Raw genomic sequence first — 71,819 nt, 5'->3', positions numbered from 1 at the left:
GAGATGGTGAAACCATTAAAAGGGGGAGCCCATAGGGAGGCGCTTAGGTCTCTGGTAACAGTAACCTGAAAGGAACTGTGGTTCATAGCCTCAACTGCTTAGTGAGGCCCTCTGCAACTTAGTGACATTCTGTTTCAAAATAAAGAATAAAAATATAGGGCAGGAGGTGTAGCTCAGAGGTAGAATGCCTCTGGGTTCCATCTCCAGACTCACAACAAATAAATAAATAAAAATAAAAGATTAAAAAATAGGGCTGGGCTGGGGGTGTCTCTCAGAGGTAGAATGGCCCTGGATTCCATCCCTAGTACTGAAAAAAAAAAAAAAAAGTGTGGTGTGTGTGTGTGTGTGTGTGTGTGTGTGTGTGTGTGTGTGTGTGTGTGTTCTGGTCAGCTTTCTCCACAGCTGTAACTTAAAAGATTGACCATGTAACTCAGAGGAAGGAAGATTTATTTTCTTACAGTTTTGGGTTCAGTCCACCTGAGGCTGGGAACAGCAGATCTCAGGGCATGGCAGCAGGAAGCAGGGGGGGGGGAGAGCATATAAACTATGCTCCTCACATCCTGAAGACCAGAAGCAAGAGAGAGATCAGCTCAAAAAGGAAACAGGTATAACCCTCAAGGCCGCACCCCAGGAAGCCACCCCTCCAGCCACACCCTCTGGGCTCAGGCCACCACCTAGATAAATCCATTACAAGAGATTTATATTACAACCCTCATGACTCAATTACATCAACACCAAACACCAATTAATGAACACTTCAAGGGGCCATTCTATATCTAACTATAACAATGTGTTATGGCAGAAATGATGAGACCACATACTATGTATTCAATCTGAAAACAAAATCAAGCTTAGAACTGTATCTTGGATGCAAAAATATTTGGTCCATTCTCTCTCCCCCACCACCAGTATTTTTTTTAACTCCACTCTGCATTTAGAGTGCTATGTTAAATTTGATAAAAATTAAAAATAGAAATCACACTAACATAAGCAACTATAAAATTCTTCAATTCTTTTCAATTTAAAAATAAAAGCAGTGGAATTGCAAAAAAGATTTGCAAGAGGAAGAAATTTTTAAAAACATAAACCCAATCCGGGCATGGTGGAGCATGCTTTTAATCCCAGCATTCGGGCGGCTGAGACAGGAGGATCGTGGTTCGCGGCCAGACTCAGCTACTTACTGAGGCCTTTTGCAACTCAGTAAGACCCTGTTTCAAAATAAAGAATAAAAAATAGGGCTGGGGGTGTACGGGATATAGCTCAGAGGTAGCATGCCCCTGGGTTCCATCCCCAGTACTGCAATAAATAAATAAATAAATAAATAAATAAATAAACCCAATATACCTTACTTTACCCTTCTTGGTAGATATAATGGCTCTCCAAAGATGTCCATGTCCTTGCCGGGCGTGGTGGCGCACGCTTGTAATCCCCACGCTTGGGAGGCGGAGACAGGAGGATTGCGCAGGTTCGAAGCCAGCTGCACGCTGGTTTAGGAGACCCTGTTTCCAAAATGAAAATGTAAAAATAGGTCTGGGAGTGTAGCCCCAAGGTAGAAGGGCTTCCAGGAACCCCAGTACCACCAAAAAAAAAAAAAAAAAAAAATGTCCATGTCCTAGTCCCCAGACTCTGTAGCAGAAAGGATTTTGCAGATATGATTGAATTTTGCAGATATGAAGAATTTGGACACAGTATCAGCTGGGCCCAAAGTAACACAAGGCACTTAAGAGTAGAAGAGGGCTTGAAGCAGGAGAGTTAGAGATTTGAAGATACTGAACCACTGGCTTTGAAAATAGAGGAAAGGGTCATGAGCCAAGGGATGCAGGCAACCTCCAGGGATCCAAACAAAAAAGGATAAAGATACAGATTATTCTCTGGAGTTACCAGAAAGGAAACAATCACCTTGACTTTACCCCCAATGATATCCTTTTCTCACTTCCAGCATTGAGAATCTTAAGTTTGTATTGTTTCACCCACTGAATTTGTGATATTATGTTACTGTAGCAATAGGAAAATAATATACCTTCTCTGGAAGTTTCAACCTTTTGGGCCTGTGATAATAAAAATAACGTTTACTCTTCAAAAAAGTGATATTTCTTAGTGTCCACATTTTAACTTTTATTTACAGTAAATACACCTGCCAACCAAGGACTCAAAATGAAGGACAGAAACTCCAAGTTAGAAGAAAAGACACCTAGAGCACTAAAAACAGAAATAACTTACCAGCCTACCATAAAACCCTATAACAGGGTTATCACTCATAGGTGGGAAACATGGCATCCACAGAGACATGAATATGTGTGATTCTCAATGTCTAAGCTCTCTACCTCTGTTCTGAGTGTTATTACTTTCCACTTTATCAGGAACAGTAATCTATCTTGTCTCTTTTCTTCTTTTTTTAGCGAGTCTGGGGATGGAACCCAGAGGTATTCGACCTCCGAGCTACACCCCCTGCCCTTTTTTTATTCTTTTTATTTTGAAACCGGGTCTCACTGAGTTGCAAGGGCCTCACTAAGTAGCTGAGGCTGTCCACTAACCACAATCCTCAGGTCTCAACCTCCCAAATGCTGGGATTACAAGCGTGAGCCACCACACCCTGCTATCTTGTCTTTTTTAAGTCTCTCCTTTATTGGCCTGATATACCCAGTCATTCCCAAAGGAAACTGTGAATTTTGGAAATTTTAGGATAATTTGTGGTTATACTTGGATTTAGTGTGCTGGGGTTAGGAATATGTGATTCTTGCAATGTTTGAGATAGTCCTGCACAAGGTAGAAGTATCCTGTGTTCCATTCAACTCTCAACCAGTCATGCGAGTGAAATTCCTTTAACACACAAACACAACTGCATGAATGTTTTTTGCATTGCTTTAAAATACAGTATTTTTTAAATTTAATTTTTTTTTGTGTGTGTGTGGTACTGGGGTTCCTGGAAACCCTTCTAAATCCGGGCTAAAATCCCAGACCTATTTTATATTTTTATTTGGAAACAGGGTCTCTTAAACCGGCGAGGCTGGCTTCGAACCTGCGCGATCTTCCTGTCTCCGCCTCCCAAGTGCAGGGATTACAAGCGTGCGCCACCACACCTGGCCCAAATGCACTATTTTTTAAAAAAAAGTGACTTCCATGTAAACCAAGGGAAAGTTGTATTTTATTTTGTTCACACTGAAACAAGAGTCATTCCTTGTTTTCTTTATCTCTTTATTTTGTGGTACTGGGAAGTGAGCCCAGAGGCATTCTACCTCTGAGCTGTACCCCAGCCTCCCTGCTTCCCCCCTTTTAAGCAAGATCTCACTAGGTTGCTAAGAGTCTTGCCAAGGCTGGTCTTAAACCTGCACTCTTCCTATCTCAGCCTCCCAAGTACTGGGATTACACACATACTCCATGGAAGGTCTGCTTTCTGTTAGAGTATAAGTGGAGAACTTATATTCTAACTTGTATGGCACAGGAATTAATAAGAAAACAAAGCAATTCTACACATATATCACTGGATTCATTGGGGCTGAGAAAGGTTTTATTATAAATTCCTTCTGTTTCTCCTCAGTATTTTCCCACTTACTCTAATGGAGTATCTGAGGTTTATTTAGCTCATAGTTCTGGAGGGTCAAAGTCCAAGATAGGGGGTGGGAGTGTACTGGTTCAGCCTCTTGATGTGGACCTAACTGCAGAGGGAATCAAAATAGAGAGATCATACCACATCATATCATGTGGGAAAATATCGTATCACAAAGACAAAAAGCCAGAAAGGTTGAAGTCCAATAAGCTCTTCCAAGGATATACTCCCAATGACCCAAAGACTACTAGGACCCACCTCTTAAAGGTCTGCCACCTCCTACCACCACACTGAGGACCAAAGCTCTAGGACATGATCCTTAAGAAACACACTCAACTGTAGCAAGCAGTAAAACAATTTTTAAAATTGTACATTATCTATAAATTTCTTTTTTATATTTTTAAAGAAGTTTATTAAAAAGATAGAAATACAGAAGACAGTTACAGCCTCATGTTAGATGGGTGATTTCGTTCGAAGCACCCCCTCATTTTACCCTGGGGTGCTTCGAACGAAATCACCCATCTATAAATTTAATCTTAGTAAATTTCCTATACCTAAGGTATAGTAAATTTGTGTGTGTGTGTGTGTGTGTGTGTGTGTGCGCGCGTGCGCACGTGCACGCACACATGTTATGGATTGAACTAAGGAGCATTCTACCTCTGAGCTACATCCCAGCTCTATTTTATTTTCTAAAACGGTCTCCCTTACAGGTGTGCACCACCACACCTGGCTAGAAAATACTATTTATTATAAAGAAAGGCTCCAATAGAGCTGAAATCATTTCTCTAAATATCGTCATCATTCCATCCATTCATCCCTCTCATAATTATATCTGCTACCTTTCTTTCCTTCTTCCCTTTCAAACTTGTTCAAATATCTTGACTTCATTACACAGTCTTCAATCCCTTTGCAACCTGACTTTGTTACCACCATGCCACTGAAATTGTGTCCACAAAAGTTATCAAACCCTGTGACATCCAATGAACACTTGTAGGAAGAAATCAATCTTTATTTTACCTGAATGTTCTATGACATTTGACTTCATTTCTCCCTTTTATTTAAAACTTTCATCCCTTGATTTCTATAGTACCTCCATGATTTCCATCTCTCAAATTCCTTTGCAGAACCTGCTCTTCAAGTGATGGAATTCCCTCAATATTCCATTTTTAGCCCTCTTCACTCTATACTTTCTTCCTAGGGAATCTCAGCTACTCCTATGATTTCAGTCTTATCCTATGATTCACAAATCTTTACTTTCAATTCTAATCCCTCACCTGAATCTCTTCTTTCTCCATCTGGGAGCACTAAACATAAAATATTCAACATATTCTAAAATGAAACACACTTCCTACCTACCAATCTGTAATTTCTCCTGTATCTTATTCCTAAGTAACAGTACCACCAGCCAGCCAGCTTCTCAAATAAGAACTTGAAAATTGGGCTCACCATTTTATTCTCTTTATATTATGCTTTCCTTCCATCCCACTGCTACCTATTCAAGCTCTCATATCTCACCCAGACATGACTTTCAAATATGACTTTGTTACTATTTCATAAATTGACCTTCTTTTAGCTAGTTCTACCTGTAAAAGTTGTTAGTTGGAAAAAAGAATAAGCCAATAAGCCGGGAGTGGTGGCACACGCTTATAATTCCAGCCTTTGAGAGGCTGAGACAGGAGGATCGTGGTTTGAGGACAGCCTCAACTACTACTTAGTGAGACCCTTGCAACTCAGTGAGACCCTGTTTCAAAATAAAGAATAAAAAATAAGACTGGGAGTATAGCTGGAAGGTAGAATGTCCCTGGATTCCATCCCCAGTACTGAAAAAAAAAAGAGCAATTTAGAAGCAAGAATTCTTCTTTTCCTAGTAATTTCAAATAATTTGTGACTATATAATGCAGTATAATGAACACTTAATTGTGACTCAGAAAACTTGGGAACTTTCTGGGTGAACTAGACCAAATCATATAATAGTCTTAAATTTTCTGTACATCATGCTTTGAAAAGCATGAATGTCACTATGTCTTTGCACATATTTACCCTGTCAAGTCTGTTCTTTTTTTTTCATATATGAAACTTCTATTCACCTGTCAAAACCCAGTTTATATGTTACTCTCTCTCTCTCTATCTCTGGAAAATCACTTATCTCTCTCTATCTAAAGAGTTTGTTATAACCAGGAGTGGTGGCACAGGCCTGTAATCCCAGGATTTGGGAGGCGAGACAGTAGAATCACAGTTTTGAAGACAGTCTCAGCAATTTAGCCAGACTCTCAGCAACCCAGCAAGACCTTGTCTTTATAAAAACAAAATTTAAAAAAAGGGCTGGGGTATAATTTGGAGGTAGAATGCCTCTGGGTTCAAGCCCTAGTACCCCCCCACACAGTTAATCATTATCTTCTCTTCTGTCCCTAGGATGTATTTCTACTAATACTTGTCACATGTAAGTACAGTCTATTTGTGTCTTCATCCTACTGAACTATCAGTTCTTATTTATCTCTATAGTACCATTCATTGTATACCATGAATGGGTGCTCAATAACTGTTAAATAGATTAATACTAATACGTATTTTGTTTCCACTAAAATAGATTCTCAATCTTTATTTTTAGCATCAAGGACTATGCTCTATGAGTGAATTTCACTTTATATCACTATCTGCCTGTTAAAGTAATATACATGAGTATATACAAATGAACCAGCTTTATACTAATTTATTTTCTACTATGGTATTAGTAAACCAATAAAAAGGAGTAACACAATTTCTGTCTCTGGCTTTTTAGTGTTCTAGCCCAGTATTGTAGCTCTTAAAAATATTTTATTCCAGCTGGCCATGGTGGCACATGCTAGTAATCCCAGCATTAGGGAGGCTGAGACGGGAGAATTGTGGTTCTCAAACAGCCTCAGCTACTTAGTGAGGCCCTTTGCAACTCAGTGAGACCCGGTTTCAAAATAAAGAATAAAAAATAGGGCTGGGAGTATAGCTCGGAGGTAGAATGTCCCTGGGTTCCATCCCCAGTACCACACACACAAAAAAACCGATTATTTCATGTAAAAATTAAAAAAATAGATTATTCTAAAGCTAAAAATCAGAATGTTCAGATTTTCACTTTCAAAGACTTTACCCTTTTACCAAATAACACAAAAAGGAGCCATCCACCAAGTTTTAGAAATGGGTCATCAAGATGAGCATGGTGGCACATGTCTGTAATTTCAGTACTTGGGAGGCTGAGACAGAAGGATACCAGGTTCAAGGACGGAGTGAGCAAGTAGTAAGATTTTTACCAACCCAGCAAGACTCTATTTCAAACTAAAAATAAAATAGGGCTGAGGGTGTAGTTTGGAAGGTAGAATGCTCCTGGGTTCAATCCCCAGCACCACACATACACACAAAAAGAAAGAAAGAAATCATTAATGCCTCTGTATCAATCAAACTACAGGTAAGAAAGGAAAGTGCAAGTGCTAATGGCTACTTTCAAACATAAGACATTTGTGTTCTCTCTCTCTCCCTTTCTCTCTCTCTCTCTCTCTCTCTCTCTCTCTCTCTCTCTCTCTCTCTCTCTCTCTCTCTCTCTCTCTCTCTCTCTCTCTCTCTCTCTCTCTCTCTCTCTCTCTCTCTCTGCTGGGGATCAAACTCAGGGCCTTGCATATACTAGAAAAATGCTCTACCACTGAGTTACATACCTAGCTCAAGACATACTCCAATCAAAGTTGAGCTCAGAAATCTGGAAACTTTTGAAAAACAATAATTAACTTTATGGGAGTTTAAATCTAATAAAGAGAATGACAGAGATCCCAGGGCATCTAGGAATGCCTCTGCATTTATGACAATCTGGTTAGGTAGCTATCAGGTCTGGGATTTGATTTTACCCTACTTACAAGCTAAGTTGGTCTTAGCTTGCATGTTCATGCATGCTTAGGTTCATACATGTGGGAAAGATACCTGATTCTTAGAAAAGAGCTACAGGATTGTTACTATTTATAGCACAGCAAACAACAAAGATCATCAACATATTTGTATCAGTTCTCTTGCTTTCAAGTCCCAGGGGCAATATCATGGGCCCAGATGTATGTCATGCACACAATGGGTTTGTGCTATAGCTGAGAAACGCTGAGTCTGGGGAACCTACTACCCTTATTCAATAAATAAACCTAATTTTTTGGTTTGGGTATAAGAAGTTGCTTCATCTCTCAAGGTTATTAGCTGCAAAACATAGAAGTACCCTGGGTAAAGGAGTAACCAGTTTTGCAAACTTGGCACACCTAGCAAGCCTGAATAGCCCTATAGACTATCCCTTGAATGTCTTTTTTATTATTTACCTTTTTTTTAACATGTTAAAAGGATGAGTGGAAGAGTGGTTTTATGTTGTTAGCAATGCTTCCTTGGAAAACAATAATACCTTCCCTTTTGAGTCAAATGTCTTTGGTTTGCAAAATGCTAGCGCCACCTAAAGGAGACAAAATATCCTGAAATTATCCTTGTAATGGTTAGAAATTTAAAACCATGGCTTTGGTCCAAAATGGTCAATGGAACATATATGGATTATCTCTTCTCCAAACTAAACTAATGTTATTACAGCAAAGCATACAAGGTAAACCTAAAACAGCTAAGGAGAAGAGCAGCAGGAAGAATATCTATGGGTCTCAGTTACTAGTGTGTTTCTAGAAGACAGGAAACAGAAACATATTAGTGTATAAAATATACTGATAATCGGAGACGGGGGCATTGCTAGTGGTAGAGTGTGTCTTTAGCATGCCTGAGGCCCTGGGATCAATCCCCAGCACCAATGATAAGTGGGTAGGCAGATAGACAGTAACCATACCTTAGGAACTACAGCCAAGAGAAGACTTTGGAAGAAATAGGAGCTGAATTTCCCAGTAGCATCTTTAGGCTCCAAATTAGGAAGCAAGAGTGAGCAGTTGTACATAAAAACGCAGTGTCTGAAGTATCTATGCGATGGCCGTACAAATTGATTTCCTCCAAAAGAGATTTTTCTTTCCTTTTTTGCAGTACTGGGGATTAAACCCAGGGGCATTCTACTTCTGAGCAACAACCCAGCCCTATTTTTTATTTTGAAACAAGATCTAAGTTGATGAAAGTCTCACTACTTGAGGAGGCTGTCCTCCAATCTGCAGTCCTTTCTCAGTCTCCCAAGTACTGAGATTACAAACATGTGCCACCATGCCTTGCTGAAAAGTTCCAACTTCTAGTCGATATCCTAGGGGGGTAAATCTCTTTTACTTATTTATCTATTTTTTTACTTTATTTATTGCGGTACTGGGGATGAAATCTAGGGGAATTCTACCTGAGAGACACCCACACCCCTAATATTTTGTTCTTTTTTAAAATTTTTGGTGGTGGTACTGGGGCTCCTGAAAACCCTTCTACCTCTGGGCTACATTCCCAGACCTTTTTTTATATTTTTATTTGGAAACAGTGTCTCTTAAGCGCAGGGATTATACGAGTGTGTCACCACGCCCAGCTTTTGTTCTTTATTTTTGAAAGAGTCTCACTGAGTTGCAATGGGCTTAGCTAAGTAGCTGAGGCTGTCCGTGAACCACAATCCTCCTGTCTCTACCTCCTGAATGCTGGGATTACAAGCGTGAGCCACTACGCCCAGCCTATTTTCATTTTAACTACTGAAATTAGTCTAGGTAGTTATTAGCTTAATAAACAACAGATTTTTTTAAAAAGCAATATGGCTTTAAGAATCTTTTGAATACCATTAATCTTGACAATGTAAACATAGCAAGTAAGATAGCTGAAAAACACTAGGAAATACAAAAAAGGAAGAGATAATACAGGAGAAATATTAATTTCTACATTTTGTGTCATTAATGATAAACTTAAATTGAAAAGGAATATCATAAGCACAACTTAAGGCAGACATTTTGTTACTAGTCACTTAGCACTACCACTTAAAGGAAAAAAAGTGACATACTGGCACAGGGCCATGAGAAGCTAAAGGAAGAGATGGAATTAAATTTTGTATTTCCAATAGTATTGAAAGAAATTAGAACTGAGGGCTCCTAACTCCAAATTTGATTGTGTGTGTGTGTGTGTGTAAGAAACAGACAGACACAGACAAAAAGATGATGAAAGCCAAGAGCCTTCTACCTCTGGGCTACACCCCCAGACCTATTTTTTTATTTGGAAAGAGCCTAGTTGCTGAAGCTGGCTTTGAACCTGTAATCCTCCTATCCCAGCCTTGTTCCAAGTACTGGGATTACAAATGTGTACCACCATGCCCAGCCAGATTTGATTCTTTATTTTTTTGCTTATGTTTTTGTTACACATCTATGCATCTAATTTACATTGGTCATGTTTAATAGCAGAGACCTTTTAGTTTCAAGGGAAAACTCAAGTCTCTCAAGTTTCTATACTCAATGAAGAGTCTCATTCTCTGCTGGTTTCTTCTTTTTCCCTAGCAACACTATTTTCAGAAGTGTTCTCAAATTCTATACTTCTCCATTCAAACTGGCTCACCACCTCTTAGGGGCAGTATTAGGGTCTACAGTATTGCAAACATAAGCATCACACCTAATTTTGCTTGATGGACTGGCCTTGTTAAAATATTTTTGGAGATGCTGAATACTGTCAATTTGATCTCTTTTTTCTGGTACTGGGGATTGAACCCAGGGTCATTCTACCTCCAATCTACACCCCCAAGCCTATCTGCTTGTTTGCTTATTTATTGTTTTGTAACCAAGTCTTACTAGGTCTTGCTTCATTGCTGAGGCTGTCCTTGAACCTTTGATCTTCCTGTCTCAGCCTCCTAAGTACAGGGACTACAGGTGTGCACCATGCCCGTTGCCAATTCAATTTTTAAGAATCCCATTAATTCTTTAGGCCCCAGCTAGTAGATCACCTCTCTAGAAGCATTCCTTAACCATGAACAAGTCAGGTTAATTTCTCCTGCAGTGTAATCCCACACCACCAGTAGCCCCCTCTATGTACACTTAATTACTTGTTTGAATATCTCTTTCACTAAATATAAGCTTACGAAGTCTAGACGTATGTATTTCTCACCAGTTTATTATTCCTTATATCCTGTGTGTAGCAAAATACCAGGCACATGATAGACTCAGAAATATTTTTTCTAGTAGAAATTCATGTAGCCAATGAGCTATGATTTGGGGGGTGGGTATTAAGTACTGGGAATTGAACCCAGAGGCATTCTACCTTCGAGCTATATCCCCAGCCCTATTTTCTATTTTTATTTTGAAACAAGGTCTCAGTAAGTTGCTGAGCCTGGCCTTGAACCTGTAATCTTTCTGTCTCAGCCTCCCAAGTACTGAGAATACAGGCATGTGCCACCGTGCTTGGTTTAGCCCATACTTTAACATGAGAACCCTCCTGCCAAAGCACCAGATCCACTACAATTATTCTAGATGTTTTAAATTAAGCAGTTGGATTTTTATCTAACCACTGACTCTCAAATTTAACCAAATTAGTCATCTAAAAACTTTTGAGACTTTTTCTGAAAACATCTCAGAATTTGAAATCAGAAAAATAAACCCAAGGAAGAAATGTGGGGTTCAGAAAAGGAACTCGTAGAAAATGAAATTAAAGCCAGATACTATACAATGAAATAAGTAAAACCAGGTAGCTGTACCTGAAGACAAGCTACATTTAATGAGCTACCTGTAGACTTGTATGGCCACAGCATTTTATTCATTGTAAAGTGTGCACTGGAGTTAAAAGTAGAGGCGAAAGAGTCACAAACATCTGAACTTAAAATCCAGCTATGTCACCTCCATACCTTGGGTACGCCGGGACCTTGAGTAAACTACATAATCAATTTGAAAATGATGGTAGCCAACCACAAAGGGTTTTTTTTAAAGGGTTAATTATTGTGGGTTAAATGTTTAGCCTATTACCCAGAAGTAGAGAAGGGGGTCACTAAATGATAATTACAAAGGCGATGTTTGCTTGATTATATCAGTGGGGTCTAAGCTTGAATACCACGTTTAGAACTGTTTCCCCAATTTCTAGAAAAGCTTGACTTTTGATTAGTACTTATTTTGAATGTATAACTTAAGTATGACTACATAATATGCTGGTTCCATAAATCAAACAAAAACAAGTCATTATTTTACAGGTAGACCTATCATATATACATTTCTTTCAATACATTAAACTGACAATCAGGAATAATCCCCCCCCACAAGATTTTCACATAATTTATCTGCTTTTCAGAAAGGAGTTATGTGGTATGACAAATGGACAAAGATAGCTTTAGTTCCAATGAGAACAGTACAAATTTGAAGAGCCTGTTAAGTGCTTCACCTCGGTGTACTATATAAAGTTTAGAAAAATCAATTAAAGACTTATTTACATTCTCTATATATTTTTAATTATTTGAAACAATTTTTCAGCCAGAATTGGTTACTGTGGTCTGAAAGAGGCAGTCAAGAAAAATAAAATCCATAGTAAGCTGTCATAAATAGGATGTTTATCTTATTTTATTACTGAAGAGTTTTTGAGAGCTCTATATCTTGATGATATGTGACCAGTAGCATGCATATACAAGACCTCAACAAGTTAGGGACAACTGTAGCCACAGCATAAAGCAAAAGTAATTATGATTGGTTTACACTTGTCCCATCAGCACTACCCTCAGCAAGTGAGACCATGATGGCATGGTCAGCAGAACACAATGGTAACAATAGTGGAACCACAAGGTTATAGTAGAAATGGAGGCCTTGCAAAACTCCACCACTTACCTCAAGTCACAGAGCACAGACTGTCAGTTCTCCAGATTCTGTTTTGCATGTGGTCATAAAGCCCTCGTATAAATATTGAACATATAAACATCCAGTTTTTATTCCATTAATAATATACCACAAATTAAACAAGTTTCAGATGTAACAAAATATATATATAAGCCCTACATGTGAGGATTTATCCAACTAAAATGGCAAGTGAACTCTACATCAACATAGAACACTACTAACAAAATTTGAGCGTTTACTATCTCAGGCACTGTTTTAATCATCAGATATATTTAAACTCATTTAATCTTCACAAGAACCCTAGGAGTCAATGTCATAATCATCCTCTCAGAGAGGAAACAAACACAGAGAGGTCACACAGTGAGTGTTCCCAAACTCAGACCTAGGAAGTCTGGCATCTGGGGCTATGCTCTAACTAGAGTTAAATGTCCTACTCTAATAAAATGAATATTAAGCATACACACTAAAAAGTGTATATATAGTCAAGTGTTTACTACTAAGTTGTTTAGTGCTATTTTCTGTACTTTCCTTAATTTCCTTATTATCACTAACCAGTATTAAAAATACTATTTTTTTAAAAAAAAACCACCACAAAACCAAGTTCTCTTATTAGAACATAGCCTTGTTTTGTTCTTAAATATTCAGTTAGCATTCTGTAACCCAGTTGTTGGAGAAAATTTTACTTACTCTTTGCTAATTGGGTCTATTTCATCTAGCACTGAAGTCCCTGCACTTTTATTACACCAATGATTCTATTATAAGACTGAACTATTTGTTCATGCATTATAATATTAAGGTGTAATTCCAGGAATTTTTATATTACTTTAAAAAGCTGATGTGGAGAAGTAGAGGGGGAAACCAGTATGTATTAACTTAGTTTTATTATTGACACAAAAGAAAACATCAAATACTGTACAATGAGGTGTGCTATAGAACACTATACACTTTTATAATATACTACCAATTATTAGTGAAGTGTTATACAACAATCATGAAATCATAAAGTAATGAGTGGTAGCTAGGGCCTTAAGGATGATATAACATCTGTACTATTTTGATGAGCAGTTAAAGCACTTGCTTTTTTATTTTTTCTAAATATTTATACTACTAATGCTTATTTTTACATATTTCTTTTTTATGAATCTGGGGATTGAACCCAGGGGCTTTCTACCTCTGAGCTACACCTCCATACCTATTTTTTAAAATTATTTTTTAAACAGAGTCTCACTTGAGTTACGGAGGGCCTCACTCAATTGCTGAGGCTAGCCTCAAATCTGCAATCCTTTCTCAACCTTCCAAGTACTGAGATTACAGTCATGCACCACCAGGCCCGGCTTATTTTTACATATTCTAAATAGAATTTCTCTCTAAAACAGAGACTCTGGAGTTCTTAATACTAATCTTTAAATTAAAAAAAAAACCTGAAATGTTGATAACCTTTTCAGTCTTTTATTGATCTACCACAGGCATTAAAGGCTCAGGAAGGGATTTCTGCATTCTAGAAAAAAAGTATGCAATGTCTTAAAATTTTAAATACTAAGTAATTGATACAAGCAGATAACATCAACTAAAACGTTTTTCTTTACTAGTTTTTCCTTTTCTTTTACGAGAATAATTATTGTATTAATATTATACTACAAAAGTATGTAGACTCCATAATTTAAAAATTTAAATGTCAGATATACAAGTAATAGCATTTTCTCCAATAATTCACAATTTTTTACAATTTCTGCTATTTTCAAACACGTTAAAATTCTCACAATTTAAGTATCACTAAATATAAATTGAAATACTTAGCATCTCAAAGAATTATCAACAATGGCAGAACTTGCAATAAACTCTGTAATTTAACATTAGTAATACATCTCTCCTTTGTTATTTTATCCCTTACATTTTACTATGTTGTTTTGGGGAGTTCTTCTGGCTTGAAAAATTAATTTCTTCTATCAATTGTGAAGAACCTTGAGGTTGTACAATTTTGTTAAATTATATGATAACCTTGAAAGGTACACCATGCCTACCCAACTGACTCAGAACATGTCTCACTATTGCTGTTATAAAAAAAAAACACTTTAAATTCATATGTAGATGAGTGGATTGTAAACCAATTTTGCAAAGACTTCACTTTTATGAAAATCTTAAAATGAAAACCTTGCTTTGAGAACCACAATACTTAAAAATTGCACTGCAGTATTTTAATTAGCATAAAGTCCACTTCAGACTTCTATTGAAAAATAAGGACAAAAGTGTAATGATACTCTGAAATAAACATTTTATGATATTGTCACTACACTGACCAGTGGAAGGGCAATTAATGATAAAAGTTACAGGCTTCTATCATACCTAAAAGTTAGTTATTAGTGAAGTCTAAGTATTTAGAGAACTGCTCTCCAGCAGTATTTGCAGGTAACTACATAAAATACTGTTAATTTTTGCTAGCATGTGATATGTCACCATAATGCTCAAACCTGTCAATAGTGGTATGAGTTGCTAGCAAGAGATCTTCCCTGAGGTAAGAGAACGTATGCAAAAGACACTGCTCTCTCCAGTGAAGCTGATACTTCAAAATAATGGCACTAAGGAACTGTGACTGGTAATTACAAATGCATTTCAGACTGAAATTGTAATTGCAAACAGTTAGCTTGATTATAAACACCAAACTAAAAATCATAGCAAGATACAAAGCAAATCAGTCAATAGTATTTGGTAAGTTTCTCAGGTCTCTAACATTTTCCAATAAAATCCCTGAAACAGTAGCTCGGTGGTAGTGTGCTTGCCTAGCATGTTGGAGGCTTTTGGATTTAGTCCCTAAACGCCCCCCACAAATAATACAAGTTTAAAATACCTGAAACAGCTGGGCATAGTGATGCACACACGTGTACTACACCCAACTACTTAGGAGACCAACGCAGGAGGACTGAAAGTTCAAGTCCAGCCTGGGCAATCTAGTGAGACCCTGTCTCAAGGAAAAAAATAAAAATAAAAATAAAAAGGGGCTGGGGATGTAGTTCAGTGGTAGAGCATTTGCTTAACATGAGCCAGGCCTTGGGTTTAATCTCCAGGACTGAAGAAAAAAAAAAAATCAAAGCACTGAAATGGGCCATAGGCTTTGCTCTTTAGTTTCAGAGAAACTATTACCTTAATTATATTTTATCTCATAATATTTGGCAGTGTCTTATTTTCTTCAATTTCAAATTTCTCATTACCAATGGTCTAGACTTAGAGCACCTCAACTCTATCTGGACTTTGTTTAATCAACTAAACTTATTTTGATTAAGTATAAAAGGGATTACTAAGAAAAAATTACAGTATTATTTCAATGTTCAGTGACATACTGCAAATAAAACTAAAATGTTAAATCTAATACTATACTAAAATATTTTAATTGATTTGAGCTCTCTAGCTTGGACTCAAAGATACAGCAATATCACAAATGGTAGTACTGAAATAAATCATTCTATAGCAATATATCCAAATATAACATAAAGATGGCATTTAAAAGCTTAATGAAACCCTGTTCTAAAACTTCTTTGTAAGGATTATACCTGGCCCAGTTTGTAAAAATCATTAATTATGCCACTCAAATTTTAAGCTGATTTCGAGAAACTTGATCACTTATCAGAATCAAGCCTTTTATTCTTTATCAAGGGAGAACCAAAACTGTTATTGTACTAATCATACCTAACTAGTTTCTAAATAGCATTGCTGTTGCTAGAGAAAAAGATTGTCAGAGATTATGTCCATCTTCTAATGTTCACATGTGCATTATAATTTATACTAAATTTAAGTATTTAATAAGGAGATAAAATGTTGCTGATATTTTTACTTTAATGCTTTATTCTAATTGTCAGTTATTAACTAAGCATACCAAGCCACAAGGGGAAAAATATTTGTTAAAGAAAGGAGATTATAAACCAGGTGTGATGGGGCACACATGTAATCCCATTACTTGGGAGGATGAAACAGGAAGATTGTAGGTTTAAAGCCAGCCTAAGCAATTTAGTGAGGCTCTCAGCAATTTAGTGAGACCCTGTTTCCAAATTAAAAAAAATAATAATCTGGGATATAGCCTAGAGGTAGAAATCCCCTGGGTTCCATCCCCAGTACCAAAAACAAAAACAAAAAAGATTATATAATTTACTTAGAAGCAGTGAGGGTTTTTGCTTATTGAACAGTTTTCCTATACTTAAATCTAACAATGAAAAAAGAAAAAAAAAGTTTCAGTAGTTGAAAAAGCCAAAAATAATTATAGTGGTTAGTGAATTGACACCTGTAATTTTTAGTTTAATACAGAAGCTGGCTATGCTAAGTGTTAAATATTATTTGGTAGTTCTTTTATTTTATGCAAAACTAGTATAAAATATAAAAGTTATAAATTTGGCTGCTGTTTTGAAATAAAGATGTTTGAAAGTAAATTTAGAATGGAAGAATGGAGATAAATTATAAAGAAAAACATGATATTATGATTAAAAACTAACACAAATATCTATCTTGCTCAGATATAGTTAAAAATGCCTAAATTCCCCACTCTCTCCTTATTTAAAATGGAATAGTTTATTATGTGGACTCAGTTTGGAGATACTCTCATAGAAAGAAGAACAGAATCTCCCTTAATTTGGAAAAACAAGTACTGTGTATATCCCTTATGATTCAGCAAGTAGAGATTTTTAAACATCTGATAATATACATTCTGATGTACATTTTTAAAGAGTACGTTTTGTAGAACTGCAAACAGTTCTGCATCTGTTACATGTGCAAACAGAGACAGCCAGGCTTTGAAGCTCTAAGTAAGAGATTGTATTAACATATATTTTGTTTTTCATCCATTCAAAATTCAACTTAATTTCAGTGAACAGAAGAAGAAGATGGACTGAAATGTACATTTCAGAATACAGATTTGCAGAATAGGATAAAACAGCACAACACCAATCTCAGGATAAACACTCTTTGTCTTTAAGGAATAAGCATGAAAGCTGCTTCTTGAGGAAACTAGCACTAAGGATTTAATCAATACACTATTTAAGCAAATGCTATTGATCATTGGTATGGTGCAGTAAAATTTGCATTAAACCCAACTGATGCCAACAAATAAAGAAAATCTCAAGGACTAAAAAAAAGGAAATATTTTTTGGTTCAAAGGGGCTCGAAGACACTTCGCATATACAGGCTTAAATACCATTGATCAAAATTATAGAACAATGTAACTCACTCATAAAGATAAATTCTGACTTATAAATTTTGTGAATCTGACATACTCTGAAAATTAACTACTGCTACCATATTTAAAAATTTCTACCACAATTTGCAATCAACTTTTCTGCAAGATTAAAACAAAAATAAATAGGTGATACGTGACCAGCCTGGATCCAAAAATAATGGTAACATATTAACAACAGAGCACACAGTTCACTGCTTTGTCTCAGAAAGCAACTAACTGAATCACATTGACTTTATCACTCTAGATATTTTCCCCCAACTTTGCTCAAATCAGCAAAATGTTATTACTCTCAAGATATTTTTGCCAAGAATAGCTACCTCTATGAATGCATTTTTGTTCACTGTCCAATAAATCATTTATGAATTTTAAGATACAATTTAGTTGAGATAACCTTCAAATTTACGTAAATTTTTGACATTCTAATAAATATGCAAAATGGTTATCTTGATGACATAGACATTAACAAAATCTCATTTCCTCCCCAGTTCTGATCTTTTCAGAAGTCAAACATATTTAACAAGCGAATTTTCATGTTTGAAACATTCTTTCATGGAATTAAAATTACAAAAACTTCCAATGAACCACATATATGGAAGAAACTCATTTCAGCAGATCAAATAACTAGTTTAGAGGAGTTCTGAGCCAGCCTGGGCAGCAGTATATTAAAAGCTATTGCCAATCACACACTTGCTATCATGCACTGAATAACAAGATATAATCTTTGAATTATATACATACAAGATTTTTAACTAATCAAGTTATGTGGCCCAGCCAACAAATATTACATATTCACAATAAACATTCTGCCTTTATTAGCCTCTAATTAAATCAAGAATGATCCATTGGCTCAGCTGTGTTAGTCGTCTCAGCATCTTGACTATCCATCTCTTCAGGCTCCTCCACAGAATTTCCCTTTTGTGCTTTTGACCTTGTGGCAAATCCTGTTTCCAGTACATCTGCCACACAGCTATCAGCAGCCGTTTCTGTATTCAAATTTTCAGTTCCACCAGATAAAGGAAAAGATTCAGGCAAGCCAGTCTGAAGACTCCCCGACTTCGCAGAACTCACAACTTCTACTTTTCTTTGAGGAAGATCAGATGGTGACAGCTCTGTACTTTGATCCCGCAAGTGCTTGTCCATAGAAGCCTGAATAGAAGAAACCATTTCCTGCAATTTTTTCCGCTGGGCCTCAACCAAATCAGGATCAAGCTGCCTGCTGTCTCTCATTGTTACTACTCCAGGAGCTACTCGAATAAGCTCACTATTACTAGGAGCAGCTGTAAACACAGGAGGTTCTGTTTTAGTGGAACTATTACTAAAGTCTGTCCCTGTATTATGCTTTCTTACAACGGGAGTTTCCCTAGCTCGTGGGTCAAGGTGTGGGTTACTGGATGCAGTTCCTAGAGAATGCCCCTTTCCCTGAAAGGCAGTTACATTATGAAGCTGCTCAGATTTCTTTTTCACTACTCCACCACTACCTAGTTTTAATAGCCCATGTGAGGGACTTGATTCTCTACTTCTTGTAGTAGCCTCTGCTCGAACCTGACTTACAGCCTCTTTAACTAAATCTTCAACATCAGGACCGATGGGAAAATGTCCTGCAGTATCCACACACAATTCCAGTCTATCTTCAGAAGCATTATAGACAAAAGTTTTGCCAGGTAGATGTGGAAAAGTACAGTGCTTGCCATCAACCATACCTAAAGAAAAGGAAAAGATATTTAACATATTAAAATTTTGTATTAGGCAAAAATGTAGTAAAGACAATTATCATTCAAATAATAAATTTTTAATAACAATATTTAGGTAACAGCTTTCAGAACAAGATTTCTAGCTGGGTATGGTGGCACACGCTTGTAATCCCAGTACTTGAGAGACTGAGACAGGAGGATTGCAAATTCACAGCCAGCTTTAGCTACTTAGAAGCACTCCACAACTTAGTTATTAAAAATAAAGAATAAAAAAAAAGGCTGGGGGTATAGCTCAGTAGTAGAATGTCCCTGGATTCAATTCCCAGTACTGTTGAAAAAAAATAAAAAAATAAAAAAATATTTCTTAGAAAACAATTTATTTTGTTGCAAAAAAGAACATTACCTTAGCTGGGCATGGTGGCGCACACTTGTAATCCCCGCACTTGGAAGGCTGAGACAGGAAGATCGCACAGGTTCGACAACTTAGTGAGGCCCTGTTTCCAAACTAAAAAATATATAAAAAATAGGTCTGGGAATATAGCCTGGAGGTAGAAAGTCTCTGGGGTTCTACCTCCAGTACTATCAAAAAAAAAAGAACATTACTTTAAAATAATTCCCACAGAGGATGTGTTATTTTTCTTAAAAAAAAACAAACAAACAAACAAACAAAAATATCTTTTTAGTAAAGGTATGAAAATGTCTGGAAAAAAAACTGAGCTATTAAAAAACAATGTTAATCAATAAAAATTTACTTTTATATACCCAAATTTTAATTTCAAAAGTAAAGTATCAATTAATAAAAATCCAAAGCTGGGTGGCATACATTTATAATCCCAGTACTTAGGAGGCTGAGACAGGAGGGTTGCAGGTTCAAGGCCAGCCTCATCTACTTAGTGAGACCCTGTTTTAGAATTAAAAAAATAGGGCTAAGTGTATATCTCAGAGATAGAATGCCCCTGGATTCAATCCCCAGTACCGCAAAAATTAAAATATAAAAATCCAAGTAGAGTTTTCTCTTGCCACACTTTCAGCAGAGACAACTGAGAAAAAGACACACAATAATTAAAAACAGTGGAGGCCCTGAGTCTGATCCTCAGCACAAAATATTAAAGTCAGAGACATGTTCTTTTCTGGGCACATCCTGTAATCAGTTTACTGTGTCCCAATCCATTACCTCACAGACCTGTAAAACAGGGCGTAACAAAAAGAGTAATTTTTTAAGACTAGAAAGCTTTTAAAGATCTATTTCAATAGATAATACCTATTGGGCCTCACTTGTGCTAAAACAAAACAGACTATAATGCTTTAAAAATACTAGTAATTCTCAGATGGCAGATACTACAAACAGATCATTAGAATACAATTAAGTCTCATAATCCCCTCGCTTTGAAGGCGGAGATAGGAGGATCGCGCAAGTTCGAAGCCAGCCGCACTGGTTAAATCAGCCCTGTTTCCAAATAAAAAATATAAAATAAATCTAGGAGTGCAACGTAGTGGTAGAAGGGTTCCATCCCTAGTACCACCAATAAATAAACAAATAAATAAATAAAATAGGGCTGGAGTTGTAGCTTGGTGGTAGAATGTCCCTGGGTTCCACCCCTAGTATCACCAAAAGGGAGGGAGGGAGGAAGGGGGAGAGAGAGAGAGAGAAGAACTTACCACAAATATTAGATAAAAAGTATTTGGGGAGGTAAAATAAGTTCCTGAGGATGACCAATTTCAAATGTCTGTCTTTGCCAGGCATAGTGGGCACTTGCCTATAGCCCCAGCTATTCAGAAGGCTGAGGGGGGACTATCACTTAAGGTCATGAATTCAAGACTGGCTTGTGCAACACAGTGAATCCTCATCACAAAAAAAATAAAAAATAAAAAAAACAAAAAACATCTGTTATGGTCAATAGAACTCTATGGGATGGGGATATGCTCTATCACTATAGAGCATGTGCTTTTAAAGCACATAGGGGGCCCTGGGTTAAATCCCCCAAACCACACACAAAATAAGTTTAAATAATTTTACAAACAACAACTGGAATTCTAGTAATAATACTAACAATACTTATTAAGTTTAAACAATCATTTAATAATTTAAATTTGTTAACTGCTTTATGTACATGATTTCATTTGACCCTCACAACAACCTGACATTATCATACCCACTTTATAAATAAACTGAGATTAAGAAATCACAGAGAAGGTGTTGTGCTACATGCTTAAAATCGCAGTATTTGGAAGGCTGAGTCAGGAGGACTGTGGTTCGCTGACAGTCTCAGCAACTCAGTGAGACCCTGTTTCAAAATAAAGAGCAAAATAAAAATTAGGACTGGGGTTGTATCTTGGAGGCAGAATGCCCCTGGGTTCCATTCCCAGTACTGTAAAAACAAAAACAAAACAAAACGAAATCATAGAAAAAGTGAGAACCAGAATTTGAACCCAGAGGCATTCTGGGTCCAATCCTCAGCCCTATTTTTTATTCTTTATCTTGAAACGGGGTCTCAATTAAGTTGTGTAGGGCCTCACTAAGTAGCTGAGGCTGGCCGTGAATCTGTGACCCTATCTCAGCCTTCCAAGTACTGAGATTATAAACGTGCACCACCAGACCCAGCCTCATGTAGTATTTTTTTTTTATTTATTTATTTATTTATTTATTTATTTATTTATTTATTTATTTATTTATTTATTTATTGGTGGTACTGGGGGTGGAACCCAGAGACTTTCTACCTATGGGCTATAGTCCCAGACCTATTTCATATTTTACTTGGAAACAGGGTATCAATAAGTTGCTGAGAGCCTCACTAAGTAGCTGAGGCTGGCTTAGAACCTGTGCAATCCTCCTGTCTCAGCCTCCCAAGCGCGGGGATTACAAGCGTGTGCCACCACACCCAGCTATATAGTATTTTTTAAACCTAAGAACTCTGAGATAAATTCATGTAAAATTCACCCACTTTAAGTGTTTAACTAACTTTTAGTATATTCAGATTTTTGCAACCATCACATTTTTAGGTTTTTTTTCCATCAGTTTTTTTTTTTTTTCATCAGTCGCCCCAGGCAACCACTGACTTAATGTCTCTCCAGGTATGTCTATTCTGGAAAATTCATTATATGGTCTTTTGTGACTAACTTCTTTCATGTAGCATAATGCCTGCATGCTGATGTAGTACTTTGTTCCTATTTATTGACAAATAATATTTCATTGTATGGATATACCACATATTATTTTTCTAGTCTTAATTGGACATTTAGGTTGCTTCCACTTTGGGATATTTTTTTTTTCTTTTTTTTTTTGCGGGTCTGGAGATGTAACCCAGAGGCATTTGACCTCTGAGCTACGCCCCCTGCCCAAGTTTTTATTCTTTTTTTTTTTTTTTTGGTGGTACTGGGGTTCCTGGAAGCCCTTCTACCTCTGGGCTATACTCCCAGACCTATTTTCACATTTTTATTTGGAAACAGGGTCTCCTAAACCAGTGCGCGCGGCTTGCTTCGAACCTGCGTGATCCTCCTGTCTCTGCCTCCCAAGCGCGGGGATTACAAGCGTGCGCCACCACGCCCGGCCTCACTTTGGGATATTATTAATAATGCTACTATGAACACTTATGCACAAGTTTTGTGCGACTGTTTTCATTTATCTTGAGTGTACACCTACGAATATAATATTATGTTATATAGACACTTTGCTGAATCTTTTGAGGAACTGCCAAGATTGTTTTCTCAAGTGGCTGTGCCATTTTATAATCCCATCAGCAGTGTAAGAGGGGTTGGATTTTTCTATATCCTCCAGAAATTCTTGTCTGACTTTTTGATTAAAGCCACTCTAGTGGGTGGGAAGTGCTATCTTACTGTAGCTTGGTTTTCATTTCCCTAATAACTAAAGACACTACACATCTTTTCATGTCTTATTGGCCATTTGTATATTTTCTGTGGAGAAAAGTCTATTTAGATTCTTTATCCAATTTTTACTTGGCTTATGTATTTTTGTTTTTGTTAAGCTATAAGAGGTTTTTAATCCTAGATACAAGTATTATAAGCTTTGCAAAATTTTTCTTTCATTCTAAGAATTGCCACCACTATCCCTGTGGCCTCCTTCTCCTCCTCCCTCCTCCACCTGACAGATTTATTTAGGAAAGTAGTTAACACATTTAAGGGATAATGCATTAAGGGAGATGTCTTTTTGGGTAATGTAAGAAATAACACATTCAAGCTCGCTTGGTGGAGCTTGCTTGTAATCCCAGTACTTGGGAGGCTGAGACAAGAGGATCGCAGGTTCATGGTCAGCCTCAGCTATCCCGCAACTTAGTAAGACCTCGTTTCAAAATAAAGTATAAAAAATAGGGCTGGAGGTGTAACTCGGAGGTAGAATATCCCTGGGTTCAACCCCCAGTACTACCAAAAAAAAAAAAAAAAGAATATTTTATATGTCTGTTTTCTTGTATGTGTCTGTGGGGCAGGGGGAGTACTGGGGGTGGAACCCAGGGTCCTTCTACCCCAGGGTATATCCCAAGCCCAATTTTATTTTATTTATTTATTTTTCTTTAAGTGGTACTGGGGATGGAACTCAGGGACATTCTGCCTTTGAGCTCTACCCCAACCCTATTTTTTATTCTTTACTTTGTAACAAGGTCTCACTGACTTGCAAAGGGCCTAAGTAGCTGAGGCTGTCTGCGAACCTCCTGTCCCAGCCTCCCAAATGCTGGGACAAGCGTGCGCCACACCTGGCTCCAATTTTATTTTTTATTTGGATATAGTGTGTCACTAAGTTGCTGAGAGCCTCACTAGGTTGCTGAGTCTGACTTTGAATGTGCTATCCTCCTGTCTAGCCTCTCAAGTATTGGGATTACAGGTGTGTACCACCACACCACGCCCAGCTATATGTATGTTTTCTTCTAAGAATTTTCTGGTTTAGCTCTTAAACTTAGGTCGTTGATCCATTTTTTTAGTTAATGTTATATAAGGTGTGAGGTAGAGGTCAAATTTCATTCTTCTGTATATGGATATACAGATGTGCTGGGAACATTTGCTGAAAAGACTGTCTCATGCCAGTCAGTGGTCTTTGCAACACAACTAATATTTTAAAAATAATTTCAAGCCAGGCATGGTGGCACACACTTGTAATCCCAGTGTTTGGGAGGCTGAGACAGGAGGATTGCACAGGTTCGAAGCCAGCCTCAGCTACTTAGTGAGGCTCTCAGCAATTTAATGAGACCCTGTTTCCAAATAAAGTATAAAATATGTCTGGGAGTATAGCTAGGAAGTAGAAAGCCCCTGGGTTCCACCCTTAGTATCACACAATAACAATAACAATAATAATAATAATTTCAAAGTGAAAACATAGTATTTGGAAAATAATCAAAATAATCACCCCCACACAACACCCTCTTCCTCCAACCCCCTCCCACATACAGGAAAAAAAAAAAAAAAACTGAGAGAGCTGAATGTGGTGGCATACACTTGTAATCCCAGTACTTGGAAGGCTGAGACAGGAGAATCACAGCTTCATGGCCAGCCTCAGCAACTTAGTGAGGTCCTCCACAACTTGGCAAGACTGTTTCAAAACAAAAAACAAAACAGGGCAGATGTAGCTCACCAATAAAAAGAACATCATTTTGTGATACTGAATTCAATCCCCAGTATCATAAAAAAAACCCACAAAATTTGAGGGAAGTTATTTTTTAGTTACATAGAAGACATGTATAGTTACCCATATTACTAGGATTCTCTTTATCAATTTTTTTTGGGGGGGTACTGCAGAATCCAGGGTACTCTACGTCCAAACTCTACCCTAACCCTTTCTTTTTTTTTTTTTTTTAATCCTTTTTGTTTACAAACAGGGTCTTGTTATATTGTTGAGAGTATCACTAAGTTCCTAAGGCTGGTCAGGAACCTGTAATCCTCCTGTCTCGACCTCCCAAGTACTGGGATTACAGGTATGCACCATCACACGCATTCCCATAATCAATTCTAATTAAATATTAACTTTTAAAAACCAATAATTGGGCCAGGTATGGCAGTGCACACCTGTAATACCAGTATTTGGGAGGCTGAGACAGGAGGATCACAGGTTCCAGACCAGCCTCAGCATCTTAGTGAAACTCTCAGCAACATAGTAAGACCCTGTTTCTAAACAAAAAATAAAAAGGGCTGGGGTGTTTTTCAGAAGTAGATCACCTTTGGGTTTAACTCCTGTACTACAAAATAACAAAAAAACTATCATAATTCAGAAAGTACAATTAAGTAGACAATAAAAAGATAAAAAGGGATACAAAAAAGTGAAGCTTGGAAGTTTATAGCTTTGAATGCTTATAAAACAAATTTATAATTAATAAAATAAGCTTCTATTTAAAAAGGTAGATGGAAGAGCTAGGCATGGTGGCACATGCTTGTAACCCCAGTACTTGTGAAGCTAAAACAAGAAGGAGCTCATGTTCATGGCTAGCCTCAGCTACTTAGTGAAGCCCTTCACAATTTGGTGAAAGCCTGTTTCAAAATAGAGAATAAAAAAATAGGACTGCGAAGAGGCGAGTTTAGCTCACAAGAAGAATCCCCCTGGGTTTAATTATATATATATATATATATATATATATATTCTCCTAAATGGAAAAGATAAAATCCAAAGCAAGCATCAGAAAGGAAAAAATAAACACAAAAGCAGAAATCAATGAAACCAAAATCAGGAAATAGCCAAATGAATACAAAAGTTATTTCTTTGAAAAAAAAATCAGTAAAACTGATAAGCTACTAGCCAGACCAGTCAGCTAAAAAAAAAAAAAGGGGGGGGGACACACAAATTGCCAATATAGAAATTTAGAGCCACAGATCCTAAAGACATTAAAAGGAATATATAGAAGACTTTTTTTCTTTTTTCTTTCTTTTTTTTTTTTTTTTTGGTGGTACTGGGGTTCCTGGAAGCCCTTCTACCTCCGCGCTACTAAAAGGAATATTAAATACTGAAAAAGCCACAGATCCCATAGACATTATAAGGGAATATTAAAAACAACTTTATGCTAATATACTTGATAACTTGTATGTAATGAATAGATTTTTTGAAAGACAAAACTAACAAAGCTTAACTCAAGAAGATATATCCTTAAGCGTACTCTATTAAAGAAATTAAATTCATAATTAAAAACTGCCCAACAAAGAAAACTCCAACACAAAAACCATCACTGGTAAATTCAATGGTGAATAAGGGTGATGAAAGTGTGTATTATTGCCTTGTTCCTTACTTGGAGGGGGAAGCCTTGAACCTGTGTTTTTCACAGATATCCTTTCAGGGTATTCCATGTATATATATATGTATGTATATATGTTTGTTTTGAAACAGTGTCTCACTAAGTTGTTGAGAGTCTAAGTTAGACTACTGAACAGTTAGAAAAGATGTACTATAAAAACTATTACAAAATCTAGCAGAAAACAGGAGGAAGGAATGCTTTCCAATTACATTTTATGAAGCCATCATTCTCCTTATTAAAGATATTACAAGAAAACTACACACCATTATCCCTCATAAACAGTCACAAAACATTCAACAAAATAGCAAACTGAATCCAGCATGCAAAATTGTTTCAACATTCAAAGGTCAATGTAATTCACTCTATCAACAAAACTAAAAGATAAAATCAATATGATCATCTCAATAGATGTAAGAAAAGAATATCTGATAAAATTCAACATTCATTCCCAATGTAAACTCTGAGCAAACCTAAGAATAACTCTGTAATCCCAGTACTTGGAAGGCTGAGACAGGAGGATTGAAGGTTTGAGAATGGCCTCAGCAACTTAGCAAGACTCTCAACAACCTAGTGAGACACTGTTTCAAAACAAATATACATACATACATAAATGAAATACCCTGAGCCTTATTAAAGGCTATCTGTAAAAAAAAAAAAAAAAAAAAATCAGGTTCAAGGCTTCTCCCTCCAAGATAAGGAACAAGGCAATAATACACATTCTCATCAACCCTATTCAACATTCTTAGCCATTTTAAATAAGGTAATAAAGGAAAAGAAAGAAAAAGTTCAAGTTAAAAAGAAAATATTAAACTCTTTTATTTGCTAAAGAATTAGTCTATAAACCGGGTGTGGTGGTACACGCTTGTAATCCCAGCATCTGGAAGGCTGAGACAGGAGGATCCAGGTTTGCAGACAACCTCAGCTACTTAGTGAGGCCCTTTGCAACTCAGTGAGACCCTGTTTCAAAATAAAGAATAAAAAAATAGGGCTGGAGGTGTACCTCAGAGGTAGAATACCCCTTGGTTCCATCTCCAGTAACACACACACACACACACACACACACACACACACACACACACACAATTAGTCTATATAGACATTTTCAAACAATTTGAAACTATTATATGAGTTTAGTAAAATCATTGGGTACAAATCAATATATAAAAAACAATTTCACTTCTATGGAATAGCAATGAACAATAGGAAACTTGAATTTCTAAAACACATCTTTTACAACTGCATCTGTAAAACCATAAATATTAAGGTGGAAATCTTACACGTCTTTACAAGGTCCATATGCTAAAATTTACGAATTTATTGATAGAGAAATTAAGGACTTAAATGGAGAAATATAACATTTTCATAAAATGGAATATTCAATGTTGTCCCTGATTTGATGTATAATAATTCAGCAGAATCACAATAAAAATCCCAGCCGACCTTTTTGTAGAAATTGAAAAGGTGATTCTAAAATTTATAAGGATAAACAAAGAACCCAGAATACTCAAAACAAAGGTTACACTAGGGAGGCTGAGATAGAGGATCACAGGCTCAAGGCCAGCCTCAGCAACTCAGAACTTCAGCAACCTACTGAGACTGCTTCAAAAAAATTAAAAATAGCCAAGCATGGTGGTGCACGCTTGTAATCCCCGCGCTTGGAAGATAGAGACAGGAGGATCGCGCAGGTTCGAAGCCAGCCGCGTGTGCTGACTTAGGAGACCCTGTTTCCAAATAAAAATGTAAAAATAGGTCTGGGAGTGTAGCTCGGAGGTAGAAGGGCTTCCAGGAACCCCAGTACCACCAAAAAAAAAAAAAAAAAAAAAAATTAAAATTAAAAAAATTAAAAATAAAAAAGGGCTGGAGGTTTAGCTCAGAGGAGCAATCCATCTAGGTTCAATCTCCTGTACCAAAAAAAAAAAAAAGTTACAAAAATTGATTCTATTTATATGGTAATATCAAAAAGGCAAACAGCTTCAAAAAATGAACCAGTGATTGTTAGGGCAACGGGGGAAGGAAAGGGACATTGACTATAAAGCAGCACAAGGTAATTTTTGAAGTGATGGAAATATATCTTGATATTTCTCAAAATTCTTATGCTCCATTCAAGATTCATATATAGCTGGGTATGGTAGTACACACCTCTAATTCCAGTATTTGGCAAGCTGAAATAGAAGGATTGCAGGTCAAGGCCAGCCACATCAATTTAGCAAAGGTCCTATGCAACTTACCAAGAACCTGTTTCAAAATAAAATGGGCTGGGGTGTAACAGGGGTAGAATGCCCCTGGGCTCAATCTCCAGTACCAAAAAGAAAACTTTTTCAATATATAGGTTGAGTGTCCCTAATCCATTAATTCAAAATCCAGAATGTTATAAAATCTGAAATTTATTTTCAGTGTCAACATGATATCACCAGTGCAAAACCTCCTATCATAAAACTGTCTGATGAACAAAAATTATTTAAAATATTATGTAAAATTACCTTTAGGTTATGAGTATGAGGTATATATGAAACATAAACAAATTTTGTGTTTATACTTAGGTTCTATTCCCAAGATTTTTTTTTTTTGAGGTACTGGGGTTCCTGGAAGCCCTTCTACCTCTGGGTTACACTCCCAGACCAATTTTATACTTTTTTTAAAAATTTGGACATAGGGTCTCTTAAGCCAGCAAGGCTGGCTTCGAACCTGTGCAATCCTCCTGTCTCCGCCTCCCAAGCACGGGGATTACAAGCATGCGCCACCACACCCGGTCTTCCCAAGATATTTTATTGTATATATGCAAGTATTCCAAATTCCCAAATCTAAAACACTTTTGGTACCAAGCATTTTGGATAAGGAATACTCAACCTGTCTGTATACCTAAGAAAGGTAAATTTCACTCAAAATATATTATGTCTTAATAACTCTGTCTTTTAAAAATAAATAAATAAATAAAGGCAGTTTTTTTGTTCCTGATTCAAATAAGCCAAAAAAAGAAAACGTTTTTTGAGACAATCAAATATCAAGAAAATTTATATTCTATTTGGTGATACTGAGAAAGTGTTGTGTAGGTAGCTGGGGATGTAGCTCAGTGGTAGAACACTTAAACTAAACATGAGTGATGACCTAAGTATAAACCCCAGCACTGCATTAAAAATATGTATGAATTATTTATATATTTTATATGCAATAATGATTTTATGGTGTGTGTGTGCTTGTTTTACTAGGAATTGAACCCAGAGACATTCTACCTCTGAGCTACAGTCCCTGCCCTATTTTTTATTCTTTATTTTTGAAACAGGGTCTCACTAAGTTGTAGAGGGCCTTATAAGTAGCGGAGGCTGTCCACAAACCCCGATCCTCCAGTCTAAGCCTCTGGAATGCTGGGATTACAAGCATGCGTCAGCACACCAGCCAATTATATATTTTTTGTTTTGAAACAGTGTTGCAGACCATTAAGGGTTAAGTTTCTGGGGTCAATTAAAACATCTCAGTAGCACACACAGAAAGCTGTGGAAAGAACTCCTGCATGCAAGATTGTCTCAAGGTCCTGATATCAGAAATGAGCCCAGATGGACATTCCTTCTTTATACTGTGTTTGTCCTTGATATATGCTAAGAGTTGCCTTGATATATGCTAAGAGTTTTCTCTATATTCCAACTTGCTTTCTGTGTATCTTGAACTTGGCATTAACACACACTTTGTTTAAACTTATCAATAAGTTTAAAAGTTCTCTGCTTTTCTTTCTCCAGCTGCCCCATAAACAAAAGATAAATAAATAAACTAAATTTCATTTGTAACTAAGAGTCCACATGTGAGGACAAGAATAAGCCTAAATTGTCTGTGGATACTGACAAGTGATCCCCTGCAAAACAGGGTCTACTAAGTTGCCAAGGGTGGCCTTGTACTTGTGATTCTCCTGCCTCAGCCTCCCAAGTACTGGGATTACGGGTGTACACCACCATACCTGGCTCATGGTTTTGTTTTGAAATGTATGTATGTATGATGTATGTATGATACTGGAGACTGAACTCAGGGGCATTCTATCCCTGAGCTATACCTTCACCCATTTTATTTTTATTTATTATTATTATTATTTTTATTTATTTATTTATTTATTTTGTGGTACTGGGGTTCCTGGAAGCCCTTCTACCTCCGGGCTACACTCCCAGACCTCTTTTTACATTTTTTATTTGGAAACAGGGTCTCCTAAGCCAGCACGGGGCTGGCTTCGAACCTGCGCGATCCTCCTGTCTCTGCCTCCCAAGCGCGGGGATTACAAGCGTGCGCCACCACGCCTGGCACCCATTTTATTTTTAAACAACATTGAACTAAGTTGCTAAGGCTGGCCTCAAACCTGTGATCCTCCTCTCTCAACTTCCCAAGTACTAGAATTATAAGATTTTTTGAAATACATGCAGAAGTACTTACAGATAAAATTATGTATGAGGTTTGTTTAAAACAGTCCAGTTGAGAATGGGGGAGAGATGTGCTAATGATTGTTGAAGCTGGGTTTGGGGCCAGTAAGGGTTCATTATAATATTTTTGCTACATACATACATTTCTGTAACAGCCAAGTTGGAGGGTTGTTTTGTTTGTTTTTGGTACTAAGGATTGGAAACTGAACCCAGAGTCTTTTACTTCCCAGCTATACCCCCAGCCAATTTTTTAAAATTACTTTGTGTTTTAAAACAGTCTCACTACTTCCTAGGGCTGTCATCTAATCTGTGATCCTCCTGTCTCAGCCTTATTACTGGAACTGCCCAAAACCCATGACTGGTTGAGTTTTCTGTTTGTTTGTTTGTTTTTTTTTTTGGTTTTGGGTTTTATTTTGGTTTGGTACTGAGAATTGAATCCAGGGGGATTCTACCTCTGAGCTCCACCCACAACCCTATTTTATTTTGAAATATGGTCTTAACTAATTTCCTGGGATCTAAGTTATTGAGGCTGGCTTTAAACTCGTGATTCTCTTGTCTTAGCCTTCCTGACCCTGACATGCACAACCACACCTTGCCTAAGAGATTTTTTTTTTTTTAAGAAAAGAAAAAAACATATAAGAAACAAAAACCACAAACAGATTTTGCATTGAAATAGTGAGATAAGCCAGAGTGATGAATCTGGGGCCAAAAGCACTTATTGTCAAATCTTTGAAGAAATATGTGAGGTCAAAACACATCTTGGCAACTTCATTCTTAAGACCTTAAAACTTATCTTCTTTTTTTCTTCAGTACTGGGGATGGAACCCAGGGGCATTCTACCTTTAAGCTATACCCCCAGCCCTATTTTTTATTCTTTATTTTGAAATAGGGTCTCACTAAGTTGCAGAGGGCCTAAGTAGCTGAGGCTATCCACAAACTTGCAATCCTCCTGTCTCAGCCTCTCAAGTACTGGGATCAAGTGTGCACCACCACGCCTGACAGTTACACTTCTTTATTAATAAGACACACAAAAAGTCACAAGAAGTAAGCTGTTTCCTAGAACCTAGAACCTAGAAAGCAATAAGATATATTCTATTTATGGCTAAAACACACAAAAAAATACTCTTTATCTGGTTTCGGGATAGTCAATAGGATTATAACCAAATCTGCTTCTAATTTTGTAATCTGTCTTTAGTTGTAAAGACTCACACATAATTTAAGTGAGAAAATAGAAGTGATGGGAAATTTTTAATATTAATACAGCAGAAAATACACCTAACCATGTCAGGATAATGGTCTATAATTTAGTCAGGGAGACTGTTAAAAAAGAATATGTACTTAAAATTAATTTACTTTGGAAGTGTGTGTGTGTGTGTGTGTGTGTGTGTGTGTGTGTGTACATATTTTGTCTGTTTTTTTTTTTTTTTTTAATATAGTATCACACTATGTTGCCCAGGCTGGCTATAAACTTCTTGGCTCAAGTGATCCTCCTGCCTCAGTCTCCCAAAATACCTGGAACTTTAGGTATATATCACTACATTCAGCTGGAAATATTTTTTGTTTTGTTTTGAAACAGCATCTCACTAGGTTGATGCTGAGGCTATCCTCGAACCTGCAATTCTCCGGTCTCAGCTTTCTAAGTCCTGGGATTACAGGCATGTACCACCATTGCTGGCTGGAAATATTTTTAATAGAACACTATTTGAACTTTCTTAATCGTATAATAGCTCAAATGGAGATATTTTCTAAGAATAAAAGTCATTAACTATACCCATTGTCTTCTTCATAATATTGTAGAATACGCCACCCAGCTGAAACATGTGAGGAAGTCCCTTTACATAAGACCATACATCTTCACCTGTAAGACAAAAACAGATACAGTATAAGCAACAAACAAAGAGTTCTATACCCAGGGTTGCTTAAATAGAGATTATCCCAGAACAGTGATTTCAAAGCAGAACTACTACATGAGTGAAACAGCCAGGTATAACAGATAAGTGGTAGAATGATGAGACTAGCACCCTTTTTAGGCCCATGGACCATTTAAAGAGGGGAGCCACTGACAAATGCAGTCATGGAAGAGGGCAAGATCATGTGGCTTTTCAGGAGAGGCAAGAAATGCTTTTTTTCCTTCTTTTTCTTTTTTCTTTCTTTCTTTCTTTTTTTAGGTATTGAGGATTGAAATCAGGGCCTCACACAAGCTAGGCAAGCATTCTAACACTGAGCTAAATCACAAGCCCTTTACATTTTAAGACAGGGTCTCATTAGCCCAGGATGAAATTATTAAACATCATTTGGATAAATTATTTTTATAGTAATAACCTTCACTTAATTATTGTTAATGTTATCATAACTCAATGTACTTGATATTTTCTAAAATATGATACGTTTATTTGAAAAAAAAAACATGATGATACGTTTTCTTGGGAAAAAAATCCCTGTGATTAGCACTTAATTATTTTTGGTAAGAATATTAAACACATACCAAAATAATGAACTTTTGAGAACTGACCACCTGTATACTCAAAAGAAAAATATCACATTTCTTACTACTTTACATACTTGACTATCCTTATTTAAACAGGCTTACTCTACTGCAATGTTTCTTTTTCTTTCTTTTTGTGGTACTGAGAATGGAACCCAGGGGCATTCTACCTTCGAGCTACACCCCCAGCCCTATTTTTTTTTTTTAATTCTTTATTTTGAAACAGGCTCTGAGTTGCAGAGGGCCTTACTAAATAGCTGAGGCTGTCTGTGATCCTCCTATCTCAGCCTCCCAAATGCTGGGATTACAAGCTCCTGGCTTACTGCAATTTTTCTAAACCTTGTTTTTATACTCTCTCCCTAAAGAGCCTGTTTATAGATAGTATTTTCCTAATCTTCCCCACTCCCCATGGCATTTGAATATCAGATATACTGTATATCTCTTATGTACTGTGTGTATATCTTAGTTTTATTCATTAAGTAATTGATGTTTAAAAATTCTCTCTCCCCTAAGAACCATTTTTGCCACCTTGAGAGCAATGTGGCCCCATCAATCTATTGATTTAAGGGAAGAATAAACAGCATCTAAGCTTCTATTATCTATCTACCTTTGAGAAGGCACTTTTTATATAACTTCATTTACTCATCACAACCAAACTCTACTTTACAGACAAGGAAACAAACTCAAACTGTTTGAATAATTCTCCCAAGATGTACAGCTAGTAAGTGGCAGAGCCTGGATCTGAATCCCATGTGTATCACTCGAAAGCTGTTAGGTTTTCCACTGAATCTGAAACTCCACTAAGGTCAAAGAGTGGTAAAACAAAAATTTGAGAACACTATCCATAGGTTTGTTTTGTTTTGTTTTGCAATACACCGGATGGAACTCAGGGTCATTCTACCTCTGAGCTACAGCCCCAACCCTTTTTGTTTTTTGTTTTGAAGAAGAGTCTAGCTAGGTTACAGAAGCTATCCTTGAACATGAGATCCTCCAATCTCAGCCTCCCAAGTACCAGTATTAAAAGTGTGTACCACCATGCCCCCCATAGTCTTTCCTTATACAAATTTATGGCATTAACAACTGGATGGAGAGAAAAATAGGTAAATTATTCCCTTTGGTATACAAATACCTCCACTGAAGTCATGTGTGCTGGTAATAGAAATGAGAATGGGGATTAAAGATCAGGACACTTTCCACAAGTCCACCAGTCTCACACAGCTCTCCACTGCATTTCTTCCAGTCTCTAGAAGGACTACCTTGTCCCTTGCCCAGACTAGTGCCACTGCCTCCTAACTGGTTTCTCCTTAGCCTGGTCCTCCCAAATGCCTCCTCCATATAGCACTCAGAGTTAAACCCTTACTGGTTCCCCAAAAATCACAGGGAAAAGTTCAAATAAGTTCACATTTCTTTTTCATTATATCCAAGGAGTTGGCCTTATAGGCCTGTCCCAGCTCGAATACCTCGCCTTCAGTTCACTAAAGGCCAATATTCTTTAAAATTCAGTTTAGTTGTCCTTTACTCTAGGATTCTTCTGAGCCATGGTCAGGTAGGTATCCTTCTTTAATACTGATTTGTACATAAAAACCACAGATCCTATCATATTGCTGGCTAACTTAGTTTACATGTTTCTTTCTCCTTCTAAACAAAACATTTTCAAATTCAGGGCACTGTCAGTAGCCCATCAGACTTTCTATTTCCAGGAGCTGCCACAGTACTGAACAAACAACAGTACTTTTACTATTGGTTAAATAATGTATATAATATTGCAAATAAGGTTTTTCCTTTTAGACATGCCTGAAAGCAACATAGAAAAAACACTTAATTGAACCAACATAATGAAACTGTTCTGTAGTGTTGTACCTATAAAATATAACTAACAGTATCATTTGTTTTCTCTTCAATAATCTAACAAACCAAAAATCATAACAAAAACAAAACGACAGCCGGGCGTGGTGGTGCATACTTGTAATCCCAGCGCTTGGGAGGCTGAGACAGGAGGATCGCATAGGTTCAAAGCCAACCTCAGCTACTGAGTGAGGCTCTCAGCAACTTAGTGAGATCCTGTTTCCAAATAAAGTATAAAATAGGTCTGGGAGTATAACCCGGAGGTAGAAAAGCCCCTGAATTCCACTCCCAGTACCACACCCTCACACAAAAAAAAGACAATGATTTTTCTACAATTTCACTAAAAAGCCAACTCTTAGAGAACAGGAGTAGTATATCAAAGTCTCTAGCAAATATTATGTTAAAGCATATTTTTCTGTTATAGTTCCCAATTAGTTTTATGTTAGAATTCAACTGTTTCTTCATAATACAACAGCAAAATACTTCTATTCAATGTACTGTGTGTATATAAAGAAAAACGTGTACACAACCACCATAAATAACCACTGTTCATACCTTGTCTTCTACCATTCCCTCATCATGACCACAGCCTTCAGTTCTAACTGAACAGTGGTTATGCATGGTATGTGGATGGAAAAATCAGCCATATACCATGATTAAATGGTATTAAGTGATTAAATAAATCATTTCATTTATTTAAATTTTCCTACTTGTTAAGTATTTTTAATGAGCAATTACTGAGAACCGAACCTAGAGCATTCTACCTCTGAGCTATACTCCCAGCCCTTTTTACTTAAAAACAGGGTCTGATGACAGGCGTGGTGGCATACACTTGTAATCCCAGCGCTTGGGAGGCTGAGACAGGATGATCACACAGGTTCAAAGCCAGCCTCAGCTACTAAGTGAGGCTCTCAGCAACTTAGTGAGACCCTGTTCCCTGTTTCCAAATAAAGTATAATAAAGGTCTGGGAGTATAGTCTGGAGGTAGAAAAGCCCCTGGGAGCCGGGCGTGGTGGTGCAGGCTTGTAATCCCAGCATTCAGGAGGCTGAGACCTGGAGGATCGCGGTTCATGGACAGCCTCAGCTACTTAGTGAGGCCCTCTGCAACTCAGTGAGACCTGGTTTCAAAATAAAGAATAAAAAATAGGGCAGCGGGTGTAGCTCGGAGGTCAAATGCCCCTGGGTTCCATCCCCAGACCTGCAAAAAAGAAAAGAAAAGAAAAGCCCCTGGGTTCTACCCCCAGTACCACAAAAAACAAAAAAAAAAAAACAGGGTCTGCTATATTGCTTAGGCTATCCTTGAACCTATGATCCTCCTGTCTCAACCTCCCAAGTACTGGGATTATAGGCATGTTTTTATTATTATTATTATTATTATTATTATTATATTATTATTATTATTATATTATTATTATATTATTATTATTATTGGGGGGGGTCTGGGAATTGAACCCAGGGATATTCTACCTCTCTAAGCTACACCTTTTTTTTTTTTTGGTGGTACTGGGGGTGGAACCCAGAGGCTTTCTACCTCTGAGCTATACTCCCAGACCTATTTCCTTTTAATATATTTTATTTGGAAACAGGGCCTCACTAAGTTGCTGAGAGCCTCACTAAGTAGCTGAGGCTGGCTTAGAGCCTGCGCGATCCTCCTGTCTCAGCCCCCCAAGCGCAGGGATTACAAGTGTGTGCCACCACGCCCAGCTCCCATTTTTTTCTTTATTTTGAAGCAGGGTCTGAGTTGCAGGGGGCCTCACTAAGTAGCTGAGGCTGTCCGCGAACCATGATCCTCCAGTCTCAGCCTCCCAAATGCTGGGATTACAAGAGTGCGCCACCACGCTTGGCTAAGTTTTTAATTTTTAAAAAATCTTTAAATGACCTAGGCAAATGCCTGAATCCCAGTATTTGGGAGGCTGAAACAGGAGGACTGCAGGTTCAAGGCCAGTCTTAGCAACTTAGTAAGACCCTGTTTAAAAAAAAAAAAAAAAGAAAAGAAAATAGGCTAGATCTGTGTCTCAGAGGTAACACTCCCCCCATCCCCATTCAATTCCCAGTACAAAAAAGAAAAGAAAAGAAAGGCTTCGGACCTGCAAATCTTTCTGTCTTAGCCTTCCAAGTACTGGAATTACTTGGAATTATGCCACTGCGCCCAGCATGAAATATATATATATATATATATATATATTTTTTTTTTTTTTTTTTTTTTTTTTTTTTTTGCAGTACCAGGGATTGAAACTAGGGGCATTTCTACCTCCAAGCTACATCCCCAGCCATATTTATTATTCTTTATTTTGAAAAAGGTCTAAGTTGCAGAGGGCCTCACTAAATAGCTGAGGCTGTCTGTCAACCTGTGATTCTCCTGTCTCAGCCTCCCAAGTATGGGAATTACAAGTGTGTGCCACCATGCCCAGCTATGAAACATATTTTTAAAGTCCCAAAAGAAACTAATTCTGAACTTAAGCATCTATGACCATAAAATAAACTTAACATATTTGAAATAAACAATTCTAATTGTATAAATAATTTGAAAAAGTTATAGTAGAAACACAAAACTGTTTATATTAGAGAGAATCACTTGCTGAAATAATTGTTGCCATCCCTCCACTTTTCCTATAGAACTTCCCATCTAAAATTTTATCTTCCCAATCAACAGCCAAAACTGTTTCTAAGAAAGGCCTAACTTTCTCATCTCACACCCAACCATACTGCTTTTAGTCACCATCACTCAGTAGGCTGATAGATAATAGAAACATGCACAGAAACTCAAGTGTGTACATGTGTATACATATATGTACGTATACACACACACACACATCTGAAAAGATATATCCCAAGCTATTGATGATTATTTTTTCTGGAGAATGCAAATGTTAAGAAATGCTAAAACTACCATATTTACTTTATGTATACTTGAATTCTTTGAATTTCCAAAAATATCTATAAATTGAAAAATACTAAGGAAAAGAAGAGGTAACACAGAAAGGAATATATTCAACATTTAACTTCATCTTCAAAACATGATTATATAAAGTCACCATTTACAATATATACTTTTGTGTGTGTGTGGTACTGTGGATTGAACCTAGGGGCATTTCACCTCTGAGCTACATCCCCAACCCTATTTTTATTCTTTATTTTGAAATAGGGTCTCACTGAGTTGCAAAGGGCCTCACTAAGTAGCTGAGGTTGTCCGCAAACCTGGATCCTCCTGTCTCAGCCTCCTAAATGCTGGGATTACAAGCGTGCACCACCACGCCCAGCTTACATTTATCTTAAAATACACTAGTAGCATTAGTTTTTATTCAATTTTATGACTGCTTCATTAGAAATATGTTACATATAAATCAACAGATAATATGTTACATATAAATAATATAAATCAATAGAAAGGCTATCAGATGGTATATAAAGAATAGTAATAGCTGGGCTAGTGACTCACCTCTGCAATCCCATTACTTGGGAGGTTGAGACAGGAAGATTTCAGTTCAAAGCCTGACTCAGCAACTTAGCGACCCTTCTAGCAACCCAGTGAGATCCTGTTTCAAAAAAAAAATAAAATAGGGATGGGGGTGTATCCCAGAGATAGAATGCCCCTGGGTTCAATCCCCAGCACCAAAAAAAAAAAAAAAAAAAAAAAAAAAATAGAACAATAAGTGCAGGTACTATTTATATCTGCAACTTGTTTACTCAACATTTGAAGAAAATAATAAAGACACAATAATAGCCAGGTGTGGTAGCCTAGAACTTGGTAGGCTGAAACAGAAGAAATCATGCAGATTCAAAGCCACCAGCCTCATCTACTTAGTGAGGATCTCAACCACACAGTGAGTCCCTGTTTCCAAATAAAATATATAAAAAAATAGATCTGGAAGTATAGCCCAGAGGTAGAAAGCCCCTGGGTTCCATCCCCAGTACCACAGAATACATACATACATACATACAGACAAACATACATAAATAAAGATGCAATAATAATCAAATTGTAGTAATAGTCAAATCCAGTTTCACCTAATATGCATCTGAGTTTCAAGTGTGATTCTGGAAAATCCTCAAGCATTTTTGAACATGTAGAGGTAATTATGAGGCTGGATTTGTAGCTAAGAGTACATCTGCTTAGAATGCACAAGGCCCTGGGGGTTTGATCTCCAGCATTGCCAAGGAAACAAAAAAAGGTCTTAAGACATTACAAACTCTTGTGCATTTTTTTTTTTGAAGGGAGGAACTGAATCGAGGACCTCATTAGCATGCACTTTACCACTGAGCTACACCCCCCAGACCCTATATTTTTAATATATATTAAAGTCAGGTATGGTGATACATACCTGTAATCCCAGTACTTGAGAGGCTGAGACAAGAGGATCACAGGTTTATAGTCAGCCTCAGCAACTTAGTGAGGCCCTCAGCAACTTAGTAAGACTCTGTTTCAAAACAAAAAATAGGGCTGGGGTTGTAGCTCAGAGGTAAAATGCCCCTGGATTCAATCCCCAGTACCATAATAAATAAATAATTAATGAAATAAAGTCATATTGTTCTTTCAGTAAGAGATAAATACATCAAAATCACACAAGTTTCTAGACTTCTGAAAGGTAATTTTTATAATGAATATCTCACAAGTAGCCTAACAGCATTTAAGTAGTTTCAAAATGACAAGTTCTGTTTTTCACCTAAAGCTGTCTTTACCTCTTAGAAAAACAAAAACTACAAAATTAATGGCAAAAGAAATTAGCCTAATTATTTTGGGTAGATAATGCAATAACACACACACCAAAAAAAAAAAAAAAACTGGTCTAAAAAAATTTAATAACATATTTTCAAAAGCCAGAGAGTTGGGAGTCATTCAAGCATTCAAGTATTATATAATGAAGAAAATCATCTATAAAACATAAGCTTGACAGGCATGGTCGTGCATGCCTGTAGTCCCAGTAAGTGGAAGGCTGAGAAAGGAGAATCAAATTTTTGAGGACAGCCTCAGAAATCTAACAACATTCTCAGTAACCTAGAGAGACCCTGTTTCAAAACAAAACAATTTTTAAAAGGACTGGGAGTATACCTTGGGTTCAATCCCCAGTACCACACACACAACCTTAAGCTCAATAAACTCCAGTAGTCTGAATAAAACATTAAAATATGTAAAATATTTTAGGTAGAACACTGTTATTCCATTTAATATTACCATGATATGATTCAGAGACTAGTTCCATGAATGGATTATACTGAGCAAAAGACTAATCCACTTATTGTTGTGTTGATATTAAAAAGAGACATAAATTCTATTCAATAAATATTCTACTTAAAGCAAAAAAAATGGGAGGCTGAGACAGGAGGATCCTGACCAGGCTTAGCAACTTAGTAAGACCCTGTTTAAAAATAAACAATTAAAAAAAATAAAACAGGGTGTAACTCAGATCCAGCCCCTGGATTCAATCCCCATTGCTACAACAACATCAAAAAAGCAAAAGAAAAGAAAAATACACATTTCTGGCTATTTTGCAGTCAGCCTATTTAACAGATATAATCTGTGTGTGTGTGTGTGTGTGTGTGTGTGTGTGTGTGTGTGTGTGTGTTACTTAAATCAGTTACCTAAATGCTGTCCTATTTTGGGGTTTGATAATTTTTATGTCTGTAGAAAAGAAGGCTGGCCATGCATTGATGAACACTATAAAAGTATGGGACTCCCCAGTGGAGACTCTGAACGTTGTTTATAGAGGGTAAGGCATATGTCTCATTGGTCTTTGTAATCTCCAGCATGGTTTCAAATTCATAGTATATATCCAGTTTGCTGAAATAGTCTGCATTCACTTATTCAGCAAGAATTTACTTGGTACTACCTACTAGGTACCAGACCGTATACTAAGTGATTACACATTCATTAGTGAATAAGAGGCTGTAGCCTCTGCCTTTGTGGACTTATCATGTGAGAGGCACGAACAAATAATTAACCCAACAAATAAGATCATTAAAACTGGTGCTGTAAAGGAAATTAAAAGGATATAAAAATAGAAGGGCTCACTTAAAATGTTCAGCAAAAATCTTTCAAAACCTTAGAGGGAGGGTGTGTATGTGTGTGTGTTAAAATGTTCAGCAAAAGTCTCTCAAACCCTTAGAGGGTGGGTGGGTGCTCATGCAAGACTGAGCTCAGGGAGGTACTCTACCTACAAACTACATCCTCAACCCTTTTTCTTGTTTTTGCTTTTTTTTCTTGCGGCACTGGGGATGGAACTCAGAGGTATTCTACCTCCAAGCTATACTCACAGCCCTATTTTTTATTCTTTATTTTGAAACAAGGTCTCACAGAGGGCCTCACTAAGTAGCTGAGGCTGTCAGTGAACCAGGACCCTCCTGTCTCAGCCTCCCAGATACTGGACTTACAAACGTGTGCCACCATACCCAGCTCCCAACCCCTTTTCTAGTTTCTTTCTTACTTTCTTTCTTTCTTTCTTTCTTTCTTTCTTTCTTTCTTTCTTTCTTTCTGTGTGTGTGTGTGTGTGTGTGTGTGTGTGTGTGTGTGGTACTGGGGAGATTTGACCCAGGGGCATTCTATCTCCGAGGTACAGCCCCAGTCCTATTTTCCATTCTTTATTTTGAAATAGGGTTTCACTGAGCTGCAGAGGGCCTAAGTAGCTGAGGCCATTCACGAACCTGTGATCCTCCTGTGTCAGCCTCCCAAATGCTAGGATTACAAGTGAGCACCACCACACCTGGCTCTATTTTTTATTTTAAAACAGGGTCTCACTAATTTGCTGACCTGTAATCCTCTGGTGTCAGTTTGTAATCCCAAATACTAGAATTACAAGTATATACCACCATGCCCAATGTAGAGTAAATTTAAGCCTAAACCTAAAAGGGAAGGTGCTCACTATTTGAGAAACATAAAGCTTGGCATCTATTTTCTAAATTAATGTAGCATCCCAGTTCCACAAAGTAATTTCTGCATTATGAAATTTGCAATTTTCTAATGAGGCAGCACCATTTTAATATCCTCTCTAAACATCAGTAATTCCCCAGCATTTTTTACATATAGCTATGTGAATATATATATAACTATCCCCAAATTGGTATTTTTAGAAACATCTCACTTTTTATTAAGATTATCTCCTACGATATTAAAAATATCTTCCTAATAAGACCCTGTTTCAAAATAAAAATAAAGAGCCAGGCGTGGTGGCACACACTTGTAACCCTAGTATTTGAGAGGCTGAGACAGAAGTATCGCAGTTCGTGGACAGCCTCTGCTACTTAGGCCCTCTGCAACTTAGTGAAACTCTGTCATACCCAGTATCACTCACACACACAAAAAAGGAAAAAGAAAAATGAAGAATAAAAAATAGAGCTATGGGTGTAGCTTGGAGGTAGAATGTCCCTGAGTTCCATTCTCAAAATGGAAAAGAAAAAAAAAAAAAAAGAAAAAGAAAAAGAAAAAAGAATGAAAGGAAGGAAGGGCAGGGGTATAGTTCAGAGGCAAAATGCCCTAGTACCCCCCACTCTCCGTGCCAAAACATAGGGAGAAGAAAAGAAAAAAAAAGAATTATCTTCTACATAACTGAAATAGTTTATAAGGGAACTAGAGGGAGAAAACTAATTTTTAGAGGACCAGAGTCTCTCAAATGCTAATACTATAAAATTAGCAAAACACACCTTTACATTCAAAGTTTGTGTTGGCAGTAGAAGATATAATGAAATTATAAAATAAATGTTTGATAAATATGGAATCAGGTAAAGAGATTAAGATCTTTCAGAGAGGCCACGGTCAGCACTGATCAAATATTCCTGCCCCTCAGCAAAGATTAGCTTTCTAGTTACCAGAATTATCATGAACCCCAGATGATGTATCTTTTCCTTTGTACAGCAGTGCATAAACATTGCCAAATTCTGCTTTTCAGACTCTTTTTCAATGTTCAGTGCTGACCATCCATTCCATTTCTGCAGATACAGCCTCTCTTTAGATATGTTAATGTCACCTATTGAATTCAACCAAAAAACATTTCAAAGTGTCTACAACCTTCTAGGCTTATTAAGTACTAAATATATATGTAGAAAAGATGTGAACCATATTCAAGACTTCATTATCTATTGAGAAAGGCTTTCTCTTTCCTATATTTTACCTGGAAGATTGCCAGTCATTTTTAATGTCTTCTGCACATATCTTAATTTTATTCATTCTTTAAGGATGCTATTTAATTTTCCAAGTTCTAGAACTACTCTCTCATTGCCCTCACAAATCAACTACAGGGGCATTTTGTATAGAGGGAAAAACTGAAGTACTGGGGAATTAAAAAGCTTGCATAAAATTAATAACTTAATAAGTAGTGGAGCCAAGATTCAAATTCTAGGTCTTTATGACTCCAAAGATCATACAATCTTTCCTCTATTTCTTGCAGTTTCTAAGAAACCAAAAACTCTTAACAGAGAGAAATATATAAACTGCTTGAACAGTTCTTGACGTACCCTCCAATTCAATTACTATGTCTGCCAAACTAAAATCAACAATATCAAGTTATAAATCTGTTTAGTTTTTAGTTCTACCATTAACCATTAGGCCCCCAAATTTTATAAGCCAGGAATAAATAATCTTCATTATGATAGGGCAAGGCCCAATTCACTACTATTCTGATAGTCTTAGAAAAAAGACCAACTTTCTAGATGAAAGTTTGAATCTCATAAAATTAGGCCTAATATCTAACATATTTAAATTTTACTTCATACATTAAGGCTTAATAAAACATTAATAATGATTTTAAAACAAAAATTAAGAAAATAAAAATAATGTAAAAAGTGCACCATTGGACTGTATCCCAAATCATCTAAATGCTTAAATTATATATTTGGCTAGGCATGGTGGCACACATCTGTAATTCCTATACTTGAGAAGCTGAGACAGGAGCATCACAGGTATGAGGCCATCCTCAGCAATTCGGCAAGACCTTTTTTTGTGTGTGGTACTAGGGGTGGAACTCAGGGGCTTTCTACCTCCAGGCTATACTCCCAGACCTATTTTCTATTTTATTTGGAAACAGGGTCTCTCTAAATTGCTGAGAGCCTCACTAATTAGCTGAGGCTGGCTTCGAACCTGTGTGATCCTCCTATCTCAGCCTCCCATGTGTGGGAATAACAAGCGTGCACCACCACACCCGGTTGCAAGACCCTTTTTCAAAATAAAAAAAAATAAAAGTGCTGGGTGTACCTCAAAGGCAGAAAGCCCATGGGATCAACCCCCAGTAGCAAAAATAAAAATGATCAAAAATAAAATCACTATCCTTTATGTTAATCAAAAAGAAATGTACCAATAAAAGTATTAAAAAACACTTCTTACCCTAACATCTGTTTCTTATGTTTCTCATGAGCTGTTAGAGTTCATCACAATAGATAGCAAAGATTCACCGAGAACTGAAATTACCTAAACATAAATCCTAGCATACACAAAAGAAAAATGTGATGAATTAGGAAAGAACGAACAGGAAATGGAGGAGAGAGACTATCAGGTGGGAGCACAAGAGAATATAAACAACCAGAAACTGCAATTCATCAAGCAGGAAGTCCTGAAATCACATGACAGGCAGGAAAATGAAATTTAAAAATAAATGAAAAAAAGACCAAGATGGAAAGGCCAAACACAGCTTTGGGGGGCGGGGGGATAAAAAGGCTTAAAATCAATAATTACAAATCTATTATTTAAGAAAAAATAACTTTAAAAATAAGATATATTTAAATAAGCTGGTGACAGTTGAGGAACTACTTTCACTTTGTAGTTATATTTTCCTAATATTCACTCAGTAATCACATTAACATTTACTATTAAGAAACTAAATCATTTTCTTCTAATATATAGTCAAGTATTTATAATGGCCCCAGCCTTTTTTCCTCTAAAGACAACAGAAAAACTTAAGTGCATTATATTCACAATTAAAATATACCATCTGAGCTAAATTGATCTTACCCATTAATGTTGCTAAAAGACACAAGGAGTACATCTCTTTATCAGCTTGCTCCTGAAGTTCTTTAGATGCCAGTTTACTAGTAACAGCAATCTCTTCTTGTTTCACAGTGTGGGCTGAGTGTGCTGCAGCAGACTGACCACCTTCTGCTTTGCTTTTTAGAATCTCTATCGTAATTCTGTCACCATGCTGTAAAGGAACTGGCTCCTTTTCCATACCGGCCTGTGGTGGTATTAACTCTTTAGGAGGAAAGCCATATCGAATACACTGTAAATATGGAGGAATGTTAAATTCTCTGGCTATACTTTCCTGAAGTTCATTAAAGGTTGTTGAAGACTTAAGTGTGACCATGGACTGTCGTCCATCATTAGTTGTTATTCGGATCTTCTTCTCCTTAGACGTTGTAGGTGAATAGGGAGCTTTGGTAGGGGTGGCAGGTGCAGAAGATGGACCATCACGAATGGTACTAGGAGAAACAGTTCTGGGCTGCCCTCTTTGTTCTTGTTTTAACTTCTCTGTTTTCCGTTTCTGCATTGCAGAAGCCTGTTCAGTAATATTCTGTTGAATAGTTCTTTCAGTTTTACTCATATTTAACTCTTCCTTGTGCAAAGTTTTTGTTTTCTGTCCAGTAAGAATAATTTTAGTTGGGAGCTGAGACTCTGATTCTTGTCCTTGCGTATCTCCAACTCTTTGGGCATGAGCACCATCTATATTTACAGGAGTATAATCATCAGGATTCTTTTTGGCAGTTTGATGCAATATAGTATGGACAACTTTCTGAACTAATATTTCACTCCCAAATTCACCTGGAAAGTGCTTGGTAACAAGTTTCATTGCAACATCATAAACATTACTATTCAAAGATGGATCACTTTCATACTGGAACCAATATACTGTTTCTCTGACCACTCTTCCTCCCCATTCCAAAGTGATAGGGAAAGCTTCTGGTAGATTGTCATACTCTTTACCATCCCAAAAGTGTTTGAATCCACAACCACATTTGCCACCAGAGGACCTAGAATTAGTTCTATCTCCATCCAAATACACAATAGATCCATCTCCTCTGACCCTTCGCACAGATGTGCCATGGCACCAATTGCAAGCCGTTAGGTTACTTAATCCGTAGTCTGGTACCAGAACATCTTTCACTGAATCGTATGAGCAAACCACACTGTTCAAAGGAAAGCTATAATTTTTGTCAGGCCTCAGCTGTCCATGAGTACTTTTTGCCAAGTTATACAGTTTCCCTCCTGGAGCCAACCACTCTGGAGGAACATGAAGTTCAGAAAGGGCACCACAGAGCAAACATTTGTGAAGGCGATTATCCATTACTGCTTTCTTAGCAGCTGCTGTAACTTCTTCAGGCTGAACTCCTATCACTCCAGTTCTTCTATAGAAATACTGATGGACATCAGCAACCAAACTAGGATGAATACCATGTTTGTCCATAAAGACTTCTTCCATAGCAGCAACAAGCCTAAGTAAGTATTTATCTTGCAAACTTCTGTCTCCTCCAATAACACAACCACCATCCTCCTCTAGTTTGATGTACTTTTTAATAAGGTCCTGAGGCACACCCCATGCTTTAGGAAGCAAATTCATAGGCAGTTTGGGCAAAGCAGCCCCTTTTATGCCCACCAAGGGGATATAATGGTTTCTTCCAGAGCTACTCCATGCAATACAGATCGGTTTGTTCAAATGACCATCTTTTCCAGTGCACTTCTCTGCAGGTATGAGCCCAGGCAGAAAGGTGGCTGAATAATCACCAGAGCTTCTCATGCCACTGAGGGAATCTAACAGAATTATGGGACGATGCAACACATTAGCAAGGCCAAATATGTGGATATTCCTCAGGCCTAAAGGAACACCCTCAGGTGGCACAAACAGAGGGTCACACTCATTGATAATGTCCTCCCACTCTGCGGCATCAATAAAGTCATGGAACAGGGCTTGATACTGGGCCAAATGTTGCTGAAAGTGCTGCTTTAAATTCTCTCTCAGGGCATGCCAGAAGAGCTCTCGGCCTACTAGAGCCCGAGACACAGCATGCACCAGGCAATGTCCATCCCCGTCCACATGCACTGGAATGAGGCATTCCTGACTTTTATTGGCCCGCTTGATATCTTCCAGTGTGTCATGCAAATATAGGAGGCTGCCAGAGCGGTCCTTGCCGTAGCCCACCGTGTTAACATGCTCCGGTTCTATGAGGAAGGCGCGGTCACCGAGTAAAGCACAATCAAACAATTCGCCCTGGTTCATGTCCCGGAGAAGCTTGGCCCGGCCTGTCTGTTTGTCCATTCCATAGCGAGCTAAGATGGGTGACAACAATTTGCAGTGGTAGTTGGAAAGGCCCATCACCTTTACCAGTTCCGTGTTCTTTCTCGGTGCCCCCGTCACCCCAAGCAGCGCGTTCCGCAGCAGGTTGTGCAGCACCACGTCCGGGTCGGTCACCTCCTCCACCCCCAGCAGCTGTTGCTGCTCGTGCCGCTGTCCGCACTCGGTACACTCGATGCTGGCAGTACCCGAGGCCGGGAAGAACAGGCGCGCGTGGCACTTTGGATCCGGGCAGTTCCCGGAAAGGATTCTCCGGTCTCTCCGCTTCGAGAGGCCCCCCGGAGCAGCTGCCGCCGCCGCCGCCAGAGACGACGGAGTCTGCGGAGCCTCAGGGGGAGGAGGCGGCGGCGGCAGCGGAGGCGGCGGCGGAGGCGGCTGAGACATCGCTCTCGGCTCTCGGCTCTCGCTCCGCGTCCCAAGCGACCCTCAAAGGCTCATAGCCCAGACCCCCACCGGCCCGACTCGCTCTAGTTCAGGCCCAAGGCGAAACACTTTCCTTTCCTACCAGCTCCTCCTCCTCCTCCGAGGCGAAAGCGGAAGCGCCGGACGCTGTTTCTCTTCTTACTTCTCACAGCCGTAGCCGTTGCCCCGAACGTAACGGCCACCACCCCACCCCGCACTCACACTCACTCGCTCTCTCCCGCAGGCACACAGACATACACGCCCTCGCTGCGAATGCGCAGGCGCGGCGGCCGCTCGGCCCTCTGGGAATCGGAGTCTTCCGGCCACCCTCGCCCGTCGAGTTCTTGAGTCTTCAGTCCAGAAAGAACTAAGAGGACCGTGATGCCACGCGGCCCAGCGCCCGCGGGAGAGAAGGAAGCGGAAGGCGCGGGCAAGGGGGGGCCGAAAGGAAGGTGGAGCCTCGCGTGGCCTGCCGGGAGTTGTAGTTTTATCCGGATCTCCTTTGCCGCCTGCCCCACTCTAGGGTCCAGGCGGAAGAGTCTGGGAGACCACATTTCCTAGGGTGCCCGGCGCTGCGTTGAACCGCACTTCCCCCTCGGCGGAGGGGAGGCTGCGGGAAAGCTGGGTCAAAACAGTTAAAGGGAGTGGATGTTGGAACGGAGGTTCTGAAGTCCACAACTAATAGAAGTGGAGGGGAGTGAAAAGGCTCTCAGTGAAGAAGGTACGATAAATAAATGCCCAGGGTTATGGCGGGCCGGGTGGTTTAACGTAGTGGTCCAGTCCATGCTGGAGGTCACAAAGGGAGTGGGGGAAGTAGTGGGTTGATTCTCGGAGTGTCTCTTTAAGATCTTTTTTTTTTTGCGCCGCCAGGTTCCTACCGCGGATCCAGGCCTCCGAGGCTCTGAGCCCCTTTCCTGCCCTTTTCTCTGAAATGGAAGCCGCCGAGGTGCCATTTGGTTTCTCGTTGCTCGTACACCTTTACAGTTTACAGTATATACACTTTGGATGTGTATGTGTATATTTTGTACATATACAAAATCTTTTAACTGTACATATAATTTGTTCCTTAAAGCCCTCCCATCGAGAATCTATAAGACGATCATAAAGAGTACTAGCACTAAGTTGCATCTAATGATTGTTTAGAGTTTTCTAAAAAGAGAAATTATGTACTTGGAGGAGAAATCTTTCAAGTAGTACTTTCTCGCCAATTTTCTCATGCCAATTTTCTCCAGCCCATACAAAAATGTTACCTCCATAACGTAGCCCCATTACAAGATAGGTAATGTTACCTCCCTTGAAAGGGGATATTTTCCAATAAAGTTTTCCCCAAAGAATTAATTCTTTCAAGAAGAGTTGTTTATTTTTATTCTGACAGTAGTTTGCTTGTGACGACATAGGTTGATCTTGGAACTGGTTCTTAATTGGATGCTAATAATTTGATAAATTGGATATGCTCTTTAGGTGAAAGGTTTCTTTTTTTTTCCTCCTCTGAGAAGTTACACCTGCAGCAAAACTTTTTCTCATACAGAATAGGAAGGATTGAATTGCTAAAGCCGTAGAGCACATGAGATGACAACAGTCTGCAGTTCTAACACTGACTTACTTGCACTTTTTATGTCACAAAAAGCCAAATTTTCCTTATACATGCGAATAGTAGAGAGGAGTTTGGATTGTAGCTCAGTAGTAGAACACTTGTGTAGCAAGTTACAAGTTAGGCCCTTCACACAGTAGTTCTCAAACTCTAGCAAATATCAGATTCAAATAGAAGGCTTGCAAAACTACAGATTGCTGGGCTTCACCCCAGAATAAATACGGGGTAAAGGAGCCTGAAAAATTACATTTTTAGTAAGTTCTCTAGTTGCTGATACTACAGGTCTATAGATCACACTTTGAGAAATACTGCTTAGCAGGTTTTAGATACTTTCAGGAAAGATCTTATTACTGTTTCTGTCATTTTAAGTACAAAAGGAATTTATGTCATAGGATGTGTAGGAAATAAAAAGAATATTTTAAATCACTTGTTATTAATTGCTAACTTCTTTTGAGGGGAGGTCTGTGCTGGGGATTAAACTCAGGGCCTTGCGTAAGCTAGGCAATGGCTCTACCGCTGAACTAAATCCCCACCCCAGTTGTTAACATTTTTAGATGGATCATTCAAGCTCTAATTTTTTAATGCATATACTGTTTGTTTGTTTTGCTGTACTGAGGATTGAACCCAGGGGGCATTCAACCTCCAAGCTACATCCCCAGCCCTATTTTGTATTCTTTATTTTGAAACAGGGTCTCTCCAAGTTGTGGAGGGCCTAAGTAGTTGAGGCTGGCAGCGAACCTGCTATCCTCCTGTCTCAGCCTCCCAAGTACTGGGATTTTAAGTATGTGTCACCATGTCCGGCAATTTTCATATATTGTTTTAAATGCATAAATTGCATACTTCTTTAAGAAACCAAAATTGTATCATCATCATAATGACCCTTAACATCTATTTATTTTTTATTTTTTTATTTTTTGCAGTACTGGGGATGGAACCCAGGGGTATTCTACCTTTGAGCTACACCCCCAGCCAGCCCTATATTTTTATTTATTTTGAAACAGGGTCTCACTGAGTTGCAAAGAATCTCACTAAGCAGCTGAGGCTATCCTTGAACTGGGATCTTCCTGTCTCAGCCTCCCAAATACTGGAATTACAAGCATGTGCCCTCCACGCTGGCTCTCCTTAACACCTAGTTAGCATCTGCATCTTAGCATGTATTTATTTAATCTTCTAATATGGTTATGAGGCAGGTCCTAGTATCATTCCTATCTTGCAGATGAAGAAATTGAGGCACATAGAGGTTAAGTAACTTGCTTAGGGTCTCGTTGCTAATAAGTGGCATAATTAGAATTAAAACAAAAGCATTCTGTTACCAGAGCCAGTGGAATAACTCCTCTACTGTGCTGACTCCTCCACTCTGCGTATTGTGGGGGGGTTTTGTTTGTTTTTGTGGTACTGGTGATAGCATCCAGGGGCAATCTCTCACTGAACTACCTCTCTCCCCTTTATTTTTTATTTTGTGACAGAGCCTCACTATATTACCAAGGATGGCCTTAAATTTGTGAACTTCCTATCTCAGCCTCCCAAGCACTGGGATTACAGGCATGTGCCACCTTGTTATGATGCATCATAAACAATCTTGATACTGTTCAAATACTTCTTTTTCAACATTTAAATGAAAGCCTACTTTATGCTTTAGAATTTTTTCAAACATTTAAAATACAGAAAAAATATCTAAAATATCCACTACTAGATTTAGCAAATGTTAGTTTTTAGCAAATTTGCTTCAGAATTTCATCTTTTAAAAAACTTTGTAAGTTTAATAAGACTAAGATTTTGAGAATTGTTTTAGCATAAAACAAAATTATGCCTTATGAGTTTTAAAGGAAATTACCACTTCTCTTAATAAAAATAGGAGATCCTTTAAACTTGGTGATAGAGGAAGAATTTCTATGTAACAGACATCTGGGCAGTTGATATTACTAGTAACCTGCCATCCCAGTCGATGGATGCTCCTCTCCCTTCAACACCCTGGCCAAGTAGGAACAAAAAGACTTCCCTTGCAGGACTTGGTGATAAAGGTAATAGACATAGACAGTAACTTAATTCTAGGTAATTTGACTTGGATGACTTACTCGATCTTCAGTCTATTTGGCCTGCCTCCACGCGGTAAAGGTCAAATTCTATCAGATAACATTTTAGAATGACCTAATAGAACTATCTATCAGCCTGGTATGATTGCTAACACCTGTAATCTACTTACTCGGGAGGCCAAGGCAGGAGGATAGCAAGTTCAAGGTTACCCTCAGCAACTTAGACCCTGTCTCAAAATTTATTTTTTTTATTTATTGTGTGTGTGTGTGTGTGTGTGTGTGTGTGTGTGTGTGTGTGTGTGATACTGGGGATGGAACTCCCAGAGTCTTTCTACCTCTGGGCTATACTCCCAGACCTATTTTTATATTTTATTTGGAAACAGGGTCTCACTAAGTTGCTGAGAGCCTCACTAAGTAGCTGAGGCTGGCTTCGAACTTGTGCGATCCTCCTGTCTCAGCCTCCCAAGCACTGGGATTACAAGTGTATGCCACCACGCCCGGTGACCCTGTCTCAAAATTTTAAAATGCTGGGAGCAGGGCACAGTGACACATGCTTATAATCCCAGTGCCTGGGAAGCTGAGGCCAGCATCAGCAATTTAGACCCTGTTTCAAAACAAAAGATAAAATAGGGTTGGGATATAGCTCAGGGATAAAATGCTTGGGGATCAATCGCAAATAGCACAGAAAACAAAAATAACCATAAAAAGGGCCGGGGTTGGACTTTGGTAGTAGAGCACTTGCCTAGCATTTGTGAAGCCTTGAGTTCAATCCCTAGTATGAGTGGAAAATAAACATTAGAACTGTTTATAGTGATGGAAATATTTTATGCTTAGAACTGTCTAATATGGTAGCCTCTAGCCACATGTGGCTGTAAGGGCTTAAAATGTGGCTAGTGCAATTGAGGATTGTTCATTTTATTTAATTTTAATTAAATTTAGCCACATGTGACTAGTGATTACTATATTGAACAGAACATATCTAGATCTACAAAGTCTAAATTAAAAATAATGAGTCCCGTGAGGCTGGAAGTATAGCCCAGTGGTAGAGCATGTGCTAACTAGCATGTGGGAGGCCCTGGGTTCAATCCCTAGCGCCCAAAGCAACAATAATAATAAATCCCCAAATCTCAGTTGAGTTCCAGCTCTGGTGTTGGTCAAAAGATAAGGATCGACTATTAAAAGGATTAAGGGAACTTGTGGGGGGATGGAAATACTCTATCTTGATTGGGGTTCTATGGCAGGGATTTATACATTTGCCAAAGCTCATCAGATTGTACTAAAATGGGTGCATTTTGCTGGGTATGGTGGTGGACACCTGTAATTCTAGTACTTGGGAGCCTGAGCCAGGACAATCCAAAGTTCAAGACCAGCCTAACTCAGTGAGACCCTCTGCAACTTAGTAGACTCAAAAAAAAAAAAAAAAAAAGAAGAAGAAGAAGAAAAAGAAAAGCCGGGTGTGATGGCACACACCTGTAACCTCAGTACTTGGGAGGCTAGCTGAGAAAGGAGGTTCAAAGGGCAGCCTTAGCTAGTAGTGAGACTCTATCAACCTAGCGAGACCGGTTTCAAAATAAAAAATAAAATAAGGCTGGGGATGTAGCTTAGAGGTAGAATGTCCCTAGGTTCAATCTCCAGAACTAAAATAAATAAATAAATAAATATTTTGTTTCATGTAGATTATTCTTTAATAAAATTGATTTTAAAAAGTAAAAGAAAAAGCCGGGCGTGGTGGCGCACACTTGTAATCCCTGCGCTTGGGAGGCTAAGACAGGAGGATCTCGCAGGTTCGAAGCCAGCCTCAGCTGGCTTAAGAGACCCTGTTTCCAAATAAAATATAAAATAGGTCTGAGAGTGTAGCCCAGAGGTAGAAAGCCCCTGGGTTCCATCCCCAGTACCACCAAAAAAAAAAAAAAGAGAGAGAGAGAGAGAGAGAAAATGGGGAAAGGGTTGAGTAACTGGTACTAAGTTATAGTTAAATAGAAGTTCTGGTGTTAATCTGCCATATATATTTTTTAAAGTAGAAGAAAGGATTTTGAATACTTGGATTAATATAAAGAACTGATTGATGTTTAGCAAGATGTGGTGGCACATACAATAATGATAATATATTTTAAAGGTTGGGGGTATAGCTCAGAGGTAGAATGCCCCAAGGTTCAGTACCGAAAAAATATATTATTGTTTGATAGAATAGATGTATTTGGCCTGGTTTGAACAGTGTGCAGTATATACATCTGTCAAGACATTGTGTGTTATCCCATAAATACGTACAGTTTTTTATGTGTGTTCATTTTGTTTTGTTTGTTTGTTTGTTTTGGTGGTACTGAGGTTCCTGGAAGCCCTTCTACCTCCAGGCTACACTCCCAGACCTATTTTATACTTTTTTAAAATCGGAAACAGGGTCTCTTAAACCAGCATGGCTGGCTTCAAATCTGTGTGATCCTCCTATCTCCGCCTCCCAAGCTCCGGGATTACAAGGATGCCCCACCACACCCGGCTAAAATTTTTTTTTTTTTTTTTTTTTAGAAGATTAAGTTTTAGAGCTAGGAGCTCTAGTTCTAGAGTGTTCAAAGCATACCTCCTGCTATCCCATTTCTCGTCTCAGAGCCAAGAAAGTCGTTACTACAATGTACAGGATCCTATATAATTGGGCTCCTGGCTACTTTTCTTCTCTGACATTATTTCGCTGGCTCATGTGCTGCAAGCTCTGTCGGCCTCTGTGTTATCCTCAGACACTCCACGTGTGTTCCTGCCTTGGGCCTTTGTACTTGTTCTTCTGCCTGGAAAACTCTTCCCAGGTGGAATTCATGTAGGTGTCTGCTCCAGTCTCAACTCCAATGAGATGTCCATCCTCCAGGCTCTGAAATAGCGCTTCTATCCTTTTCTCCATTCCCTACCCTGTTCATTTTCTTTACACCACTAATCATTATCTGAGATTATATAATTACTTGTCTATTGTCCTTCTTCCCTACTAGACCATAAGTGAGGCTGTTCCAAAGGGCAGGCAGTTTGTTTATTGTTGGATTCCCTGTGCCAGGCACATAGTAGCCTCAGTAAATATTGTTGAATGAATGGCTGTCATCCATGACAGTATGTCTGAGCCTGAGATCCAAACATATGCTCCTGCAGAACCCACCAGTTCTCTATGAGAATTATACAATTCTAAATGTTATTTTTATTTCTAAAACAAAATAATATAATTTTCCAGATGAGCATCTTAAAAATGGAGTTTTGAGTGTCAACTGAGTTTAGGATTTGATTTATATTCATTGAAAAACTATAGGATATATGGCAAAATATATAGATAAAGTTTTCGTGTTCATTGTGATAGAGGATAGAGTGGGAGAGTTGAATCATCACATGTCTAGTACCATAGAATGGCACTAAAAACTGTCAGTGCCATGTTCCTATTAGAAGGAAATCATACAAAATGTACACACACACACACACACACACACACACACACACACACACAGATATATTCACAACTTGATCACTGTATGCACATGAAGTAATACAGGAGAAATTACTTTTTTATCTCAAGCAATAATTAGATGAAGTTTAGTTCCGATGTCAAATACTTAAAGATGTTAACACTATTTTAAAGTGAATAAAAATGCTTTACTGAGTCATCATATGACATGCAAGTAAAATCAGCATTTAAGGATTTTGTAACAGCAGGGTTTTTATTAAAATTCAAGATCTGATCATTTCAAACTACGAACGAAAGGCTTACAAGTTATTAAAGCAATATATTTCTGCCAGCAGGTCCTATTTGCATTGATATTTCTAAGTATACAGAGATACATTGAATGTTGAATGTAGAAATAGATCGTAATGCTCTTTAACCTAGCATTTTACAATTCAAATAACCAGTATAATTGGAGAAGGAAAATGCTCCTACAGTTGTGTTCCCTTTACCTCATCTTTTTCTTCCTTTCCCTTTATTTTGAACTTGAAGGATATTTTTAGAGTGAAGGAAAATAAGGTTCAAGGGTTTAAACACTTGTATCTTGCCAAGCGTGGTGGCGCACACTTGTAATCCCTGTGCTTGGGAGGCTGAGACAGGAGGATCGCGCAGGTTCGAAGCCAGCCTCAGCTACTTAGTGAGGCTTTTCAGCAACTTAGTGAGACCCTGTTTCCAAATAAAAAATATTAAAAAAAAAATAGGTCTGGGAGTATAGCCTGGAGGTAGAAAGCCTCTGGGTTCCATCCCCAGTACCACCAAAAAAAACCCCAAAAAACACTTATATCTATTTATTTGTTTGTTTGTTTATTTTTTGTGGGGCTGGGGCTGGAACCCAGGGGCATTCGACTTCCAAGCTACACCCTCTGCCCTATTTTTTATTCTTTATTTTGATACAGGGTCTCACTAAGTTCAGAGGGCCTCACTAAGTAGGTGAGGCTATCCGTGAACTGCGATCCTCCAGTCTCAGCCTGCTGAGATTCCAAGTGTGCGCCCCCAAGCCCGGCTTGCATCTTCTTTCTAATAGCAATCTTCAGTTTCCATAGGAGAGCCTAACATCTCTCTCTGAACTGTTTAGCTCTTGCCCTTAAACACAACCTAATTCAGTACTTTTTGTGAGTGTGATATTAAAATCAGAACAAAAAGTACCTGACACATTTTTGTATCTGTACTTGCATATGGTATATTTTAATGAGTGTGAGAAGAACAAAATGTATAGCCTGCAAACATTTTTAAGCCTGTGGATCATTTACATAATTTCTTTCATATAATTCCAAGATGTAAGTACATCATAATGATGATAGACAAGAATTTAAATACAAGGTGGTCTTCAAGCAGGGGTTTTTATTTTGGTGAGCAGCACTTTATTGTAGGAAGTTGTATGTGTATTAAATCAAAGCATTAGCACTAGGTGTCAGTAGATCACATCAGAGTGCCTCAAATGGAGCATCAGTAAAATAGCCAAGTGAACAGTGCATTCTTAATTTCTACGTCACCTGACACTTGGCAGGATGTGCAATATCGGTTCTGTTGGTATTAGTAAGCATCATGTTAAATGAAGGGTTCTGTAGTCAAATGGGAACTAAATTAGTTTTATTCTTTTTCCACTATAGGACTTCTCTGAGCATTTCTGTGCAAATGACACTTTGACTTTCCAGACGGCAACAGCAATGGCTCCAGAATGTCTAAGAAGAATCTGTCAAGAGTCGGCTTGGGACTGAAGGATATGTTCTTCAGTTACATTTGCTAATTTTGCATTTTGTATTTATTTATTTATTATTTATTTATTGTTGTACTGAACCCAAGGGCATTCTACCTCTGAACTACATCCCAGCCCCTTTTATTGTTTTGCTTTGAAACAGGGTGTCTCCCTAGATTGCTGAGAATCTCACTACTTGCTGAGGCTGTCTTGAAACCTGTGATCCTCCCTCCCAAGTACTGAGATTACAGGTGTGTCTCACTACACCTGGCTCACTTTGTTTCATTTAGTGTGTATTTTGTTGTGATCAGGGGGGTGTTGATATAGCTAGTGGGAGGTTTAGGACCTAAGCCATGTTTTGGCACTGTTATTGATAAGTAGCATTTCTATACTTTTGTGGCTACAGAACCACTTTGAACCTATTTCAGAGGCACACATGCTGAGAAAAACCAAGACAAGTAGTCCTTCTTGTCATCATTTCTGCTTTTATCAGGGTGCTTAAAAAGTCCTCTTTATCCCCTCCCCAAGATCATTTAGTGCTTGCCTATATTTTCTTATAATTTATATGGTTTTTCATTTAATATTTTAGTCCAGTTGAAATGTATTTTTTATATGTTGTATATGTATTTGATAAAATAATTCAACTTATTTTATCTATTTCTTAATTGTAAAACTTCAGTTGTCCCAAAACTTTGCATTAAATATGTTTTGGTTTGGTTTCTTTGTTTGTTTGTTTCGCAGTACTGCTGATGGAACCCAGGGGCATTCTACCTCCAAGCTACACCCCCAGTCCTATTTTTTATTCTTTCTTTCTTTATTTTTCTTTGTGTGTGTGGTACAGAGGGTAGAATCTGGGTTATACTCCCAGACCTATTTTTTTATACTTTATTTGGAAACAGGGTCTCACTAAGTTGCTGAGAGCCTCACTCAGTAGCTGAGGCTGGCTTCGAACCTGTGCGATCCTCCTGTCTCAGCCTCCCAAAGCACTGGGATTACAAGTGTGCAGCACCACGCCCAGCTCTTAAATTTTCCTTCTCAACTTTTTTTTTTTTTTTTTTTTTTTTTTTTTTTTTTTTTTTTTTTTTGTGGTACTGGCGGTGGAACCCAGGGGCTTTCTACCTCCACGCTATACTCCCAGACCTATTTTACATTTTATTTGGAAAAAGGGTCTCACTGAGTTGCTGAGAGCCTCACTAAGTAGCTGAGGCTGGCTTCAAATCCGTGCAATCTTCCTGTCTCAGCCTCCCAAGCAAATGAAAAACCTACATGCAATCCCCTTTTTTCTTTGCGAAGTTACTATGCTTGCTGAATTTTCCCCCCAAAATTAACCTACTAAGCCGGGCGTAGTGGTGCACACTTATAATCCCAGCATTTGGGAGGCTGAGACAGGAAGATTGAGGTTCATGGACAGCCTCAGCTACTTAATGAAGCCCTTTGCAACTCAGTGAGACCCTGTTTCAAAGTAAAGAATAAAAAATAGGGCTGGGGGTGTCGCTCGGAGGTAGAATGCCCCTGGGTTTCATCCCCAGTACTGCAAAAGAAAAAAAAAATTAACCTACCAGCCAGGTGTGGTAGCATACACCTGTAATCCTAGTACTTGGGAAGCTGAGACAGGAAGATCTCAGGTTCAAGACCAGTCTCAGCAACTTAAGTCTCAGCAGCCTAGTGAGACCCTATTTCAAAACAAAAAATAAAAAATGGCTGGGGATGTAGTTTGGAGGTAGAATGTCCCTGGGTTCAATCCCTAGCACCAAAAGAAGAAAAAAATGAATCTACCTTATCATTCTATTGATTTTGGAGACAGAGTGGGAAAAGGAACAAGTCAAGTGCAGGTGTGAATGGTTGGCTTTCAACACAAAGACAGATTTTTGGTATAATTAGAAATGCTGATGCTGTGCCGGGCATGGTGGCGCACGCTTGTAATCCCCGCGCTTAGGAGGCTGAGACAGGAGGATCACACAGGTTCGAAGCCAGCCTTAGCTACTTAGTGAGGCTCTCAGCAACTTAGTGAGACCCTGTTTCCAAATAAAATATAAAATAGGTCTGGGAGTATAGCCTGGAGGTAGAAAGCCTCTGGGTTCCACCCCCCAGTACCACAAAAAAAAAAAAAAAAAAATGCTGATGCTAGAGCTCACCTGTCTAGAGTGAGTCCCAGGTGTTATCTACTGGCTATTGGAATTTGAACAACTTGGTTGTGCCTCTGTGCCTCAATGACTTCATCTATTAAATAAAGGTGGTCATTGTCCTACCTGATAAGGTTGTGGTAAGAATTAGTTAATATGTAGTAAGTGCTTAGTACAGGACCTGTGACGTAGTGCTCAACTATTAGCTGTAATTGCTATTAGATGTGTGCAGGGAACGGGAAGAAAAAAATGATTTGAGTGCTTACTATGTCTCAGATACCCACATTTTGATTTCTCTGAGTTAAGATCATTTTAACCTCTCCCTCTTTTTTGTTGGTGGGGATTGAACCCAGAAACAACTGGGTAACATCCCCTGCTTCATTTATTTATTTATTTATTTATTTATTTATTTATTTATTTATTTATAGACAGGGTCTCAATAAGTTGCCCAGTGTGTGTCCTTGAATTTTCAAATTTTCAATCCTCCTGCCTCAGCTTCCTAGCTGTAATTATAAGTATCACTCTGTCTGCGACTCTCTCTCTCTCTCTCTCTCTCTCTCTCTCTCTCTCTCCTAGGAAACTAAAATTCAGGGAGGTTACATATAGTAGAGAATGATTATTAGACCATTTCTAGGAGAGAGCAAAATGCTGACAAATAAAATGGAAACCAGACTGGCTCAGTGGCACACACTTATAATCTCAGCTACTTAGGAGACTGAGGCAGGAGGATCACAAATCGGAGGCCAGCCTGGGCAATTTATCAAGACTGTCAAAAAGAGTTGGGTTGAGCTGAGCTTGGTGACACACTCCTATAATCCTTGTTCTTGGGAGGCGGAGACAAGAGAATCGCAGTTCACAGGCAGCCTCAGCAACTTAGCCCTACGCAACTTAGTGAGACCCTGTTTCAAATTAAAAAGGGGCTGAAGGTGTAGTTAGAGGTAGAATACCCCTGAGTTCAATCCCCAGTACAAAAAAAAAAAAAAAAAGGACTGGGTTCTATCTCTAGCTCAGTAGTAGAGTGCTTTTCTAGCATATGCAAGGCCCTGGGTTCAATACACACACACACACACACACACACACACACACACACCCCAAGTCTGCAAAGCTGTGCCACCAAGTAGGCCTGAGGGATGGTGGTTGAAGTTATGGGACTTGGTGGACACGCAATCTAATATCAGAAAGCTGTGCTTTGAAACCCCTAGTGTTTTCAAAAAAAAAAAACTTTATATTTTTTTGAATGTTTCCTGTATTGTCCTTTCATAAATTTTTCTGTATTATTTATTTTATTTGTACTTTGGAGGATTGAAGGAATCTTTGGCCACCTTCTGCTAGAATATCCAGGGAGAGTGTCTCAATTAGAGACGGAGTTTGCTGAACTTCAAATCCCAGAAACCAAAAAGGAAAAATAAGAAAGGCATAAAAAGCTTTCCCCAGCAAACTCTGGCGACTACTCTGCCCTCACATGGAAGGTTTTTAACAGCGTTTCCTAGAGGATGGCCTTTGACTTACTCATCTGTCCAGCATGACTCATTCCTCGGTGTTGAGTAAGTGAATTTTCCAGTGTTCACATTTTTGGGACTTATAAAACTTGATGATGTGGGGAGCCTGGACTTTGGATTCAGGCAGACTTGAGATAAACTCCTAACTTTGTCGCTTGGGCCAGGCTAACTTCTCTGGGCTTCTCACCTAGGAAATCAGTAAATGAAATCTCTCTAGAATTAGCATAAGAAGGTGAAATGAGACAGCAAAAATGAAAGGGGGAAGTCTAACCATTGGCCACAGAGGTGCTCAGGGCCTCTCCTTTCCCTGTCAGATTGTGGGTTGGGGGGAAGCATTTGATATGTGTTTGTTTGTTTATTGGTACTAAGGATTGAATCCAGAGGCATTCTACTGCCAAACTATACCCCCAACATGACTTTATTTCTTATTTGGAAACAGGGTCTCGCGAGGTTGCTGAGAGCCTTGCTAAGTTGCCAAGGCTGACTTTGAACCTGTGATCCTCCTGCCTCAGCCTCTCAAGTACTGGTGATCTGGTGATGAGTAGATGATTCAAACTTGTCATACTTTTCCCTAAAGAGTGTGCTTCTGAGCAGGGGTGGTGGTGCACGCTTGTAATCCCAGCATTTGGGAGGCTGAGACAGGAGGATCGTGGTTCACAGACAGCCTCAGCTACTACTTAGTAAGGCCCTATTTCAAAATAAAGAATAAAAACTAGGGTTGGGGTATAGCTTGGAGGTAGAATGCCCCTGGGTTCCATCCCCAGTACCACAAAAAAAAAATAATAATAAAGCATGCTTCTATAAGCAATGATACAGGCCAACAGAGAGCAGGTTAGAGGGTTATAACAGGCAGCTTCTTACAGAACTCGGTCTGTCTGTGTGGTAATGAAGGAGGGGTAGACGTTAAAAAGCACTGTATATCTTTTTTTTTCTTTGCAGTACTGGGGATGAAACCCAGGGGCATTCTACGTCCAAGGTACACCCCCAGCCCCGTTTTCCATTCTTTTTTTTTTTTTTTTTTTTTCGGGTCTGGGGATGGAGCCCAGGGGCATTCAACCTCTGAGCTACACTCCCTGCCCTATTTTTTATTCTTTATTTTGAAACCGGATCTCACTAAGTTGCAGAGGGCCTCACTAAGTAGCTGAGGCTGTCCGCGAACCACGATCCTCTGGTTTTAGCCTCCCAAATACTGGGATTACAAGCGTGCACCACCACGCCCGGCTATTCCATTCATTTGGGGGGGGGTGTCTGGGGATGGAACCCTGGGGCATTTGACCTCCAAGCCACATCCCCTGCCCTATTTTTATTCTTTATTTTGAAACAGGGTCTCACTAAGTTGCAGAGGATCTCACTAAATAGCTGAGGCTGTCCATGAACCGCAATGTCTCAGCCTCCTGAATGCTGGGGTTACAAGCATGAGCCACCACGCCTGGCTATTCCATTCATTATTTTGAAACGGGGTTTCACTGAGTTCCAAAGGGCCTCACAAAATAGCAGAGACTGTCCATGAACTGTGATCCTCCTGTCTCAGCCTCCTGAATGCTGGGGTTACAAGCATGAGCCACCACGCCTGGCTTGCAGCACTTTTCTTGTATTTTCTGTTCTACTCTAATAAATCTTACTTAACTTTGCAATGAAAGTTTATCCTGGCTCATTATTTCTAAATGAGCAGAGGACAAGAAGCCAAGACACAGCAGCCCTGAGCCGTAACACTGAAGTTACAAGTGTATACCACCACACCCAGCTGAACGTGTCTTTTATTTGTTTTCATACTTTTCTATATCTAGTTCAGTGATTTGTTGACAGCCTCCTATTAATGCTTCTGCAATAACACTGGCACATGTGCACAGCAACTAAACAAATTGGCAAAGGAGTTTTAGAAGTGTTTCAATATGCTGGTCATGGTGATGCAGGCCTGTAGCCCCAGTACTTAGGAGACATGCAAAAATGGGCAGTTCACAATCACAAGAAATTTTAACATTGTTCTTTAAAAATTAGGAGCTCAGCGCTGGGTGTGGTGGTGCACGCTTGTAATCCCCGCACTTGGGAGGCAGGACAGGAGGATCGCACAGGTTCGAAGCCAGCCGCGCTGGCTTAAAAGACCCTGTTTCCAAATAAAAATATAAAATAGGTCTGGGAGTGTAGCCCGAAGGTAGAAGGGCTTCCAGGAACCCTAGTACCACCCCAAATAAAAAATAATAAAAAAAATTAGGAGCTCAAAGTTCATAATCACAGGAGGTTTTAACATAGTTCTGTAAAAATTGGGGGCTCAAGGGTACAAAATTTGAACCAGGTGTGGTGGTGCATGCCCGTAGTCCCAGTAATTGGGAGGCTGAGATAGGAGGATGGCAGATTTGTGGCCAGCCTCATAATTTAATGAGGCCCTTCACAACCTAGTGAGATCTTATTTCAAAATAAAAAATAAGTGCCGGGCGTGGTGGTGCACACTTAAAATCCCAGCATTCGGGAGGCTGAGACGGGAGGATCGTGGTTTCTGGACAGACTCAGCTACTTAGTGAGGCCCTCCACAACTTAGTGAGACCCTGTTTCAAAAATAAAGAATAAAAAATAGGGCAGGGGGTGTAGCTCTGAGGTTGAATGTCCCTGGGTTCCATGTCCAGACCCACAAAAAAACAAAAAATAAATAAATAAAATTTAAAAATTGGGCTGGTGGTATATCTTGGAGGTTGAATGCCCCTGGCTTCAATCCCCAGTAACACACACACACACACACACACACACACACACACACACACACACACAATTTAAACAAGACAGTTAACAATTTGATCCAGGGGCATTCTACTACTGAACAATACCCTCAGCCCTATTTATTTTTTATTTTTAAATGGGTCTAAGTTGCCAAAGGCCTCACTAAGTTGCTGCAGCAGGCAGTGACCCTGCAATCTCTTGTCTCGGCCTCCCAAGTACAAGGCTTATAGGATTGCACCAGACCTTGTCGTTGTTGCAATTATTATTATTGCTGTTGTTGTTTTTGGAACTGGAGAACGAACCCAGGAGTGTTCTGCCTCTGAGCTACATCCCTAACCCTGTATTGGCCTGTACTCTTATAAAGACATCAACACAGTGAAAAATCAAGCCAGGTTGAGGAACTAAATCTTCAGAGTAAAGGAGACTAAAGGTGTGCAAGACCAGAATGCAAGGCATGACCCAAAATTTTCTTCAACTATTAAGTACATTATTAGAACAATCAGTGAAATCTGAGTAGTCTGTACATTAGGTAATAGCATTGTATCAATGTTAGTTTCCTGGGTTCTGGTAATAGTTCTGTGATTTTAGAAGAGAATATCCTTGTTTTTAGAAAACAAGGCTGGAGTACTAAGAGGCGAAAAGGCATCATGTCTATAAATTTTCATTAAATGGTACAGGAAAAATAATGTGCATATATAATACACAGAGACAAGGATAAAACAAATGTAGGAAAATATCAACATTTGGGAAATTGTGAAGGGTATATGGGAACTATTTGTCAAAGTCTCTCAATTTTTCTAAAAGTCTGAAATTAAGTAAAAAAATTTAAAGTTAAAATTAATCATGGTAGTGTCACTTATGGGTGTCACATTATCCTCTTTACATTTTAAGTATTTTATAATATTTATTTATTTATTTATTTATTTATTGCGGTACTAGGTATGGAACCCAGGAGCATTCTACCTCTGAGCTACACCCCCAGCCCTATTTTTTATTCTTTATTTGCAAACAGGGTCTTACTGAGTTCAAAGGGCCTAAGTAGCCGAGGCTTTCTGCAAACTGGGAATCCTCCTGTCTTAGCCTCCCAAATGCTGGAATTACAAGTGTGTGCCACTACGCCCGGCTTAAATATTTTGTAATTTAAAAATTAAATCAAGCACAGCAGATTGTTCATGAAAGGAACTCTGTGAAGTGAGAGATGAGGCTGTCATTCACAGGTGGCCTGTGAGAGAGCCGGTGTGAGTTGCCCTGCACAAGGCTTAGAAAGTGGAGGGGAAGAGGGCCCAGGGAGGAGCCTGCCGAGCTCTTCAGGTCAGACCCCATCTCATGCTTACCTACAATAGGAAGATTTTTCTCTATAAGAGGATAGGTTAATAAACGTTAAGACACTTGTGTGTTTGTTCCTTAGAATTGAACCCAGGGTATTCTACCTATGAGCTACATCCCCCAGTCCTATTTATTTATTTATTTATTTATTTATTTATTTATTTATTTTTTGTCTCCCTGGCAAGATCCTGGTTGGTTGTCTGGATCCTGTGCCCTGACCCATTCCGCTAATGAGGGCTGTGCTTCACGACAGTGCAAAGAAAGCCAGGCGGCCATTCCTTCCCTTGGCTGGTCCTCCTGGGAACTGTCCCTTGCTTGCTCAGTCCCCAGAACTGGCTGCCACTATCCCTGTCTGGTTTTTTGTTTGTTTTTGTTTTGTTTTATTTTTGGTAGTACTGGGGATTGAACCCAGGGGCATTCTACCTCTGAGCTAAAAGAACTTAGGGCTGTGAGCAGAAGGGCATCACAAGGACATGGAAGTGAATTAATTCAGACACATGGAGAAACACAGTTGTGTTGCCAGCTCCCCCTTTGTAAGGTTTTGATTTGCAGCCTAATTATCACTCACTGCCCTTTGATATTTCTCCTCTCAAGTGCCCCTTCCATTATCTCAACTCTTTTTCTAAAAGTTGAAACCAACTTTTTGCATAACATTCACAAAATCCCCTCATCTTAACATTTAAAAACCAAATTTCAGTATTCCTATGACATTTATGGGATTGGAAGCTTAGAGAAGAAGGTGTTTCTCAGTGATTCAATGACTATATATATGTATATATATTAGGGAGAGAGAAAGGAAAGGAGAGATTTCAGAAGAGTAAAAATATGAAATAACCCAAAAAATTGTAAAAATTGCTAAGAGAGGAAAGATCTGGCTTCTATAAAGGAGAAATCAATGGGTAGAGGAAAGAGAAACACACTGGGAAGGTCTTGAGCCAGGACTAACCTTGACCACTGAAGGTTTGAAAGAAGTTGGCAAGGCTGGACCTATGGTGCAGCTGGAGGCCCTGAGAGGGGACCACAGAGGAGAGCGCTTGATGGAGGTCAGGAATGGAATCCACTAAAAAGGTTTTAAACAGAAAGCAAAATGAGTGGGTTATGTTTTTAAATATAAATATAGTCAGTAGGTGGAGAATGACTAAAGAAGGTCAAGGATAGAAATGAGCACAGTTCAGGGAAGTTTTAGGAAATGGAGGAATTTGGTAACCTCTTGGTATATTTCCCTCTTGTCAAGAAGTTTTCTAAACGACACCAGCAAATAAAGATTTTATCTGCCAATAATTGTTTTCATAGTTCATGATGACCATGATAGACTCCTTATAGGTCCAATAAGAAGATCTAGAGCATTTAAATTTTGTGAGAATTTTGTTAAAATTTTTTATTTTGAAAAATTCAAACTTACATAAGAATATATTACAATAAACTCTCATTACCTTGGCTCAGTAATTAAACTTTCTGATATTTACCTTTTCTTCCTCCCCACCCCCTTTGGCCTTCTTTTGCTGAAATACTTAAAAATAGTTCCCAGCCAGGTGTGGTGGCACACGCTTATAATCCCAGGGTTTGGGAGGCTGAGACTGGACAATCAGGGTTCGTGGCCAGCCTCAGCTACTTAGGCCCTTTGCAACTCAGTGAGACCCTATTTCAAAACAAAGAATAAAAAAAAAAAAAAAATAAGACTGGAGGTGTCACTTAGAAGTAGAATGCCTCTGGGTTCCATCCCCAGTACACACACACACACACACACACACACACACACACACACACAGAATCCCAAATATTAAGTAATTTTGCTCTTTCATATATTGAGTACCCATCTTTAAAATGGACATTTTCTTACATATAGCAAAACCATATTCACAAAACTAACAATTTATTGGTAACATTTACTACCAGGAATTCCCATAACCAAATAATTGGTAACATTTACTACCAGGAATTCCCATAACCAAATATCCTTGATTGTTTCAAAAATGTCCTTTTTAGCCTGGTGTGGTGGCCCACGCTTGTAATCCCTGTAATCCCTGCGCTTGGGAGGCTGAGACAGGAGGATCGCACAGGTTCGAAGCCAGCCTCTGCTGGTTTAAGAGACCTTGTTTCCAAATAAAAATATAAAATAGGTCTGGGAGTCTAGCCCGGAGGTAGAAAGCCCCTGGGTTCCATCCCCAGTAACACACACACACACACACACACACACACACACACACACACGTCCTTTTATAGTTAGTTGTTCAAATCAGGATTAAAATAAGATACATAGATTTGGTTATTAGATCTTTTAAGTCTATTTTAATCCAAAGCACTGGATGTTTTTTCTCCTAATTTTTTTAAATTTATGCCATTGACTCCTAGAAACTGAGTAAATTGTCATATAAAATGTCTCAACACTTCATAATAATAACTTTTAGTTTAAAAAATACAGCGCAAGATATGGGTTTGAGGCTTAGCTTAAAACTTCCAGTAAGTCAGGCCATCTCTCTGGAATGTTCTTTGAAGGTATTCAGTACAGCCCAGTGAACTGTAAAACTCACCACACTTGGCACACACATTCAAATTGTTTAATAAGAATGCGCTTGATGTTTTAATTTTAGCATCCAGTCTTGTTAGATTCTTGACCTGCTTATTCATTGTGATTTGTCAAGTGTTATTAAATTAACAGAATTTGAAAATAGCACAGTTTCTGAAACATTTTTTAAAGTAATTACTTCATCTTGCTAACCTTAGCCTTCTTCACTTCAGAAATTAGAAAATTAAAATGGTTGAACTGAGCGGGGCGTGGTGGCCCATGCTGTAATCCCAGCATTCCAGAGGGTGAGACCAGAGGATCATGGTTCACAGCGTCAGCTACTTAGTGAGGCTCTTTGCAATTCAGTGAGACCCTGTTTCAAAATTAAGAATAAAAAATAGGTCTGAGAGTATAGCTCAGAGGTAGAATGCCCCTGAGTTCCATCCCCAGTACCGCAAAAAAAAAAAAAAAAAAGTTGAACTGAAGCCAGGCATGGTGGTGCACGCCTATAATTCCAGTACTTTAGAGGCTGAGACAGGAGAATCACAGGTTCGAGGACAGCCTTAGCAAAGTAGTGAGACTCTCATCAACCTAGCGAAAACCTGTTATAAAATTAAAATAAAATAGGGCTGTGAGTGTACGTCAGAAGTAGAATTCCCCCTAAGATTAATCCCCAGTACCATAAAACAAACAGTTGAACTGAAGGTGACATCAGTAAAATCTAGTTTGTGTCTACTTTAAGGATGGGCAGAAGAAGTAGTGACCAAGCAGTGTGTGTGTGTGTGTGTGTGTGTGTGTGTGTGTGTGTGTATGTGTGTGTTTTGCTAGATTTAACCCAGAAACATTCTACCTCCAGTTTACAACCCCAGCTCTATTTTTATATTTTTATTTTGAATCAGGGCCTCCTTAAGTTGTTGACAGTCTCACTAAATTGCTGAGGGGGTTTGGAACCTGTGCTCCTCTAGTCTCAGCCTCTCAAGTACAGGGATTATTACAGGAGTGTGCCACCATGCCTGGCTAATACACCTCATTGTCTGTCTTTTTTTTTTTTTTTTTTTTTTTGGTGGTACTGGGGTTCCTGGAAGCCCTTCTACCTCCGAGCTACACTCCCAGACCTATTTTTACATTTTTATTTGGAAACAGGGTCTCCTAAGCCAGCGCGCGCGGCTGGCTTCGAACCTGCGCGATCCTCCTGTCTCTGCCTCCCAAGCGCGGGGATTACAAGCGTGCGCCACCACGCCCGGCTCATTGTCTGTCTTTGCATATTGGCTTTGCTCTAATTATACTCTGTTGCCAATGGAGCAGGGTCTTATTACCTGCAATAACTAGAATTATATCACTGTATTCCCAACTGTACTGCTTTAACCCATCATAGTATAATGCATGTTATCACAAAATTAAAGTAAAAGAATCTTTTCTTTGTTTGTGGTACTGGGGGTGGAACCTAGAGGCATTTTGCCTTTGAGCTACACCCTAATCCTGATTTTATTTCTTATTTGGAGACAGTGTCTTGCTAGGTTGATAAGAGTCTTACTACTAGCTGAGGCTTGTCCTTGAACCTGTGATCCTCCTGTTTCATGATCCCAGGTACTGGGATCACAGGCATGTGCCACCATGCCCAGTACAAAAAGACTTTAAAATATCTAATGTGCATCATTTTGAATTGTTTACTGATTTGAGAACTCAAAGCCAAGTATATGTCTAAGCCAAATAAAAACCATATTTGCAGAAAACTGGTTGTCTTCCATTGAATGATCCTCACATATTCTGGACTTAATCCTGGCTCTATCACTTACTAGCTGTATGACACTAAAGAAGTCATTTAAATTTTCTGATTCATAGTTTTCTCATGTAAAATGGACATACCCTATTTATACATAGACTTAGAGATAATAAATAATACAGTAAATTTAGAGTGTAGCTTGGGTAGTGTGTGTGTGTGTGTGTGTGTGTGTGTGTGTGTGTGTGTGTTGTTGGAAACTGAACCCAGGGGCACTCTACCACTGAGCTACACCAACATTGCTTTTCATTTTTTATTTTGGAATAGGGTCTTACTAAGTTACCATGTTGGCCTTGAACCTTGTGATTCTCCTTTCTCAGCCTCTCAAGTATGGGGCTTATTGGTGTGGACCATGGGCCTGGATTAGTTGGGGTAATTATGGGTGTGTCTATTGGATCAAGCCCTAAACTAGGAGACATGGTATAAAGACACATATTTGGTTATTTTGAGATGAAATAGATGGAGGGTTGGGAGCCAGGATCCTTGAATCCTATAGAGTTTAGAGTTTAAATTCTATCACACCAGCTAGTATGGCTTCAGCCACCCCAGCTCAGCCGTTTTACAGTTACGCAGGAAGATGACAAGCCTGGACAGACTAGCCATAGATATGGCTGGAACCTCAACTAGTGTCTGGGATGAGTTTGATAATCACTGAATGACCTTCTCCCATCCTCACTGATGATTAGTCACTCCCATAATTAGTGTTTCCCTAGCTTTTTGGATTTGTCACATCCTGCCTTGCAATATATTTATTTGTGTACAAATAAATATACCTTCCACTAAATATAAGTAACTTGAGAGCAGGGGTCACATCCTACTTATCTTTCTAACTTCTGTGCTTAACATAGAACTTTCCGTTCTGTTTTATGATATTAGAGATAAAACCCAGGCCTTCTACCTTCAGGTTATGCCCCCAACGCTATTTTATTATTTAGTTGGAAACAGGGTCTTGCTAAATTACTGAGAGCCTCAATAAGTGGCTGAGAATAACTTTTTTTTTTTTTATGATGCTGGGGATGGAACCCAGGGCCATTCTACTTCTGAGCTACACCCCCAGACCTCTATTTTATTCTTTATTTTGAAACAAGGTCTTACTAAGTTGTAGAGGGCCTCTCTAAGTAGCTGAGGCTGGCCACAAACCCAGATCCTCCTGTCTCAGCCTCCCAAGTACTGGGATTACAAGCCTGCACCTCAACACCCAGCTAGCATAGAACATTTTAATGTAATAAGAACTTGGTAAGTGTTCATTGCTATAAAATATGAATTGTGGTAAAATATGAATTGGATTGCTCAAGATGCAAAGGTGACAAGATATTATCTCAGCTCCATGGACTTCACAGTTTTAGTTGTGTGGGACTCTGGAAACACTTAACCAAAAAGTAGTCAGGACCTAGAGATTGTAGGAATTCTACTTGGGAGGCTGAGACAGGAGGATTGCAAATTCAAGGACGGCCTCAGCAAGTAGTGAGACTCTCAGCAACCTAGTGAGATCCTGTTTCCAAATAAAACTAAAATATGGCTGGGGGTGTAGCTCAGAGGTAGAATGTCCCTGGGTTCAATCCCCAGGACTACACACACATAACGAATAATTAAAAGTTCCAAGGAAATGAGGGAGATGGATTATATCTTTATTTTCTTTTTCATTTGAAGTGTTTTAATTTATTGCCATCATTATCTTTTTTTTTTTTTTTTCTGGTACTTGGAGTGGAACCCAGAGGCTTTTCTACCTCCGGGCTACACTCTCAGACCTATTTTATATCTTATTCAGAAATAGGGTCTCACTAAGTTGCTGAGAGCCTCACTAAGTAGCTGAGACTGTCTTCACCCTGTGTGATCCTCCTGTCTCAACCTCCCACCACGCCCGGCTCTGCCATCTTTATCTTTTAAATTGTGGTAAAATATGAATAACACAAGACTGACTAGTTAACCACTTCAAACTCTGGGAGCCAGGTACAGTGGCACATGCCTATAACCCCAGTACTTAGGAGTCTGAGACAGGAGGATCCCAGGGTCAAGGCCAAACTCAGCGACATAGTGATGTGCTGGTATTGAAAAACTGCTCCCACATTAACTTCCAATAAAAATGTAAAAGGCAATCATAGTCTAGGTGCATAGTCTAGGGAGAGAAGGCAGTTTTGCTGTTACATTCCAGAGCTTCTCCTCCCTCCGTCCTTTGCTCTAATGTTTACTCATAGTAAGAATGTAAAAGGCAGTTAAAGCCTTTAGACTTAGAAATATGAAAAGGCAGTTGAGCCTTTAGCCCTACAAATACTTAAAAACCATTAAAAACCCTAAGATCACAGTAACTCTGCCCAGTATTAGCAAGGGCCGTGTGCCTTACTCTTAAGAGATTACACGCAGCCGGGCATGGTGGCGCACGCTTGTAATCCCTGCGCTTGGGAGGCTGAGACAGGAGGATCGCTCAGGTTCGCAGCCAGCCTCAGCTACTTATTGAGGCTCTCAGCAACTTAGTGAGACCCTGTTTCCAAATAAAATATAAAATAGGACTGGGAGTATAGCCCGGAGGTAGAAAGCCTCTGGGTTCCACCCCAAGTACCACACACACACACACACACACACACACACACACACACAAAGATTACACACAGCTACACTAGCTATGATTAGTCCCTCTAATTTCCTCCTATTTGTGGGGACCCTGCCTTGGTACAGAACTGTAAATGTGTGTTACTTCAAAGCACTCATACGACAGAGGTAAAAACAAGGTAGACTATTGACCCCGCATGGAGTCAGTGCACTCTGCGGAGACTAAGAGGCATCACCTGCCTAAGAAGGAACTCACTAGCCCATTGTCTTGGTAACACTGATGAGAACATACCAATACAAAAATAAATTGTTGCCGGTGGTGGTGCATGCCTGTAATCCCCGCACTTGGGAGGCAGAGACAGGAGGATCTCGCAGGTTCAAAGCCAGCCGCGCGCGCTGGCTTAGGAGACCCTGTTTCCAAATTTAAAAAATGTAAAAATAGGTCTGGGAGTGTAGCCCAGAGATAGAAGGGCTTCCAGGAACCCCAGTACCACCAAAAAATAAATAAATAAGTAAATAAATAAATAAATTGTTTTTAAGGGCTTGGGGGCAGAGAGGGACAGAGTTGCATTTTCAGGCTCTCCGGTGTGTCTTCCAGGCATGCTGCTTTTCTTCTCTTCCCTCTCTATTTCCCTCTGACTTTGTAATAAAAATTTGTTAAAGCTGCAACCGAGTTGTCTATTAGTTTTAATTTTTTGATTCAGTTTATCTATTGAATCAAGGAAAAGAGCCCT

General features: G+C 38.7%; 1 protein-coding gene across 1 annotated transcript; it reads right to left on the bottom strand.

The window, feature by feature from the left end:
* Window positions 1-18,325: 18,325 nt before the first annotated feature.
* VCPIP1 (valosin containing protein interacting protein 1) lies at window positions 18,326-47,788 on the bottom strand (the record flags this gene model as incomplete). The annotated part of the gene is made up of 3 exons (XM_080693864.1): window positions 18,326-19,197; window positions 32,580-32,666; window positions 45,073-47,788. The coding sequence occupies 3 exons, from the start codon at window positions 47,786-47,788 to the stop codon at window positions 18,326-18,328; spliced, it is 3,675 nt and encodes a 1,224-aa protein (XP_080549990.1).
* Between the last annotated feature and the right edge of the window lie 24,031 nt (window positions 47,789-71,819).

Source organism: Muscardinus avellanarius (genome assembly GCF_963383645.1).
Source record: "Muscardinus avellanarius genome assembly, chromosome: 4".
Taxonomy (NCBI): Eukaryota; Metazoa; Chordata; class Mammalia; order Rodentia; family Gliridae; genus Muscardinus; species Muscardinus avellanarius.
Note: the sequence above shows the minus strand (reverse complement) of the source record. Positions and strands in the feature narration are given on the sequence as shown.